The sequence below is a fragment of the Staurois parvus genome, unplaced genomic scaffold (assembly GCF_062004578.1).
Source record: "Staurois parvus isolate SC_StPar_1 unplaced genomic scaffold, SC_StPar_1.0 ptg000629l, whole genome shotgun sequence".
NCBI lineage: Eukaryota > Metazoa > Chordata > Amphibia > Anura > Ranidae > Staurois > Staurois parvus.
Window position 1 is genome coordinate 710,246 of NW_028318425.1, and position 62,789 is coordinate 773,034.

The 62,789-nt window shown below is 43.7% G+C and overlaps 1 protein-coding gene across 2 annotated transcripts; it reads right to left on the reverse strand.

The window, feature by feature from the left end:
• Positions 1-2,888: 2,888 nt before the first annotated feature.
• Positions 2,889-36,853, reverse strand: LOC149449341 (aldo-keto reductase family 1 member C15-like). Of its 2 annotated transcripts, XM_089693375.1 has the most exons (9): positions 36,742-36,853; positions 35,984-36,151; positions 30,176-30,292; positions 21,128-21,205; positions 20,502-20,624; positions 16,376-16,485; positions 14,326-14,491; positions 6,996-7,078; positions 2,889-3,075 (listed from the first exon to the last, which is right to left on the reverse strand). In XM_089693375.1, exons 1-9 carry the CDS (start codon positions 36,826-36,828, stop codon positions 3,033-3,035), a joined length of 975 nt encoding a protein of 324 aa, XP_089549501.1. In that variant the 5' UTR covers positions 36,829-36,853; the 3' UTR covers positions 2,889-3,032. The 2 variants fall into 2 exon arrangements, with proteins under 2 accessions (XP_089549501.1, XP_089549502.1); XM_089693376.1 differs by lacking the exon at positions 35,984-36,151 and having other exon boundaries at positions 36,742-36,838.
• Between the last annotated feature and the right edge of the window lie 25,936 nt (positions 36,854-62,789).

Genomic DNA, 62,789 nt, shown 5'->3' on the forward strand with positions numbered 1-62,789 from the left:
GGACCTAACTGTATACTGTATGTAACAGCAGAGCACACGGGCATATGATGAATTGAGTCTGTAGACCAATATGACTGCAATTCGTTCTTTTTTGTAATGCCCATGTTAAATGTTAGGCCTACAAAAGTTTTAAATTCAGAAACCGTGATAGGTTTCCATGCGAATTGTCTAAAAGAGCTGAATTTGGGTGGGTATTGTGCGAATAAATTGCTTTGGTCCACAATCATTTTTTACAAATCTTACGTGAAAAACAGTGGAGGGGCAAAATGCTAGTGCTGACAGTGAACGGGGTTGATTCTGCTAACACTGAGTTTTTGGGAACACTATATTAACCACTTCCCGACCGGCCGTTGTATATAAACGGCCGGACGCTGACAGTGCAGGGTCGGGTGGCCGTTTATAAACGGCTTCCTCGCACCCTGCTTGTGCGTGCTCCCTGGGAGCGCGCAGCACCGCGATCCGGTGCTTGCTGTGTCCTCTGGACACAGTGAAACACCGTTCGTCAGACGGGACCTCTGTATGAGGTCCCGATCATGTGATCACTGATTCACTGATCAGTGATCACATGCAAAGTAGTAAGCAAGATATTACTTGTGACATCATTGCTTACTACTTGTGAAATCTGTGAATGATCACAGAGGTCACATGGTACAAGGCTATTCACAACAGCCTTGTACCATGTGACAAGCTGTGACCAATCACAGCTCACTCAGTACTTCTCAATGACTTCAAGAATGCAGACAGAGAGAAAGAGAAATGATTGCTTTTACATCCTATATGGGTGTAAAAGCAATCAGTGTAAAGAAAAAAAAAAAAATCATCATCACCCCCCACAAGTGGTGACACTGTACTGCTAGGGTGACAGTATGTAAAAAAAAAAAAAAAAAAAAAAAATTATAATATAAAAAAAAAAAAAAAATGTAAAAAAAAATGTTTAAAAATTATAATTTTTGGTTATAAACTAATTTGGATTTTTTTTTAGCTAAAAAGATAACGGAATACATTTTGGCAAAGATTTATGATGAAATATTATTTATTTGCAAAATTTTATAAAAAAACACTTTGTTCAAAATTTTTGGACTTTTTCATTTACATAGCAAAAAAAATAAAAATCTCAGCGGTGAATAAATACCACCCAAATAAAGCTTTATCTGTCTCAAAAAAATGGTAAAGAATTAATTTGGGTACAGTGTTGCATGACCGTGCAATTGTCATTCAAAGTGTGATAGCGCTGAAAGCTGAAAATTGCCCTGGTCAGGAAGGGGGAAAAAGTGTCCGGTCTGGAAGTGGTTAAGGAGGAACTAGTATAGTTTGGTTTGTGATCAATATATTGATCTGTACAAACTATATACCAGTAATGGAGGTGATCAGCAACCTATACTGTGAGTGTGACAGTGTGAGTGCAATCTAACGCTAGTTGACCCTGGCTGGGAGGGGCACTAACTGACCTTGATGCTATCTGATGTCACTAGTGGCAGTAATACAGTGATCCGTGAAAACTTTTGTATACTGATACTGTACTAACGGCACTGGCTGGGTGACGGGGGGGGGGGGGGGTGATCAAAGGGTTAATAAGGGCACTCAAGGGGTTAATTGTTCTAATCTGATGTGTGTGTAAAATATAGTGCTTTTACTCAGTGTGGTGTTCTCTCTTCTCTCCCTGGACCGGCATAGGGGGCAACGGGGGGTGCACATCCGGAAATAGAAAGCGACGTAAGGTAGATCGCTTTGCCCAGAACCACCACTAGCCCTCAACATTGTGGGCAGGCGGGCGGGTGGGAAGTAGTTAAAAAAAAATATTCTCTCAATATTTTTATTTTTCTTTAACCATTTTTTTTTTGCTATTTTTTAAAATACTTTCTTCAGAGTAGTTCAATGTTACCAACATTATATTACTCTGGGGGGAGTGATCAGGGATTTTTTTTTTTTTACATTTTGCATTGCAGGAGCAAAAAGATTATTGCTCTGCAATGCAATGCTTGCTTTGAACTGTTATGAATGGGTTAAGTTCATGACAGTTCAAAATACAGTGATCTGTGATTAGCTCCAGCTGGCCACATAGTACAGTGTGCTGTGATTGAGCCATGTACCATGTGAGAGCTGTGGGCTAATCACAGCTCTCCAGGAACAAAAGCAAAGCTGTTATGAATCAGATTGATTCATAACAGCTTTGCTAGCATTGTGATCATGTGATTGCATAGCGATCAGATGATCACCAGGTCTCGATTACCGGGATCCACATTCTGCTGTGTACGGTGGACACAGCGGACGTGGGGGGGGGGAGCTGTGTTGTTCGGGAGAACAGCATCCCCCTGTGTTGGTACCAGGGGCGGACTGACAACTAATGGGGCCCCCGGGCAATAGGGATCATGGGGCCCCTGTGTCCTTGCCCAAACTCAAAAAAAGCCTATGAAAAAGGTACCAGGGGCATCTCATGGGGCCCCCTACTGACCCTCGGGCCCGAGTTTCCAAATGGTCAGTCCTCCCCTGGTTGGTACAGCCTCAGGGACATACGGGTACATCACTGGTCCTGTAGCTGCTGCCCATCCACAGTACATTGTGGGCAGGCAGACGGGAAGTGGTTAATGGTGAATTTAACCTTTACATATCAATTGTCTTTGTTTATAGAAGAGTTTCAGTCATAGTTTAGGTTGCCAGTACAAAATGTGCTCAGTCAGTAAATTTTTCATGCTTTTTCAGTAAAAAAAAGTAATGGGGGTTGGCAATACTGGATGAGAGTAAAGGGCCCTGGGATCAGTGGGATGGGTCCTGGGCCCAGATGGGGGAGTCAGGGGATCCCTTAATGGTTTCTTGCACTGGGGCCTTGAAGGTTCTAGGCCACATGCTTAGATGTTTAGTGGTAAAATAAAATGAAAGTCAGTTTTTTTTAAGACAACTATAAGTATTTTATTTTTCATAGTAAGTAGCAGGACACACTATTTTCACATTATCCTCTGTCCAATTGAAAACTTTGCTATTTAAATAGAAACCTAATGTTTGAATTGTTTGGTCAGGGCAAATATCTTGACGCTTCAATATTCATCACGGAAGGGAAACTCAGGATGGTTGATCCACCTGAAAGAAAAGACATGGTTACTTATCCCCCACTGAGATATGAAAGAGGAACACAGTTTAGCACAAAATGTTAAAGTTGAACTCCACCCTTCCATTCATTCCAGCACAGTAGTATAGGTGTAATGTAATATAAAGTTTTTAATAGCTATTGATTTACAAGAATACTAGTAATAGTTTTTATGTTACTAACTGCCTCCACCCGGCCTATACTAATATAAGTGCTCTCTCCTGGGTGGACGTCATATGATCTGTCACCCACTATGTCCACCACACATACACTTTTAGAAGAGTTTAGTGCCAGGAGAGTTTAGAGGATGTAAAAAAAAACCTCTGCCAATGTGCCCAGGAACAGCAGAGTTTTGGTTGAAAAAACACTTGATGCGTGTAATGTTTGGCGTGTTTAGCGCTTGAGCATTCATTTACTTCAATTGGCAGCATACAATTTTCAGCCCAATGAAATTAACGCCCAAACGTTTCATGAAGGTAAACGTGGCTAATTGCATTACACACTTTTACAAGCATCAGGCTTTTTTTTGCTCCAAAATGCTGCTGCCAGGAGGAGGCTTCTAGGAGAGTTGAAAAAATGTCCTGTCTGCATGAAGCCTTAGAGTAAAAGCTGAAATTTTCACCCCTATGTCTGAATTAAATCATATCCATGGTTAAAATTTTAAAACATTTACTCATTTCCACATAGTGTTTCAACTGAAAATTAGAAATATGACGAGTGGTGGATAGTCATGTTACACCACATCCCTATATAAATACATACAGATAAGGATAGGTTATGGGATGTTAAAGGTGTGCAACAATAATTAGAACATTTCTTTAAAAAATTTTCACAATTTTAAAAAATTGTAAAAAAATGTTAAAGAAATGTTTCTAATGATTGTTGTGCACGTTTAAAATCTCATAACCTATCCTTATCTGTATGTATTGTGTTTCAACTGTTTCTCGCCTACTTCTAGTAATCTGAATAACCTTCAAGTTTGTAAACTTAAGGCTCCATGTACACTGCAGCTGATAAACTGACGTTTAGGAGCTTTTCTGTGTTTTTTCAGCAGTCCCTGAACTCTCCCTAATGTTTTCCTATGTGTCCATGTACAGTATGTCATTTACAGTCATTTACAGGCAGTTGAGTTTATAGTAATTTTTTTGAACGCAGCAAAATTGCGTTCAGGAGAAGATTTTACCGGCGTTTCAAATGCCTAACACTTGTAAACACGTGTAAACGCTTGTAAATGCGGTTAACCGTGTTTATAAGCGTTTGAGTTTAGAAGCGTTTTTGACTGGTCCATATCTAGGGCACAATTCACTAAGCGGTATCCTACCGCATCCAAGTAGGATACCGCATAGCATTTAAAAAAAAAAAAAAAAACCATTTGAATCCACTAAAAAGTCATGCAGAATTTTAGTAGTGAAAAGCATGCATCATATTTCAGCTGTCAGCGGGGTTCCCACTGGCAGCTGAATGTAAGAATTATATTTATATTATCCTCCTGCACTCAGAATGTCAACCTCTAAATATAGCCGCTAACACCCTACCACATACATTCAACATGAATGTAAGAATTGCCAGCAATTAAAAAATAATTTTGAAAAAATGGCTTGTATGGATTTAGAGGGGAAGCCCCACGCCAAAATTTAAAAAAAAATGGCGTGGGGTTCCCCCCAAAATCCATATTAGACCCTTATCCAAGCATGCAGCCCGGCAGGTCAGGAAGGGGGGGTGGGCGAGCGCCCCCCCCGAACCATACCAGGCCACATGCCCTCAACATGGGGGGGTGCTTTGGGGTAGGGTGAGCTCCAATCCAAAGCACCTTGTCCCTTTGTTGATGGAGACAAGTGCCTCTTCCCCACAACCCTGGCCGTTGGTTGTGGGGATCTGTGGGTGGGGGGGCTTATCAGAATGTGGAAGCCCCCTTTAGCAAGGGGGCCACCAGATCCCGCCCCCCCCACATGAATGAGTATGGGGTACATGGTACCGCTTCCCACTCACAAAAAAAAGCTGTAATGTGAAAAAATACAGGAGTCATTCTTTGACAAGTCCTTTAATAAAAGAATGTCCCCAAAGTAGATCCAATGTCAATTACGATGCCCACTGCTCCCGCTCTGGAAAAAAAAAAAAAAAAAGGCTCCGCTTCTGACACTGGCCTCCGGCCCTTTGCCTCTGAGCTGGTTTGACAGTTCTTTAACCTCCTTGGCGGTATGATTCCTTCTGATTTTTTGTGCTGAAAGCGGTACCATTTTTTCGCATGGAAATAGTTTTTTATTGTAGGCTGTAATTTTTAGGAAAATTTCCCCACAAATCATTATCACTCAATTCTGTAAGTGGTTCTGATTTACTATCGCTGTTCTCTAGCCGGTCTAAAACCGCTTTTGACGTAAAGGGACGCTTTTTGGACGCCATGGACTTTTCTAAGTTTCCAGGCAGAAAGAACAGACAAAATGCAGGCAGGGCGCCGGACAAAGCACTAGGGACAATATGTATGTGAAATGGGATGAAACAGCAATGTTTTACTATTTAAAATTGAAAAAAAAAAAAATGACATTTTTTAAATTTTTTAAATTTCCCGCCGCCGGCGGCGCCCGTACGTCCCGACGTCACGGGAACCGGAACACAGAAGCCGGATGCCGGCATCGGCCGGAGGAGATGGCCGGGGACGCTGCAGGGGACACATCGCGGGAGCGAAGGACAAGGTAAGTGCTGCAGGGACCCCCAGATCAGTGCCGCATGGTAAGCCCGAGTGTAGCTCGGGGTTACCGCTTGTGGTATAGAAATTCTACCCCGAGCTACACTCGGGAAAACCGCCAGGGAGGTTAATATGATTCCCCACAACCACAGCTCAGGTTTGTGGGGAAGAGGCCCTTCTCCCCATCAACATGGGGACAAGGTGCTTTGGGGGGGGGAGCTCCCCCTACCCCAAAGCACCCCCCCATGTTGAGGGCATGTGGCCTGGTATGGTTCTGGGGGGAGCACTCGCTCTCGCTTGCCCCCCCCCCATTTCCTGACCTGCCGGGCTGCATGCTCGGATAAGGGTCTGGTATGGATTTTGGGGGAAATCCCACGCCATTTTTCTTAAAATTTTGGCATGGGGCTTCCCCTCAAAATCCATACCAGACCCAAAGGGCTTGGGGACCCCATGTCGTTTTTTAATTATTTTTTAATTGCTGGTAATTCTTTCTTTTACATTCAGCTGTCAGTGGGAATCCCGTTGACAGCTGAAACATTAATGCATGCTTTTCACTACTAAAATACCGCATGACTTGATAAAATAACTCATGCGATATTTTAGTAGCCTTTTTTAGTGAATTTACTATTTTTCAGTACATTCTGGCCATTTGAGAGGGTCTCCTGAGGTTATCTTTTAAAAACGCTTCTAAATGCAAACGTGCATAAACGCGGCATGCAAACGCGGCTAAACTGAAGTGTTTTAACCTATGTTTTCTAGCAGTCAGTTTCCATTGTTCAGAAGAGGTTTCCAAACGCCCCGTGTACATGAGCCCTTACTTTGTAAGTACTACTGTGGCACACATTTCACAGAGCCTGCCTAACTAAAGGGCCGCTAAGAGGAGGAGTTTCAGGAGGCGGAGTCAGTACAGGAATCACTGCTTGCAGGAAGCAAGGTACCATGGGATATGTACAGAATAAAAAGAGGAAGCTATGAAAGTGATGGCCACTTGAAGGAGAGCTTTCAAGTAAGCCTATATTGGATTTCCAAAAATAACCATTGTTTGTATTGTTATTACAAAGCTGATGTTATAAAATTAAAGAGTATACTGTGAGCATAGTACTACTTTAACTAGGTTTAAGGTTTTCACAGGTAATCTGTGCTTGTGTGTGTTTTTCACCTATATTCAGATGAAAATGCCCAAAAGTTAAAAAATCAATGGCTCAATGAGCAATATTCAATAATACTTACTGCCTAGCTTCGACATAGCGATAATTTCTGTTGAGAGCTTCAAGTTCCTTCATGTCTTCTGAAGGCAAATTGAAGTCAAACACCTGTAAAAATGACAGATTATTATAATTTGCTGGCTTTTTAAATAAGGTACCTGCCAGTGTCGGGAGTCTACAGTAGTTCTGTCTTCTGCAGGCAGTTCTTCCTAAAACTTTGCCGTTATCAGTAACAGATTCTGCTGCTAACCCCAAAATAAAAAGTTAAAAAAGGCCCTAGTAAAATTATATTGAAATAAAATATGACATGGATTCCCAATGCTGCCATATTGGATATACAGTGGAGAAAATAATTATTTAATCCCCCGCAGATTTTGTAAGTTTGCCCACTTACAAAGAAATGAAGGGTCTATAATTTTTATCATAGGTGTATTTTAAATGATAGAGACAGAATATCAACCAAAAATCCAGAAAAAAAACAAACAATACAAATGTTATAAATTGAGTTGTAGTTCAGTGAGTAAAATAGGTATTTGATCCCCTACCAACCAACAATAATTCTGGCTCCCACAGACTGGCTATGTGCTCATGTGGTACACAGATTAGTCCTGTCAATTTAAGAAGGTGCTTCTAATGACAACTTGTTATGTGTATGTAGCGCTACTCTTGTGAGGGTCGCTGTGTTTTGGGTATCCCTAAGCCTCTCTCTGCACAGCTAGGCAACAGGTATTTCTTGCACCAACTTGCATCCAAAGACAATGACCAGTCCTTGGCTTGATTTTGTTATTTTATTAGGGGAAATCAACTTGGATGGGGAATAGGGATTATTGGATGCCCAGTCTGACTTTAAACAATGGAATGGGAACACCTCCTCCCTATGTACAAAGGCAGATGCTGGTCTGGAGCTCCATGCAAAATTTCACCTCTTGGCTTAAGGATGATCATGAGAAAAGTGAGAGATCAGCCCAGAACTACATGGAAGGAGCTTGTGAATGATCTAAAGGCAGTTGGGTCCACAGCCACCAAACAAACCATTGGTAACACAATATGCTATCATGGATTGAAATCCTGCTACGCCCCAAAGGTCCCAATCCTCAAGAAGACCCATGTACAGCACCATCTGAAGTTGCCAATGAACATCTAAAAGATTCAGAGAAGGATTGGGAGAAAGTGCTGTGGTCAGATGAGACCAAAATTGAGCTATTTGGCATTAACTCGACTTGCCATGTTTGGAGGAAGAAAAATGCTTTGGGGCTGTTTCGCTGCTAAACATACAGGTCAACTTTGCCACATTGAGAGGCCAGTGGAAGGAGCCATGTATTGTAAAATCATGGATGAGAACCTTCTTCCCTCAGCCAGAACACTGAAGATGGGTTGTGGATGGGTCTTCCAGCATGGCATGACAAAACATACTGCGAAGGCAACAAGGGAGTGGCTCAAGAAGAAGCACATTAAATAAGAACTCCGGGATAGGTAAAAAAAATCACCCATTAGTACACCCCCCTACACAAAACACTAAACAGTTAATACATTTGTGAAATTCCTTACCAATGAAGAGAAAAGTCAAACTGCATTTTCAGGAAGTCATCTCTGTAATTCAAAAGATAACAGCATCTGTTCTGCCAAGGAGGAAGTGTAACATCAGGGATTACATCATAGCCTTTCCTCTCAGGAAACTACACTTCCCATCAACCTCTGGGAATTGCAGTGAATGTAGGTGGATACACTAGGCCTGTACATGCTGAATGAGTGCTCACCCACTTCAATGTAAATCACGCCTCCTCATTCTCCAGTCACACTGCTCAGCACCCCACAGCAGTACAGTTAGCAGACGATCTCATAAATGTAATGAATGGATGTGCAAAATGTTTACCGTATTTGCCGGCGTATAAGACGACTTTTCAACCCCTGAAAATCTTCTGAAAAGTCGGGGGTCGTCTTATACGCCGGTATACGGCGAGCCGGTGTGTCAGGGCGGCACTTTTTCCAGGGGCGGTGTCCTCCAACGGACACTAAGTACAGGGGTGGGCAGAGGGGCTGCTGTACCTTACCTGGCTCCGATCCCGGTCCCACGACGATCCGGTCCAGGAAGCGCGGCTGCTCCTTCTTTCAGTTCGGCAGCTCGATGGTCATTAGTGTCAGTGGGAGGAGGAATAGTGCCCCATCGTTAGTGTCAATGGGGGAGAGGAGCGGCTGCTCCTTCTTTCAGTTCGGCAGCTTGATTTTCGCGGGGCCGTTCGGCTCCGCCTCCTCACCGGTGATTGGGCGCCAGCGCACACAGGCGACCAATCACCGGCGAGGAGGCGGAGCCGAACGGCCCCGCGAAAATCAAGCTGCCGAACTGAAAGAAGGAGCAGCCGCTCCTCTCCCCCACTGACACTAACGATGGGGCACTATTCCTCCTCCACACTGACACCAATGATGGGGCACTATTCCTCCTCCCCACTGACACCAATGATGGGGCACTATTCCTCCCCCACTGACACCAATGATGGGGCACTATTCCTCCCCCACTGACACCAATGATGGGGCACTATTCCTCCCACTGATACCAATGATGGGGCACTATTCTCCCCACTGACACCAATGATGGGGCACTATTCCTCCCCCACTGACACCAACCATGGGACACTATTCCTCCTCCCCACTGACACCAACGATGGGGCACTATTCCTCCCACTGACTAATGATGGGGCACTATTCCTCCCACTGATACCAATGATGGGGTGCTATTCCTCCCACTGACACCAATGATGGGGCATGATTCCTCCCACTGATACAAATGATGAGGCACTATTCCTCCCACTGACACTAATGATGGGGCACTACTTCATCCACTGACACCAATGATGGGGCACTATTCCTCCCACTGACACTAATGATGGGACACTATTCCTCACACACTGACACTACTGATGGGGCACAATTAGTGTCAGTGGGAGGAGTAGTGCCTCATCATTGGTATCAGTGGGAGGAATCATGCCCCATCATTGGTGTCAGTGGGAGGAATAGCACCCCATCATTGGAATACCATACTGAAATACCATACCATATTGAAATCAAATCTGATGTTTTTTCATTTTTATTTAGTGTGCGTTGGAAGAGGGGTAGTCTTATACGGCGAGTATAGCTCAAACCCTATATTTTAACAGGAAAAGTAGGGGGTCATCTTATACGCCCAGTCGTCTTATATGCCGGCAAATACGGTAGTTCTTTCTATGTAGTCTACTTTATATTGGATTCTCCCTCCTCTAAGTTTCATGTTACTGGCTGTGGCTGCTCTCCCCCTTCAGCCACAACAGCAGATAAACTAATTGAGCAGATACTGTAGCTATACTACAGGAGATTACTAGAAACGCATCCTATGGTGTCACAGAAAAGAACACATTTATAGTACAGCGTTGAACCTCTGACAATGTTTTTATGGCTGCTCCTGTGCCAGAGTCGGGAAGTGAGATGAAGTCTCCCTCCAGTGGGGTCGCAGGGACAAGAAGTGAGGGGGAGTCTCCCTCCAATGAGGTCACAGAAACAGGAAGTCAGGGGAAGTATTCTTCTGGTGGGGGTCACAGAAACAGGAAGTGAGGGGCAGTCTCCCTCCGGTGGGGCCACAGAGACAGGAAGTGAGGGGAAGTCTCCCTCTGGTGGGGCCACAGAAACAGGAAGTGAGGAGAAATCTCTCTCCTGTGGGATCACAGGGACAGGTACTATGACATTAGTGTGACTGGTGGGGGGGGGGGCTGTGTGACAGGAGGGGGGGTAGTGTGGCAGGTGGTGGGGGTGGTGTGGCAAGAGGGGGGTTGGTGTGACAGGGAGGGCAGTGTGACAGTTGGAAGGGATGGTGTGACAGGAGGAGGGGCAGTGTGACAGAAGGGAGGGCAGGGTGACAGAAGGAGGGCAGTGTGACAGTTGGAATGGATGGTGTGACAGGAGGAGGGGCAGTTGACAGGAGGGAGGGCAGTGTGACAGGAGGAGGGCAGTGTGACAGTTGGAATGGATGGTGTGACAGGAGGAGGGGCAGTGACAGGAGGGGGGACATTGTGACAGTAGGTGGGGCAGTGTGACAGTTGGAATGGATGGTGTGACAGGAGGGAGGGCAGTGTGACAGTTGGAATGGATGGTGTGACATGAGGAGGGGGACATTGTGACAGGAGGTGGGGCAGTGTGACAGCAGAGGGGGAAGCAGTGTGACAAACGGACACACCATATACTGCTGGGATTAGGGTTGGCACCTCATCCCTTTAAAACCAAACACATATGAATTACACAGGTTCTGAGGCTAATTTATTGCAGGTAAGGCACTAAGTGAGTTTAATTACCACCTTATTCAGCCACAGAACCCGTGTAACTCATATGTGTTCGGGTTTACAGGGATGAGGTGGCAACTCTAGCTGGGATAGTGCTGGGCACAGCTGTAGCAGAGAACCAAAAAGCGGCAGCCAAGTCGGGGCGGAGCTAGGAGGTGGAGCCAGCAGTTGCAGCAACCTCTGGCTGCCAGAAACACATAGAGCAACTGATGCTCTGCATTCTCCTCCCTGCAGCTGATTGCCTGCTTCTTCTCTCCCTCCCACAGGCATTCAGCAGCTGCAAGGAGGAGAGCACAGGGCATTGGTTGCTCTATATGCCACCCGCCGACCCTCTCATCCAGGTCGGCGGGACTGTAGCAGCTGTCAACGGCCAGCCAATGATTGGACAGTTTAGGGAAATGGGCAAAGCCACAGAAACCTAGCGTTTCACCCAGTCCCCATCCCATTGAGTGGCCCATGACAGCTGCTCTGGTCCTGCCCACCCCTGACATCACCGCTCAGTATTGACAGCTGGCTTTCTCCCACCTCTATCTTCACCAACCCCTGAAAAACTGTTTTATCTGGCTGTGAGAGGAGCACTGAGTCTGTGGTCAGTCCTCCTGTGTCCTAGCTGTATCCTCCTCCTCCAGCCAGTGCAGCCTTTCAGAATGGCCCAGAAAGACTGTCTTTTTTTGAACCTTGCCACCATGGACGGTTCAGATCGGCGATCTCCAAGTCCTGTTATGCCCACTATAGCAAGCAGGAACTGAAGTACATCCCTGCTTCCTGTGGATAGAACTACAATGAGAAGGGCCAAGACCGGTGGCTGGGGGAATAGGAGGAATAGCAGCCACCATTCTTACAAACAGGAAACTCCTGGGAATTATTGGTTTGATATGAAAATCATCAGGCTATATCAGAGCAACTACTGAGTTTACAAGAAGATGGATGATATATTCAGTGAATGTAGGAAATCAGCAACAAGGACATGTAAAGACGTTTTTACACAAAATTCTGCTTTAAGGTCATGGAGTGGCCTAGCCAGTCTCCAGACCTTAATCCTATAGAAAATTTATGGAAGGAGCTGAAACTTCGAGTTGCAAAGTGACAGCCAAAAAACATTAAGGATTTATAATAGATCTGTAAAGAAGAGTGGACCAAAATCCCTCCTAAGATATGTGCAAACTGGTAACCTACTGCAAGAAACGTCTTACCTCTGTGCTTGTCAACAAGGGTTTCTCCAGCAAGTACTAAGTCATGTTTTGTTTGGGGAGCAAATAATTATTTTACTCACTGAACTGCAACTCAATTTATAACATTTGTATCATGTGTTTTTTTCTGGATTTTTGGTTGATATTCTGTTTCTATCATTTAAAATACACCTATAATAACCATTATAGGTCCTTAATTTCTTTGTAAGTGGGCAAACTTACAAATTCTGCAGGGAATCAAATAATTATTTTCCCCACTGTATATCCAAGATGGCAGCATTGGGAATCTGTGTCATATTTTATTTCAATATAATTTTGCAAAGGCCTTTTTTAACTTTTTATTTTGGGGTTAGCAGCAGAATCTGTTAATGATCAAAAAATAATTTTCCCCACTGTAGGAACCAGTGGTGACTTCCTACTTAATCACAGCTAGCTGCCTACTGTGCATGTGCAAGATCTTGCAGCACTGTGTGGCTGGTCCTGCAGCCTCCTGGGATGTGTGTGTCCATAAAGGAAAAAATATCTAATGTGTTAGGGTTGAGGAGAAGAAATAATGGCACTTTCACTTTGAAGACAGGTTGTATTCAGAAAGACAGCTGTAAGTGGACACCTACCAGTGTAGCATTCCACTGGCCACCAATACCAGGGCACACCTGGTTCAGTTACAAGAGGCATACATCCTCTCCCTGACCACAGTTACTGAAGCATTCTTCCCACTAACAATTCAAGGAACATGCTTATTTCCGCTGATACCAATGTACTGTAAGTGGCATTCTTCCTCCCACTGATCACCAATGTAAGGGGACAATTTTCCTCCCACTGACCACCAATGTAATGGGCATTCTTCCTGACAATAACCACTAATGTAAGGGCATTCTAACTGACACCAATATAAAGATATTCCTCCTCCAACTAACCACTAATGTACAGAACATTATTCCTCGAAATGACCAACAATTTAAGGGGCATTCTACCCCCTGACACCAATGAAATATTACATTTTCCCTTCCACTAACCACCAACATAATGGGAAATTCATCCTCCCACTGACCCTGCATTTATTGAGCCTTCTTCCTTCCACTAACCACCAATATAAGGGGCATTCTTCCAGCCACTGACCACTAATGTAAGGAGCGTTCCTCAAACTGACACCATTGTAACAGGAATTCTTCCTCCACTAACCACCAATGTAATGGTAAAGTCATCCTGCAACTGACCATCAATGTGTTGGGCTTTCTTCCTTCCACTGACCTCCAGTGTAAGGGGCATTCTTTAAGCCACTGACCACTAATGTAAAGAGCATTCCTCAAACTGACATCATTGCAAGAGGCATTCTTCCTCCCACTGACCACCAGTTTAATTGGAAATTCATCCTCCCACTGACTATCAATGTTTTGAGCCTTCCACTGACCACCAATGTAAGGGACATCATCCCTCCCACTGACCACTAATATAAGGGGCATTCTTTCCTTATTGACACCAATGTCAGGGGCATCTTCATCTCACTGGCCACCAATATTAAGGACATTCATCCAACTGACACCATTGTAAAGGGCACTATTCCTCCCACTGACCACCATTTTTCCTTCCACTGACCACCAATATAAGGGACATTCTTCCAATGACACCAATGTAAGGGGTATTCTTCTTCCCACTGAGCAGCAGTATAAAGGAACAGTTTTCCACCCACTGACACCAATGTAAGGGACATTCTTTCACACACTCACACCAATATAAAAGGCATGTTGTATGTCCGGTGAAAACAGGTTTTTTTTTATCTCCTACAAATCAAGGAATAGTAAATTACAACCCTCATGCTGAGCTTTTACACTAAACACACTTGCTTTTTTCTACAACTAACCTGAAAGTTTTCTTTGATCCTTGTGGAATTAAAGCTTTTTGCCAGGACAACAACTCCAAGCTGAAGAAGGAACCTTAGGGCCACCTGAGCTGGTGACTTGTTGTGTTTCTTGGCTATGGTTACCAAAGCCAGATCCTCCAGGACAACCGGAGCATTCTGATCAATCCTAAAAAAATATTTACAATAACACAAACCTTATTTCTTTTTCCCTGGTAGCAGCTCATATACAACCTCCAATAGCTTAGCAGCAAATTCAGTACAAAGAAGACATCCTATAAGGGGTTAGCCTGCTTAAAATAATTTTGGTTCTTAAAGTGTACATCAAGCAAACTGTTGTCTTGTGTTAGAGAAGAGAAATGAGAGAAGAGATAGAGTGAGTAATGATTTGAACTCTTGTCATGGTACTACTGCATTGCTGTTCTACTGACAACCGTTTCACTAGACAGGAAGAAGGGGAACAATCTACAACATCCTTTTTCCTACTCTACTATAGAAGAGAAATTTTATTTGTGTTTGTGTTGCTACTAAAAAATGTGTTTCACTTCCTGTCTGGTAAAATGTATCCAATAGGACAAGAAGTCAGGCTAAATCTCCCTGAGTGCTGGATAGCAGTAAACACATGACAGGGAATGTAATGCTTCCCCACTTATGAGGCGGCAGCATTTTGAAGTACCATATCTTTTAAATGGGTTGAAAACTCATTAATTAATGCACTTTGATGTATTGTGAGTATATCTACAGATTGTAAATTGTAAAATATTGTAATGGATGCAAAAAATGTTCCAAACAAATATGTGTTCAATCTTGTAGATGATGTCACCCATATGCAGAGTTCTTCTTTTTCCCTGAGGAAGGAGTGAAGTCACTCCGAAACGTGTTGGAACATATAGAAACTATCTCTGTAATCATATGTATGGATGGTGATGTTACAGCATTTTTTAATGGTAGTCAAACATAGTCATACTGGGTATCCTTATCATTCAATTAATACTTTGATGGTGATACTGTACTATGACTTTGGATGATCTATTGTTTGGTATGTCTACATGTTAAAATATTTTTTTTTTACATAATAAAAATCTTGCACTTTTTATAAAACTTTTTTTCGGTATATATCTATGCCTTCAAAGTCCCAAGTACTATAGGGGGTATTTTCCCTTTATTTATCTTGTAATTCTGGGGATGTTGGCTACTGATCAGGAAACCCCTCTTCTCTTTTCCAAACAAATGGACGAACACACCATGAAAAATACTGGCTGATCTGGACTCTGTATTCCTTCCATAAAGAGTAGTCCCCTCTAGCTTCTCAATGGCAACTTCCAGTCTCCTAAACCCCATTCCACTCTCGGAGCTTGCCGATGGATAGCAAGGTGAGGAGGGAGATCTCCCCCCATCCCACTTCTCTTTCCTCCCTCCCCCCAATTTTATGTATTTATTTCTACTTATTTACTTCCCTAGTCTTGTTGAGTCTTAATCTATGTTTTGAAATGTGTAAAAAAAACCTGGCAACAGCAAATGTTATTAGAATGTAGCTTTTCACATATATTGTTTAGCTGTTTTTTTTGTAAGATCTGTCTTTTATGAGATCTTGATGTAATGACATGGAGATACACCTGTATCCTACTGTTACTTTCTTCAGTTATGCTATATTTTTGTATGGCTTCTATGATTTTAAGACCGGCCATATACCAATAGCAATAACCAATAGTAGTAGGTGGCTTTCTATGACTTGCTTAAGCCTGTTAGTCACATACATTTAACCTGGAAACTCCTAATTAAATAAGACTCAAATCCATTACAATGAATTTGAAGCCTCTTTCTTTTTGCTAATATGTGCCGTCTGTGAAAACCAGTAGGAAACTCAAAAACTACCAGGAGAACATACAAATTTCATGCAGGTAAAAGCTGGACAATTGCTGAACCCGTGAACCCAGTGCTGTAAGGCAAGAGTGCTATCTACATAATCACAATCCACTCGTATATATATAACACAATTGCTACAGCAGGTGATAATACTTTATTACTGGATGCCAATATATATGGGCCTCACCATCTCTCATCTCTGCTGGAGCCTAGCACGCTGTACCCAACAAGAACAATGTCCTGAGATTTGCAGAATTCCAAAAGCTTTCTCTGGTTCAGGTAGATGTGACATTCCACCTGTAGGGGGCACCAGTAATCAAATAAATTAAAAAGCAAAAAATAGAGTAAAAAAAAAAGTATTCTATTTGTACACAGAAAAATATTTTCTACACATTTCTTTCGGAAACTTTTTAAGCAGGTATAATTAAATGAGAAAAGACACTGTGCCCTAAATTTCAGCTTTACAAGTGTCAAAATTATTTCTTACCTCTGAAATCATAGGCAATGATATTTAAAGAGATCCTGTCACCAGATCTTTAATTTCAACAACAATCTTCCCAGATAGCAGAGCAATACAAAGCAAAGTGCTTACACAATAACCCCCCCCCCCCCCCAGTGTCAGAATGCCTGCCGCAGTCCTGCTATAAGTCGCTGATTGCCGTCATTATTAGTATTAAAAAGTAAAAAAAGTCCAGTATATATACCGCCATTTGTAAATGCTAGAACTTTCACGTAAACTAATTTACTAATTTAGGACGTATTGAGATTTTTGTTTGCAAAAGACATGTAGGAGAATACATTTGGCCTAAATTTATGATGAAATTTGATTTTTTTAATTTATATAACTGGACATGTTTAATAGCAATAGCAAAAAGTAAAAAAAAATTGTTTTTTTCTCAAAATTGTCGGTCTTTTTTATTTATGCAGAGGTGATCAAATGCCACCAAAAGAAAGCTCCATTGGGGAAAAAAAGGACATAAATTTAATTTGGGTGCAGTGTTGCATAACCGCGCAATTGTCAGTTAAAGTAACGCAGTACAGTATAGCAAAAAATGGGCCAGTCAGGAAGGGGGTAAATCCTCTGGAGGGCAAGTGGTAAAGCTTTGTAATATGAGAAAATACCTAAACTTTCTAATCAATCTGTATCCAACCAAGTAGTCTCATGCAGGGCACACTTGTTGGTAGATATAAAGAAGATTAAACAATCATATTATAAAGTATGTGCTGAGCTTTAGATGTGCAAGCAGAAAGGGGCTGTGATAGAAATTGACACTTTCTGGAGCAGTATTTCCCTAGCAATTTCAAAGGAAAGTTGCAAGTGAATAAAAATTGTTTATGGGAGAATTTCAAACACTAATTTTTTCTGTGCTTTTACCTGCAATTTTGACATTGGCGACAGGACAATGGTGTGGCAGAAAGTGCAGAAAATGATGTATTAAAGAATTTGCAAAACAATACAGCCTGGTGGGGTGCAACAGCCAACAAGGAACTCACAGTTAATGCAGCGGCGAGTCAGCAGTAGTAAACCCGAGCTGAACAGAGTGCTTTCCAAGGGAGGTGGAGTGCGGTGTGGCCATCCCAATAGGGCGCTTGAGGAGGTGAAGTTTGGGTCTAAGATATGCAATTACTGGGCACTGTGTAGATGTCTGCAAGGGTGGTCTGGTTAGGTTAGGGAGTGGAATCAAGATGGTACCCAATTTAATAAGCTGGACTAGCACTTTCCTTTTGTGAACTTTAGACAGCATGCGGGTGGTAAGACACGCCCTGGGCAAGGAACAGACCACCTCCTACAGTGGCGCCAGGAGCAGCTTTTGTGTTGGCAGAGTGTAGACTAACCTCACCAGGCCCGGACTGGCCATAGGGCACACCGGCATTTGCCCAGTGGGCTGGGGCTGCAGGAGGTAAGCGTTGACCGCAGCCTGGACAGAGCTAACACAGATTACGGCCGCCGCTCACCTCTCGCTGTGCGCCTATGCCTAAAGCAGGGCCGACAGGAGGAGCGGCAGTGACGGCTCCAGTGAAGAGCAGGAAGCTACCGCTGAGGACAAACAGACACCTCCTCAGCTGGCCGCTGCACACAGCTGCACTGAATGGACAACGGCGGCATCTCTCCTTCACTGGCGGGCACACTGTGACAGATCTGTAGCGGCGGTGGATTGGGCTGTCTCTTAGCTGGACGGGCTGTCTCCTTGCTGGATGGACTGTCTCTTTTCTGGATGGGAATGTCTCTTTGCTGCACTGGGCTGTCTCTTTGCTGGTTGAGCTGTCTCTTTGCTGGACAGGCTGTCTCCTTGTTGGATGGGCTATCTCCTTGCTGGACAGGCTGTCTCTTTGCTGGACGGGCTGTCTCCTTGCTGGATGGGGATGTCTCTTTGCTGGACTGGGCTGTCTCTCTGCGCAGTTGGGCCCAGCAAAGAGACATCCCAATCCAACATAGAGACATCCCAGTTCAAGAAGGGACATCCACATCCAGCAAAGAGACATTCCTGTCCAGCAAAGAGACATCCCGTCTTTTTGCTATATGGGGATGTCCATTTGCTGGATGGGGATGTCTCTTATGTCTCTTTGCTGGATGGGGAATGTCTCTTTGAATATATAGGGGGCACTGTAATTAGATTTCTAGGGACACTGTGATATAAAGGGGACTGTGCTGTAAAGGGGCACTTTATTACAACGTGGACGACAGACTCCGTGAGTATTCCATCACCAACTGCCCCCGTGAATGCCCCAACCCCCCCAGAAATTGGCTGTTCAGTCTAAAATGCTCTGGCCTATTTTTTGTCCCAGCCCGGCCTGACCCCCACCCATTCTGGTTGGTTGCTGTAGGGCCTCACGGACCTTGACCACATCGAGCCACACTGCTCCTAGGCCAAAGCCCTGCGCCCACCAGCCCGAGTGCTCAAACTTGGCAAGCAAGCGGTGTAAGTCCAAGTCTTTTAGCACATTCATAACCAGAACAATGGGTATGGGTGAAATCATTGGGCAGCGAGTCACCACCACCCCCACTTTTTCGATCACTTAGTTCTTTGTCTGAATCCTCACCCAACTTACTCCCTCCATCAGGATGGATAAGTTGTTGACCACTTTGAGGGATAGCCAGGAGGGGTCCAGTTGTTTTATAGTCCCGAATCTATGGGGGGAGAAATCATACACCACAACAGTCACTTCCGAACCCGTATCAATCAGACAGGGGACCTCCTGACTGTTGACCAAGACAGTGACTACAGGACAGGATGTGAACATGGCTTCTGGTCTGGTGGGATCTTGAGTTGCTGGTCCCAGCAATTGTCCCTCAGCCCTGGGAGCTCCTATTATAATGGCAGCCTGCGGTAAATTTTGGCCTCTGGCCTGCCACAATTCCTGGCTAGGTGTCCGAAGCAGCCACAATTCTGGTCCTCATCTAGGTCTCTCCTCAATGAATTCATTGGAGAGGTGTGCCAGCTCCTACTTCTGCCAGTCTTCATTCCCACCGTAAGCTGGGTACTATCACATGGGCTGTCAAGTTTTCTCTGAACAGACTTTCCAGGCATGCCACGATATGTTCCAAGTTAGACTGGGCATCTTCCGGCAGCACCATCACTGATCTGTCTGGTAGGTGCAGCGTGGTGCAGAAAACAATGCATTAAAGAACTTGCAGAACAATACAACAGCACAGCGAGGTGAAGCGCCAAAATGGGAACTCACAGCCAATGCAGCAGAGAGTCAGCGGTAGTAGGCATGAGGTGAAGAGAGCACTCGCCAAGGGGACCAAGGAAACCATAGAGAAACAAGATTTCTCCTGTCTTCCCCTCCAGCTGCAGTACCGCACCACCTGCAGTGGAGAAACTGGCTGCACTTGCCTACAACAGCATCAGTCTGAAGAAGGGACTGCATGCACACCTTGCCTTTCCATGGCGTCCTGCTGTTACCATTCAAGAAGGTTGTGCGCATGTCTGTCAACACAAACACAGGTCTAAATCCATGGTTAGCATTGACAGTAAAGCACAGGACACAGGGCAGCAAAAAGGAGACTGGTCAAGATCTCCAGAACTGATTTAAGGAAAGCTTTACCTTTGGTTTACATACACTTTAAAGTAGGAAAATGTCTCAAGCTGTGCTGATTGGAGAGCTCTAGCTCTTACTCAGCAGACCACTGCTTCCACACAGAGATCAAGGGTCCTTCTCTACATTATGCTGATAGGGGACAGTCTTTTCCACTCACGCTATGGCTACTTTCTAAGGAAAATGGACTGTTTTGACAAATTTGGAATGTATTTAGCTGATTTAAAATGAATCTTCAGTTGGAATTTAAGACAGATAGATATCTATGATACCTGGTTACACACTGGCTTGTACTTGAGTCCTGCTTTGTTAAGAATCAGTTCAAGCTGTCTGCGGTTAAAGTTGGAGACTCCAATAGACCTCACTAGACCTGCATCCACACACTTCTCCATAGCCTAGAAAATATAAAGGCTGGGTAGAAAGGAGTGGTGGCATAGCAAAAAGGAAGGACAGGAACAGGAGAGGAGAGGAGAGGTAAACAAAGAACAGAAGCTAGAAGAGGAAAGGAGACAAGGGGAAAAAACAGGAGAGGAAAGGAGAGCAATGGGATGAGGAGAGGAGAGGAGAGGAGAGGAGAGGAAAGGGTAGGGTAGGGTAGGGTTGGGAAGAGAAAGAGGGAGGGGAAGAGAGGAGAGGAGCGGAGTGGAGAGGAGAGAAAATGAGAGAAGAGAGAAGATAGGAAAGGTGGAAGGGGAATAGAGGCTAAAATGAAAAAAAGGGGGAAGAGGAAGAGAGGAATATAGAGAAAAAGAGAGGGAATAGAAGTGGGGAAGTCAAAAGGGGAGGAGAAGAGAAGAAAGAAAAGATAAGTGGAAAAGAAAGGAAGTATTCTAGGTACAGCTATTGCGTCCATCACAGTATTACATACATATACATTGCCATCTAAAACTCACTGTACCTCCCATGTATCTCGTAAGTCTGTATTGTGGAAAATTAATTGTCCATTTTCATCTACAGGAAAGGGATCATCACCTGGCTACAAGAGATAAAATACATACTGAGCAGAAACACAGACAGATACAGTAGATGAGAAACTAGACAGAGAGAAAACAATCAAAGCACCAATAGCATTATAGACGGGGCATAATACTGTGTATTTGATCATTTTCCTTTTGCTAGAAAAATACAAATAGATATAGTTGTATAAAAAAAGATTTCCTGACAGTTCCATGTCAGCACAGCTGGGGGTAAGGGCCCCAACCCCCCCATGCTTCCAGGACCTAACTCATAAATTTGAGCTCACCTGCAACATCAGCGTTCCTCTATTTTCTTTTCATGTGCAGGACCTAGGAGTACTTCTCAACCTGGCTGATCTAAAGGGCTGGCTGTCCATCCATGTGTGTGGGTTTCAGCTGGATGGGGTCCCGGGTGTACTGGGTAAATGGCCCATAATCCAGGAAGCCCCTCTGCTGGTCCACGGGGAGGCTTTTATCACAGCTAACAGCCTTGACTGGGGTCCACTGAGTCCAGGTGAAGTGGGCAACGGTGTCAACAGAGTCTCCACTATGCACACACACCTGCGCAGTGCCAGAGTTTACAGTCGGATGGCAGAGGTTGGTTGAGCTAAATTTAAAAATGCTTTGCATCCAAATAAATGCTGCACAGCTAGGTATTGTTGTGCCTTGCTCCCTGCAGCTGCTGTGCATACCCCGAACTGCTCCAGAGGTAGTACTCGGCATAGCAGGTGCACAAAGTAATACTTTGTTCACACATGGCATTAACCTGTTGGTGGCTCCTCATGTTTGCTTTACTATTGTGCCATTATGCTACCCCCTCAAAAGACCAGCATTCCCAGAGAAGGTAGAGGAATTGCATGTGAATGACTACTGTAGCCAACATTGCCTGCTGGAGTATAGGATATCCTTTTATATTTGTTTGTGCTCTCCAGTTTCTCAAAAGGAAAAAAGAAGAGAGAAGGTCTTTATGATATCAACAATTCCCTTGGATGGTTTGTGTATATTGCAGAATATTATTGTAATTCTCTTGCAGATTTCTACTGTTTTGTTGCTCTTCTTACCAAAACGTTTTCATTATCTCCTGGTCTCTGACAAGACAAAGTTTGGTTCATTAACCACCTGGTGAAATCTGGCTGTGGTTAGAAGCTGCACTATTAACCTCCATCTAGCTGTTGTTAACCCTTTAGAGTTTGTTACTAAGCAAGGTATTTTCTACTTCATTACATTATTTATTTATTTTTAAGCTGCTTGTTTTAGCTGCTTGTTAAAACCCTGTGAAAGGATTATCTAGTCTGGCAATGAGCAGTCTCAGAGCTTTCCCAAGCAAAACAATCCTGTTTAGACTTTTCAAAAAGAAGACGCAGATGAATATGACTGTATGATGAACATGAATGTAAGTGTTTTGCTCACCCTGTAAAGGGGTTATATGTTCAGTCTCATAGCCTTCCCAGGAAATACAGCCTCTTCAGACTCTCCAGAGGGGAGACGGATGAATATGATGGCATGAATCTTGCTTTGTTCAAGCAACCAGAAATGAGGCTGAAGACACCTAACATGTTATCACATTCATTAAACAAGTGGCCAGAACACTCAAAAGGAGTTGTTTCCACTTACCCTGTGAAAGGGCTATATGTTCTGGCAATTAGAAGTCTTATAGCCATGCCAGGCAAGACAGCCTGTTCAGATTCTATGAACAGGAAGATGCGGACAAGCATGACTGTATGTATCCTGCTGGTTTAAGCAGCCAGGGATAGAGATGACACATAACAGGATGTCACATTCAATAAACACATTATCAATACACTCTAAAGGAGTTATCTGCTTTGGCAATGAGAAGCAGCTTAGCCTTCCCAGGTGAAACAGCCATCTTGAGAGTTTCCAAAGAGGATGATGCGGTTGGACATGACTGCATGAATACTGCTTTGTTCAAGCAACCAAGGATACAAATGTTGATACCTAACAGGTTGTCACATGATAATACACTCTAAAGGAGTGTTTCCACTCACACTGTGAAGGGGTTATGTATTCTATCAGTGAGCAGTCTCATTGGCCTTCCTGGCAAGCAATAGTCTTCAGACTCTTCCAAAAGAAGAGTCAGATGAGCATGACTGTATGAGCCCTGCCGGTTTAGGCAGCTAGGGATAAAGAAGATGACATCTAACAAGTTATCACATTCATTAACCATGTGGTCAATACATTGTAAAGGAGTTTCTTCCACACATCTTGTAAAGGGGTCATCTATTCTGACAATCAGCAGTCACAGAACCTTCTCAAGCAAATCAACCCTTACCAGATTCATCCAAAGAACATGTGTATGAACATGACTTTATGATTCCTGCCTTGTTCAAGTAGGCAGTGATTAGGACAATAGTGACCAAGTTGTCACAATTAAGCATGTGGTTAAGACACTCTAAAGGAATTTCTGAATTCACCTTCTGCAAGGGCCATCTATTCTGGCAATGTCCAGTCTTCCTTTTAGGGCCATTATAACTGGTCTCAAAGCCTTCTCAAGCGAACCAATCCTCTTCATTCCCTTCTGAACAAGAAGATGAGGGTGACCATTGTCCAGGTTTTTGATTCCTTCATTTGTAAGGTTGATGAAATGCCTTTAAATAGAAGCAAAGCTGTGGAAGTATTTCAAGTGCCTCCAGAGGACAGCTTGACAATTCCCTTTTGGTGACTGAATTAAGTGCTCAGTCTACAAGATTGGAGCATGTTGTCACAGCAGGATGTCAATGGGTTTGAATCACCCCTTTGGTCGTTGTGTTGAAACCTACCTAAGGGATTATTGTTTGTGAAGTGGGATCTCCCATTGGTGTTGAACGAGTTTGCATCAGCTGCCTTTATGTCAAAGTAATCCCCTGTGGTACTTCTTGCTGAAAACTGTTTTCCTGGTGGCAATTACATCAGTCAGAAGAGTGTTCATACTAGAGGCCCTGGGGTTTAAAGAACCCTTTCTTACGTTCATCCCGGATAGGGTGGTACTCATGCTGATGCTCAAGATTGTGCCTAAGTGGCCTTCAGAGTCCATATTACACAAAAAGTTGTCCTTCCATGTCTCTCTTGGGGAGTACCCAAGAAGTTAGGCCATCAGATATGGACCAAGCTTTAAAATGTTACATCAAGGCGACATCTGGCATCAGGAAGTCGGCTTCCAACAAGAGTATTGCCTTTTGGTTGGTGAAGCTCATCACCTTGGCCTACAAGTTGAAAGGGTTGGCTGTGCCAGGGGGATCACACCACTGTCTACCTGAAAGGACCCGACCCTGTGAGCGGCCGCAGGCTGAGTGTTCCCACACACTGTCTGTAAGGCAGCTATGTGGCGGCCAATATATATACGTTCATGGCTCATTGCTGTATAGAAGTAGTCTCAATGACAGTTGACTTGACAGAGGCATCCTGGCTTCTAATTTTAGTCCGAATTGAGGCGTGTGTAGCATTTTCCCTCCTCTGTGTGGCTAGTTAGTTCCCAGCTGTGCTGACATGGAGCTGTCAGGAAATTGGAAAATTGAACGACAGATAATTACTGTAACTTTCCTTTCGTGATGAGCTCCATGTCAACACAATTCCCAGCCAGCTTGGTAGGACTAGTTACAGAACGCTGAGTTAGGTCCTGGGAGCATGGGGGGGGGGGGCGAGGGCGAGGGCGAGGCCCTTATCCAGCTGTGCTGACATGGAGCTTGTCAGGAAAGGAAAATTACAGCAAATATCTGTCATTCAATTTTCCTGTATTTTTATTACCATTGAAACTTAAAATCACATTAAACATTTGGAGGTTTGACTTTGATGGTTTTTAGTGATTGTTACATTTATCAAAATGAACCTTTTGAACTATTTGACTCCCAGACCATTTCTGGCATTTCTGTCATACTGTACATGTAAAAATCTGCATTTTTTTGCTAGAAAATTATTTAGAGCCCCCAAACATTATGAATTTTTAAGCGAAGGCCCTAGTGAATAAAATAGTTGGTGTTGCAATTTTTTATGTCGCAGAATATGTGTGCAGTGGTTTTCAAAAGCACTTGTTGGTAAAAATACACTTTAATGAATTTTAGTGAACACAAACATAATATAATGCCCAATTGTTTGCTAAAATATAAGAGCTGGTGTTACGCCGAGTAAATAAATACCACACATGTCATGTTTTAAAATTGTGCACACTTGTGGAACTGCGACAAACTGCAAAAATAAATTATCCATAGACAACGCTATTAAAGCCTTTACAGGTTACCAGTTTAGAGTTACACAAGAGGTATGTTGCTAGAATTATTGCTCTTACTCTGGCTTTTGCAGTGATACCTGTGGTTCGATCACCGATTATATGCATGCAGGACTTACATGCTTGTTCACATTTATACATGAGCATGATGGGAGCATTTTTTAAAATTAAAAAATAAAAATTATTTTATTTACATTTTTTTTTCTTACACTGTACCTGTGTTTTTTTTAATCAACTTTATTGTTATCACAAGGGATGAACAACATCCCAACATCTCCCCGATGGGACAGGAGAGCCCAGTAAAGGTGGCGATGGAAGGGGTCAGCCCCCTTCCACTGCATGTAAAAGTGATGCAGCGACTGTATGCACTTTTACATAGTAAGAAATCACAGGCTGCAAATATTGATACCAGAATCATGGTTGTAGTTGCAGCAACGATCTTGGTATATACGGGTGTTGAGTGATTAATGAAGACAGTGATAATGTAAGAAATTTCCAGCAAGACGAATCGTGATCGGAAATGCGCGATCACGCTCACACACACACGTGCACACTCACGGCGAAGATTGGCACCAGACGGCCTATTTAAGGAGTGTCTCTGCTCATGTTCAGTGCTGGCCTGCCTTCAGCTCCCCCATGTCCTGCTTGTTCCTGTATGATTCCTTTGTTGCTGACCTGGCTTGTTCCTCACCTGACTCTGATTGCTCTCCTTATACTTGTTCCTGACTTCGGCTCTGCTCCTGACCTTGGCTTTTCCTTCTGATTCTGTACCGTGCTGCCCGACTGTTGATGACCCTGGCTATTCCATGACATTGCTCCTGTCTCTTGTCCGCACTACCTGCCTTGCTCTGGTGCATGCCTGGCAATCTGCAAAACCTGCTCTGCCTACTACTACTGTGCCTGAATCAGAGGATCATCAGCCTTCCAAGGTTTTCATCTGCAAGAGCTGCAAACAACAACTACTGGCACTCTTGTTCCCCTGGGTCCTAGACTCCCTCTGTTCCCACTCCAGCAGGGTCAGGACTAGTGACACAAGTGAGGCCGACCTCGTCATTTCAGTCTCCCATCAGGTACGTGACAGATAACCATTGAAAACAACTGATTGGTATAGTCCAATCTCCATTGAAGGTATTGACATCTTCAATAAGGAATTTTATGATATGATCTCTGATGCCCATAGTCACAGTATTGTAGACAAAGATACCTTGTTTTCAATAAGTTCTCACATATCCCTTCATTTTAAGCTCTTCCCAAGATACATAAAAGACTAATAGACCCCCCTGGGTGTCCCATTATATCAGGTGATCAAAGCCTCACTGAAAATGCGAGTAAATGGGTAGCTTAGTTTTTAGGATCCTTTGTATTAAGTGTGCCACCCTATGTCAAAGATACAATTCATTTTTTGCAGAGTATTGAGAACTTGCATATCCCTATTTCTGTTATTTTGGTAACTATTGACGTAGAGGCATTATATTGTTCAATCCCTCACAACAAAGGAATTAAAGTTATCAAACAATTTTTTAGACAGAGCACACAACATTCAGAGCTTTTGTTTGATTTTGTCTTAGATGTTTTGGCATTTATTCTACAACATAATGTTTTTGTTTTAGATGGTTTCCACTTTCTCCAGGTACAGGGCATAGTGATGGGGACATGCTCTGCCCCATCCTACGCCAATCTGTACCTGAAGGAGTGGGAATGTCACTTTCTCCTCTCCAAGGAATTTTCAATGTTTTCGGATGATATATTGACTTGGTTGAGATATATTGTTGATGTGTTTTTGATATGGGATGGTCCAATTGATAAATTACAGAAATGTCTAAAAATCATGAACAAGAATAATTATAATTTGGCTTTTACTATGTCATATGACGCCCAAAAAATTACTTTTCTGGATGTGGAAATTGAGATCGCTCCAGATCGAACGTTATCCAGTAATCTATATAGAAAATCTAAGGCTGGCAATATGATTCTAAGAGCTGACAGCTTTCAGCAGACACCTCTCCTAAATTCAATTTCATATTCTCAATATTTGAGATTAAGGAGAAACTGTTAAAGTGATATCAACTTCAAAATAGCGGCTGATGATTTAAGACAAAGATTACTGGAAAGAGGATACTCTAGGACTTGCTACGCAAGGCATTCAATAGAGTTTTGAAACAATCACATGAAAAATTTACTTTTTGAACCATCTTCAAGAAGTGTCAAGAATCAAAAAAATCCCCATTAGAATTATAACAGCTTACAATAACCAACACTTTTTGGTCAAGGAATATATTAAAAGATATTGGCATTTATTGACCTCAGGTCCCCAAATTGCTAAATAAATTCCTTCTGCGCCACAAACCACATATAGAAGAGACCCTTCTTTGAGCGATAAACTAGTTAAAAGCAATTTTACCTCAAGGGGTTGTAACAACACCGACTTAGAAAATAGTACTTTCCCCTGTGGGTCATGTAATTATAGTAAATGTATCTGTCATGAAAAATGCCCAATACTTCCAAATGGCAAGACTTTCCATCTGAGACAGTTGATTGTCTCACAAGGGGGGTGGTGTACATCATATTTTGCCCATGTGGAGCTTTCTCTGTGGGCAAGACAATGCGTGAATTTTGGCATAGGATATATGAACATACACATGCTGCTGCAAGTTGCAACATATACTCACCAATTGGAAAACATATTGTTAAAGTACATGGATATAGAATGCAAGAACTAAAATTCTGGGCTCTGGAAAGGCTATATCTTAATAACAGGGGAGGCAATTTGAATAAGATTCACTTAAAAAAGAAATGAAGTGGATTAATCATTTGAAAGCCAATGTATTTCCAGGATTAAATGAAAAAATAAGTTGTAAACCATTTTTGGAAGGCTTTATTTCTGGCAGATCAGAACATGATCTATGATTGGAAAACCCTGGATTTCATGCCTTCGTTTGATTTGAATCTTTATTTGTGGTATGTCTATACAATTTTTGTATTTTTTGGATAGCTATTCTTATTTTGGTTCTGAGACTGCCCTAATGCGGAAGATGCTGGGAAATCCTTTTCCTCTGTCTCCCTCTTGGGAGGGTCTCTTTATTATCTCTTTTGAGAACACAATCATTTATATTTTGTTTTGTGTGTATTGTGTTGTTTGTTGTTTATTATTGACCATCCTTGCTGGCCTCCCCTGTGTTATTAGTGCATCCGGCACGTGTGGCCCCCATACACGATGTCTCGTGGAATGGGGGTCTCCTTTAGACCCGTCTCCTTTGCAGGTTGAGTGGCTGTCATCTGTCTCCCTTTCATTTGGAGACCTGTTGCTTGGCAACCTTGGGACACAAACATATCTCGGCGCTGACCAGAAGTGACGTTCCGGCGCGGTGCAAGTGCCGGAACTGACGTCACAACGGCCCGGATATAGGCGGTGGACATCTTGAGTGATGACAGACATCTTTCCCATGTGCTGGGCATTAGCAAATTTATTAATTGGAAACCGATGTGTTGTCTAATGTTGTCTATATTGGATTCTAATGTTATGTAAGATGTTGAGTTTTATTTCACTGGTTGGAAGTGGATGTCCCAGCTGTGGTGCTCTGAAGCTCTAACATTCTGGCACAAAATAGAGATATATATTTTTTGATATATTAGTACTACTTGGCATTACTGTTTTCTCCTATCTGTTTATGAGAGTAGTTACACCAGTTATACAATTGTTTATTTTTTTTAGGGGCCATGTTTGGAGACATACTGTAGGCCCTATACTCTGAAGTTTGACAGAGGAACAACTGCAGGAATTGCTACATACTATATACCCATTGGGAGATCCCATTGCTTGAATTTATTTCAGGTATTGTCTTCCTATTTTGGAGTTATCTAATACTACATACTGTGTATTTGTATATTTAAATTTGTTTACTCAGTATGCCCAAACAAGGGGGAATTTTGATGTTTTTGCCCCTTTTTTGTAGATGCCAAGTTTTGAATGTGTTCCATTATGGCTTGAATGTTTAGACATGCACAGCTCATTACAGCCCTTCATTGGTTTACACTAGTCAATTTGATGTAGGTTTTTTCTTTTCTCCTATATATAGTATAGATGTCAACGTCAGTGCACTATTTAGTGTTTAATTCAAGATCTTTATAATTGCATTCAGTCTATATTTACCCAGTTGGATCACGTGAGGGTCTTCTTGCCTATACGATGCTGGGAATTAACCAGCAAGGATCTTTTAATTTTTGATACACGTACTATATGGTGATTAACATTTTATTATTTTATAGAATGTTTGTGCTGCGCTCTACTGTTTCCCCCTGAAGAAGATTGAAAATATAAATTCTATGAATTGAAATTCATTGGGGTTTCTCTCTTTGGTGATATGTAGCCAATTCATTGCCATTTCTGCACAATGCTATGTATAATGTACTTTTCCTTTTAAAAATTGGATAAATAAAATTGTGTTTTACATGTCTTTTTTGTTGCAATTTTGGTGCTTGTAAACTCCCGGTTTTTCCAAATGTATGGTTATTCTGGTTCTATAAGTTTGGATAAACACCGTTTATATCTAACATAACACCATATTTCATAAAATACATATTAACATTTTGTGCAAAAAGAGCATTGAACATGGTATTTTCAAACTCTACAAATATAAATCATGCATCCTCAAATGTCAGTTAATTTTGTTTTCTTGAAATGAACTTACATTAGATGTTAAATGCATGTAGTGTATCCTATTGCTCAATGGTACCCATGGTACCCCTTAACACATGAAGCTTATGAACTTACCTTCATCTCCAGAGGCATGTGGATAATAAATAGGTCCATGTAATCCAGATGCAGTTTCTTTAGTGACCTCTCTAGAGCAGGCTGGACAAGTTCCGGGGTATGAAATGTACTCCAGAGCTGTTTGGATAGAAATTATAATTGTCTTCAAGATGTAGAGAAAATAACATGATTAATTGGCATTTCAGCCAAAACCTTTTATTCCTTTGCTTTTTACTTTGGGTTAGAGTGGTAAAGGCTAGAACTTTAAATTCTGAAATGGACCCCCTCTTAGGTGAGTTCTCATCAATTAGTGGTCAGGAGAAGGTTTTGAACGCTAATGGAATGTATCTTGAATTCAGGACCTGTATTAACTTACTGCGGCCATCCACCCCTTGCAAAGCCTTGTAGGGAAGTTATAAGGTAGTGACCCAAGACACAGAACCAGCGCTTAATAATGTGAAATTAGGTCATATCACCAACCATGTACGGGGGCACCATGTCATTTGGCATGCTGTGGGGCTCTTCTGATAATTAAATAAGGAGTCCAAAGTGCTGAGACTCATCAAATTATCAGATTCCTCTGACTCCAGACTGCCCCAGCCTGTGACTGGAGTATAAAGGAGAAGCAGCAAAGCAATGAAGTCATCTCTTGGTTACTCTGCTCTCTCCTATCAACATGCACTTTGTCAGCACATGAACTGATTGGCTCCTTGTGCTGCCCTTTCTTCTCTCAGTATGAATTCTGCTGTATAAGGACTGCAAGAGTCTGCTACCAAGTACAATTAAGGTATTTACACTGCTTGTGTTTAAATTTTTATTTTTATTTTAATAGGATGCATTTTTTTATTTTGCATGAAAAAAAACAAAAATGATTGTACAATTCATACATAAAACAGTCCAAAAAATATTACTGATCCATACAGTAACTATTTCCATACAGTAATGCCAGCTAAGCATATGCACTCCACTTCCAGTGACCAGTATGAGAGAGTGAGAGCGATAACACGAAATGTAACACACCTGCTCCCCATTCACACCTGAGACCTTGTAACAGTAATGAGTCACATGACATCGGGGAGGAAAAATGGCTAATTGGGCCCAATTTGGACATTTTCACTTAGGGGTGTACTCACTTTTGTTGCCAGCGTTTTAGACATTAATGACTGTGTGTTGAGTTATTTTGAGGGGACAGCACATTTACAATTGTTATACAAGCTGTACACACACTACTTTACATTGTAGCAAAGTGTCATTTCTTCAGTGTTGTCACATGAAAAGATAGAATAAAATATTTACAAAATGTGAGGGGTGTACTCACTTCTGTGAGATACTGAAAATAATAAACTGTTTATGCATCCTCAAGGTTCAACAAAATACTGTACCCCTGCCCACTTACAAAAAATGTAAACAATAGATTTACTCACTGAGCCTTCTGACAAGTCCTTTCATTTAAAAAAAATTCTCACGATGTAAATATATCATTAATTACATCATTCAGTAATGCAGACACCCAGAACCTCACTGAAAGAAGGAAACCTGCCAACTGCCGACAGAACCCACTGCTGTTGCTTACTTGTCGTGTATGACCTCTCCAAGTCATCGTCACTAAAAGTGAACAAAACGGCAGGGTCTCCCGGGTAAAGTCAGTGACCAAATATGGATATGTAGTGCGGCGCTAATAAATATCATATAAGATCTGTGGACCCATATATGTCTCAGATAATCTAAAAACACAGTATAATATATAACATTAGGCAAAAATAATAACCAGTAAAATAAATGATAATGTCCAAGCGAATAAACGCAGGATCTTGCATAGAAGCTAGTAAGCCCAGGATCAAACGGTAAAATTGCGCACTCACCGGACGCGCTAAACAAAAGCGCATATGCAGTATGACCCCTGGAAATCACTCATCAGGCGGGTACAGTAGATAACCATCTGGGAACAGACGATCTTGGTATAATGGACAGCTTCCAGATCCAGAAATCCCCTTTAGACTAGGTGAATAATGAGTGAGGAACTCCCTCCGGTGGCCAAGATGCGTAGTAAGATGTCCTAAAATTTATTAGCTCCAGATAGGAGCCAAAAAACACCTCAAAGTGTAGTAGGTAAAATCAAAAACATTTATTCCAAAACTATGATAATTAAAAACAGGGCAGAGACACTGAACCAGTGAATGATAAAAAATGAAGTGTAACTGACCAAAAGTAATATGGCCGCCGGTTGGCCTCCCCTCTGATGATGTGCTGGAGCACGAAAGGCCTTAGGAGGAGCCAGCAGAGCGTGACATCTTAGCCGTCCGGAACCACGAGGAGGCCCGGCGGCCATATTACGTTTGGTCAGTTATACTTCATTTTTTATCATTCACTGGTTCAGTGTCTCTGCCCTGTTTTTAATTATCATAGTTTTGGAATAGATGTTTTTGATTTTACCTACTACACTATGAGGTGTTTTTGGCTCCTACAGTTGTGTCCAAAATTATTCAACCCCCACTGAAATTGAGTGTTTTGGCCAGTTTGACATTGCTTTTGATCATTCAGTCATCTTGCTTACATTTACATTAAAGAGGCACTTGTAGGTCAGACAAATATAACATAACAGTTATAATGAAATAACCACAAATGTCTTTTCTGTGCTCACAGCATTATCAGTTTTATTCAACCCCCAAGTGACATTCAATCTTAGTACTTAGTACAGCATCCTTTTACAGTTATAACAGCTTTTAAACGTGAAGCATAGCTTGACACAAGTGTCTTGCAGCGATCTACGGGTATCTTCGCCCATTCTTCATGGGCAAAGGCCTCCAGTTCAGTCACATTCTTAGGCTTGCGCACTGCAACTGCTTTCTTTAAGTCCCACCAGAGGTTCTCAATCGGATTTAAGTCTGGTGACTGCGATGGCCACTCCAAAATGTTCCAGCCTTTCCTCTGCAACCATGCTCTAGTGGACTTGGAGGTATGCTTGGGATCATTGTCCTGTTGAAAGGTCCAACGTCTCCCAAGCCTCAGGTGTGTGACGGACTGCATCACGTTTCCATCCAATATCTCCTGGTACTGAAGAGAATTCATGGTACCTTGCACACGCTGAAGCTTCCCTGTACCTGCAGAAGCAAAACAGCCCCAAAGCATGATTGACCCTCCACCATGCTTCACAGTAGGCAAGGTGTTCTTTTCATCATAGGCCTTGTTCTTCCTCCTCCAAACATAGCGTTGATCCATGGGCCCAAACAGTTCTAATTTTGTTTCATCAGTCCACAGAACACTATCCCACAACTTTTGTGGTTTGTCCACATGGCTTTTGGCATACTGCAGTCGACTCTTCTTATTCTTTGGAGACAGCAAGGGGGTACGCCTGGGAGTTCTGGCACGGAGGCCTTCATTACGCAGTGTGCGTCTTATTGTCTGGGCTGAAACTTCTGTACCCACATCTGACAAATCTTTTCTCAGTTCCTCAGCAGTCACACGGGGACTTCTCTCCACTCTACGCTTCAGGTAGCGCACAGCAGTCGAAGTCAGCATCTTCTTTCTGCCACGACCAGGTAGCGTTTCAACAGTGCCCTTTGCCTTGAATTTGCGAATGATGCTTCCTAAGGTGTCTCTTGGTATGTTTAACATCTTTGCAATCTTCTTATAGCCATTGCCCTTCCTGTGAAGAGAAATCACCTCTTCTCTTGTCTTCCTGGACCATTCTCTTGCCTTCACCATGTTTGTAACCACACCAGTAAATGTCTAGAAGGAGCTGAGTATCACAGTCATTTTAAAGCTGCCTAATTGGTGCTTATTATGCTTGATTGCTGCTCGGTGACATCCACAGGTGTTTTCAATACCTGATGGAAAGCACCTGTATGAACCTCTGTTCTTCAGAGTGGTAGTCTTTAAGGGGTTGAATAATTGTGGCAATGAAGAAACCACATAAGAACCATTTACTACTGTATTACATAAACAATTGATGTCATTTTAGTTGCATTTGGGTAGTTACAACGTCCTTGTAGGATTTGATTCTGAATACAATTCCAAATGTACACTATAGTCCCTAAACCCCTTTACAGCATTGGGGGTTGAATAATTTTGGACACAACTGTATCTGGAGCTAATACATTTTAGGACATCTTACTACGCATCTTGGCCACCGGAGGGAGTTCCTCACTCATTATTCACCTAGTCTAAAGGGGATTTCTGGATCTGGAAGCTGTCCATTATACCAAGATCGTCTGTTCCCGGATGGTTATCTACTGTACCCGCCTGATGAGTGATTTCCAGGGGTCATACTACATATGCGCTTTTGTTTAGCGCGTCCGGTGAGTGCACAATTTTACCGTTTGATCCTGGGCTTACTAGCTTCTATGCAAGATCCTGCGTTTATTCGCTTGGACATTATCATTTATTTTACTGGTTATTATTTTTGCCTAATGTTATATATTATACTGTGTTTTTAGATTATCTGAGACATATATGGGTCCACAGATCTTATATGATATTTATTAGCGCCGCACTTCTTATTATTTGTGTATTTTTGAAGGTTTTGCTGTGATTGCCTTGGGTGCATTGGCTGCTGATGTGAGAGCGCTCACTTTCTTATTTTTCCTTTCCTTTTTAAATATGGATATGTACCGTTACTCATTCCCATGGGGGGATGGGGTTGGAATATCAGGACCCCCTTATTGTTAAAGGGCGATTCCAGACTATGTTGAGCCCCCCTACCTAAGACCTTCACAGCGACTGGGCCAAGGTTATGGGGAAGAGGCCCTTGTCATGATCAACATAGGGACAAGGTTCTTTGCCAGGGTAGTTCAACCTGGCAAGGTGCCCCCCCCATGTTGAGAGCATGTGGCCAGGTATGATTCAGGAGGGGTCGGACACTAGGGGTCCCTAGAAATTCTGGATAACGCTGGTTCCCTACCCCTTTCCTGGCATTCCAGACTGCATGCTCAGATAAGGTTCTGGTATGGACTTTGAGGGGTGTTCTGTTTTTATTTTCATGCATTTTAGACAGGGTACTTACATACATACCAGACTTGAAGAGGGAGACCCCACAACCTATTTTTTTTTGTTTTGTTTGCATGGTGTCACCCTTACAACTCATACCAGACCTTCATCAAGGATAAGAGTGTGGTATGTAAATTTAGGGGGAGCCCCACAATGTTTTTTTTTTTTGCGGGGTCCCTATTGATATCTATACCATCAACAGAAAAAATGGTCTGGTAGAGATGAAGGAAAGCCTCAGACACTCTGTTTACAAACAGAAGTCACGATCTGCCATTTATCAGCAATTTAAACTGCATTTTATTTCTTTGTAAATGTCAATTTTGCTGCAGTAGGTTGTATACATCACACAGATGTGCTACTTCACAAGCAGGGCCAGGGCATCCCCTAGGCACATTATTTAAAGGAATTTAGAATTTTTAAATTATGCCCTTTAATCATTATCAAAATCATTGTTCCCAGCCAAATAAAAATTTTCTAACTTTTTTTATTTGCTCTGGTGCATATTCCCATGACAGTGGCCAGCCACTATGTCCTTTGTTTGACAACCCATTGCCTATTAGTCTAGAAAATGACCGATACTGGTTTTAAAGTTTTGTTTACTTTGACTTCCAGGGGGTTTAGATTAGGCACCCATACTTTATTAATGTTTTTCAAACCAAACCCAGGCATGTTGGACTCATCCCTACTGTTGATTATTCTCAGAGAATACACGGTCACCCCATCACACAATGGCACCAATGTTCCTATTGCATCACAATAACATTCAATCATGGACAGCAGCACTATATATATATATATATATATATATACCGTATATATCTCCTATGTATGTATTCTGCTCACCTTCCCAGTATAGAACAGGTCTTCTCTTCTTATGACTCTATCTGCAATCTTCTCCCGGATTGCCTGACCAACTTCCACTTCATTTCCATAAATATAGGCGCCATCGATATGGCGATACCCAACCTCAATGGCAACCTTGGTTGCTTCCTCTGCCTGGCTCTTCGGGCACTAAACAAATGGACATAACATTGTTCTATCGTGTACACATGATTTGCTATTTATCTCTGAATAAAAAATAAATACCTTTGTACCTTAATTGACCTGTGTTGATCACATCAATTTAACATCCATGTGAGATGCTTCAGAGATCATTCAGTATCCATTGACAGGTGCATTTTACCTGAAGTAGACCTCATTCTGATCTGCATTTGACCCGCTTCAAGTGGGCTTTACAATCTCATACACATTCAGAAAAACCAAGGCTCTTCCAACACTAGCAATAAAAAAGAGCAGAGTTTGTGGGGACCCTATGTCTCTAGTCATACATGTGGAACAAACCAATAGGTTTCAGGTTCAGTATCCTTAAGCTTTTGTTATTTTGGTGCTGGAAAGTTGGAGCTTGGTGCTGAAGCTTCAGGTGCTAGTGAAAAGTATAAACCTCAACTTAATGGCATTTAGCTTGATAAAGTACTGTGTGGCATCTTTTTAAAGAAATAACTGTTTTCACCTTTTTTCATCCCTTGTTTTATGTTACGCCTCTATAAAAAATTTTCTCCTAAATCCGATCAAATACAGCAAAGGAATCATAATTCACTTACTTTTTGTGGAGCATAGGTGCCAAATCCAATCACTGGCATTTTATGTCCATTGTTAAGGATTACGACAGATTCTGAGCAAAGGTCCATGTCTTCTCTTTTTCATCCACTTACTGTTCAGAAGAAAAGCAAGTCTTCGGCAGTGTGGCTCTTTTATATCCCACTATGAAATCCCTCCCTTCTCAAAGAGTTCTAATTTTATAACTTGCCAATTCAGACAATCAGAAGGCAAAAAAAAAAAAACCCAGAAAAAATGTGCTCTGTTCAGTGCCATCTGGGTTATATTTTGATCTTGTAAACCTTGATGTTTTTTAAAAAACAGTACAATACAGCACAGAAAATGAGTGCATCAAATATTAATCACAAATGATATATGGTATAGTCCAGGTAAACTATACTTCTTAACGTATATACACGTTTTTAATTTCTATTGAAAATAAATACTTATACATAATTTTTGATACAACTGTCACATTTACTTATTTGCTGTTCCTTGTTTTGATTTCTGCATTTTTAAACAGCTGTCTCTAAGGATCACTTGTGTAGTAGCATTCTCACCTTATAGCCAAAACTTAGCTATAACAGAAATGGTAAGTTTCACTCATTTTTCTGGGTGAAATGTGCTTGGAAAAAAAAAATTCAATAGTTTGATTAACTTAGTGTTCCCTGTAGTTGTGTTTTTTATTTTGCATGCACAGTATCTCACAGAAGTGAGTACAGCCCTAACATTTTTGTAAATATTTTATTATATCTTTTCCTGTGACAACACTCAAGAAATGAAACTTTGCTACAATGTGAATTAGTGAGTGTACAGCTTGTATAACAGTGTAAAATTGCTGTCCCCTCCAAATAACTCAACACACAGCCATTAATGTGTAAACCGCTGGCAACAAAAATGAGTACACCCCAAAGTGAAAATGTCCAAATTGGGCCCAAATAGCTATTTTCCCTCCCCGGTGTCATGTGACTTGTTAGTGTTTCAAGGTCTCAGGTGTGAATGGGGAGCAGGTGTGTTAAATTTGGTGTTATCGCTCTCACTCTCTCATACTGATCACTGGAAGGTCAACATGGCACCTCATGGCAGAGAACTGTCTGAGGATCTGAAAAAAAGAGTTGTTGCTCTACATAAAGATGGCCTAAGCTATAAGAAGATTGCCAAGACCCTGAAACTGAGCTGCAGCACGATGGCCACGACTGTACAGCGGTTTAACGCGACAGTTTCCACTCAAAACAGGCCTCACCATGGTTGACCAAAGAGGTTGAGTACACGTGCTCAGCGTCATATCCAGAGGTTGTCTTTGGGAAATAGACATATGAGTGATGCCAGCATTGCTGCAGAGGTTGAAGGGGTGGGTGGTCAGCCTGTCAGTGCTCAGACCATACGCCGTACACTGCATCAAATTGGTCTGCATGGCTGTCAGCCCAGAAGGAAGCCTCTTCTAAAGATGATGCACAAGAAAGCCCACAAACAGTTTGCTGAAGACAAGCAGACTAAGGACATGGATTACTGGAACCATGTCCTGTGGTCTGATGAGACCAAGATAAACACACCTCCAAAACGACCACTGCCTTGCTAAAGAAGCTGAGGGTATAGGTGATGGACTGGCCAAGCATGTCTCCAGACCTAAACCCTATTGAGCATCTGTGGGGCATCCTCAAAGGGAAGGTGGAAAAGCGCAAGGTCGCTAACATCCACCAGCTCCATGATGTCGTCATGGAGGAGTGAAAGAGGACACCAGTGGAAACCTGTGAAGCTCTGGTGGACTCCATGCCCAAGAGGGTTAAGGCAGTGCTGGAAAATAATGGTGGCCACACAAAATATTGACACTTTGGGCCCAATTTGGACATTTTCACTTAGGGGTGTACTCACTTTTGTTGCCAGCGGTTTAGACATTAATGGCTGTGTGTTGAGTTATTTTGAGGGGACAGCAAATTTACACTGTTATACAAGCTGTACACTCACTACTTTACATTGTAGCAAAGTGTCATTTCTTCAGTGTTGTCACATGAAAATATATAATAAAATATTTACAAAAATGTGAGGGGTGTACTCACTTCTGTGAGATACTGTATTTGATTATTTGTGTCATGTTAAGGAGATTTTTTTTCCTACCTTCATGCATTCTATGCTTTAGGTTAAAAAAACCTTCTGTGTGCAGCTCCCTCCCCAGAACCCCCTTATGCTTACCTGTGCTCGATCTTGATCTAGCACTCTGCATGTGAGCAAAGGCTGTCTCTGCTATCTCCCTCCTTATAATCTCAGAGACAACAGCAGGAGCCATTGATTCCTGCTGCTGTCAATCACAGCCAGTGAGCAGAGAGCCGCATTCTGTGTGTCAATGGACACACAGAGAGTGGTTTGAAATCAAGCCAGACTCAAGTGCCCCCATAGCAAGTGACTTGCTATGAGGGCACTCAGTATGGGGCAGGAGCTTAGAGCAGCAGAAGAGGAGGATCAGAGCTGTTAGTATAACAAGTTTGTTACTTTGATAAAATAAAATTCAAACCTTTACAATCACTTAAAATGTTTACTTTGCTTCCTTTTGCTGTCTATTTTGTAGTTCTTTTTTTGAAAAAGAAATAAGGCTAATAAGGGGCTATTTTTTGGCACAAGAACAAGCCCAAGATTGGAAAGGAGCTTCTGTAACCCTCAAACAGCCATTTAAAGCTTGATGCGCCCTTAGGTCTTAATGCCTCCTAATGCCTTCCCTCCTAGCATGAGAAAAGCTGCTTAAAAAACACGCCTAAAGCCATGTTTTGCAAACTCATTTAGGCAGGTCTAGCTTTTCAATTTATTCTGCTCATTCAAGTAAGTGAACACTCAAGAGCTGAATGCATCTAGTATTTAGGTATGTTTACAGGTGTTTAGGTGCATCAAGCAATTTTTCTTCTGGATAGGCAGCACCGTGGCTTAAAGGTTAGCACATCTGTCTGGCAGTACTAGGGTTGTTGGATCGAATCCCAACCACAGCACCACCTGCCTGGAGTTTGCATGTTCTCCCTGTGCCTGCATGGGTTTCCTTTAGATTCTCTGGTTTCCTCCCACACCCCAAAGACATGCTGGTAGGTTAATTGGATCCTGTCTAAATTGGCCCTAGTATGTGTATGTATGAAAGTGAGTTAGGGACCCTAGATTGTACACCAGTTGAGGGTTAGGGACTGATGTGAATGTACAAATATACATGCAAAGCGCTGTATAAATTGATGGCACTATATAAGTACCTGTAATAAATAAATATAAATGATGGGCTTTTTTTCAGCCACTGAATGCTCCTCTTCTAATAAGCCTGTAAATACCCAGGTGTGCACAGCTACATAGGCTAACATAGAGGGTCATTTAGAGACTGAAAAAAAAATGTCCTTAAGTGGTAGTTTTTATGCCCAGTGTGGCCTTAATTTTGCCTTTTCTGTTTACTCCAAAGCATTTCACCAAAATGGCTAAATTTCCCCGAAATCTCCAATTTTCGGAACATTCTGGGAAAATGAAAACTGTCAAGTTTTCTCATTCCTTGGGTTGGTTTCAGTAAGTTAGTGTTTTTTTTGACAGTATGTTTGCCCATATAAATAGCACTGCCCTGTACAAATACAGCGCACCTTTGGCTGAATCTAGAGTAGTTTTAATATGACAAAGAGCCATGTGTAAAGTGCAGTGACCTGTGGTAACCTAGCAAAACTCACTTTTTGCAGATGATCACATGGAATTTAAAGTGGAGCTGAACTCAAGAAGTGAAGATTTGCTAAGTTATAGGGAACCTTTAGAAGTGTTAAAGAAGAATTCTAGACATGGATTTTTTTTTACATAGTGACTAGAGATGAGCGAATCGAACATGACGAAGTGGAATTCGTTCCGAAGATTTGGAAAAATTCTATTCGCGACGAATCCGAAGATTAGCAAACTTCGGATGCACGAATCGAATTTTCCCAAAAATGGCGGCGACATGTGTGGCCACGGAGAAAATGGACAGAGAAGATGGGGCGGGGATCTCTGGGAAGGCGCGCAGACAAGGCGCGCTGACCCATAATGCATTCATGACATGTGATCGCATTAGCCAATCATCAGCCAGCCAGCACTATAAATCGCGGCCATCTTAGAATTCTCCATTAGCCTCCGGTCATTCAAGAGAGACAGACCTGTGTGTATTAAGGGACAGAGTTAGGGCCACAGAGACTTTAGGGCCACAGAATCGTTACTCAGGGACACAGAATCGTTACTCAGGGACACAGAATCGTTACTCAGAGACACAGAATAGTTACTTAGGGCCACAGCTATCAAAGAATCGAAAATTTAAAGTGACATACAACCTTTTTTTTTTTGGTGGCTGTCGTGCACAGTTGGTGCTGCAGTTTGCCGATTGTGCAAAATAAACTGACTTTCTGCTTCACAACCACTATTGTACGTTCAAAGAGTTAAATCCATTTACACGCCGGCTGGCGGTAATATTTTTTGGGTGATTAGTGCATTCCAGTGACACAAACGTACAGTTTCCAGCCAACGGCAAGCTGCAATTGACCGATTGTGCTAAATAAACTGACTTTCTGCTTCACAACCACTATTGTACGTTCAAAGAGTTAAATCCATATACACGCCGGGTGGCGGTAATATTTTTTGGGTGATTAGTGCATTCCAGTGACATAAACGTACAGTTTCCAGCCAACGGCAAGCTGCAATTGACCGATTGGGCTAAATAAACTGACTTTCTGCTTCACAACCACTATTGTACGTTCAAAAAGTTAGATCCATTTACACGCCGGGTGGCGGTAATATTTTTTGGGTGATTAGTGCATTCCAGTGACATAAACGTACAGTTTCCAGCCAACGGCAAGCTGCAATTGATCGATTGTGCTAAATAAACTGACTTTCTGCTTCACAACCACTATTGTACGTTCAAAGAGTTAAATCCATTTACACGCCGGCTGGCGGTAATATTTTTTGGGTGATTAGTGCATTCCAGTCCAGTGACAGAAACGTACAGTTTCCAGCCAACGGCAAGCTGCAATTGACCGATTGTGTACAATAAACTGACTTTCTGCTTCACAACCACTATTGTACGTTCAAAGAGTTAAATCCATTTACACACCGGGTGGCGTTAATATTTTTTGGGTGATTAGTGCATTCCAGTGACATAAACGTACAGTTTCCAGCCAACGGCAAGCTGCAATTGACCGATTGTGTACAATAAACTGACTTTCTGCTTCACAACCACTATTGTACGTTCAAAGAGTTAAATCCATATACACGCCGGGTGGCGGTAATATTTTTTGGGTGATTAGTGCATTCCAGTGACATAAACGTACAGTTTCCAGCCAACGGCAAGCTGCAATTGACCGATTGTGCTAAATAAACTGACTTTCTGCTTCACAACCACTATTGTACGTTCAAAGAGTTAGATCCATTTACACGCCGGGTGGCGGTAATATTTTTTGGGTGATTAGTGCATTCCAGTGACATAAACGTACAGTTTCCAGCCAACGGCAAGCTGCAATTGACCGATTGTGCTAAATAAACTGACTTTCTGCTTCACAACCACTATTGTACGTTCAAAGAGTTAAATCCATATACACGCCGGGTGGCGGTAATATTTTTTGGGTGATTAGTGCATTCCAGTGACATAAACGTACAGTTTCCAGCCAATGGCAAGCTGCAATTGACCGATTGTGCTAAATAAACTGACTTTCTGCTTCACAACCACTATTGTACGTTCAAAGAGTTAGATCCATTTACACGCCGGGTGGCGGTAATATTTTTCGGGTGATTAGTGCATTCCAGTGACATAAACGTACAGTTTCCAGCCAACGGCAAGCTGCAATTGACCGATTGTGCTAAATAAACTGACTTTCTGCTTCACAACCACTATTGTACGTTCAAAGAGTTAAATCCATATACACGCCGGGTGGCGGTAATATTTTTTGGGTGATTAGTGCATTCCAGTGACATAAACGTACAGTTTACAGCCAACGGCAAGCTGCAATTGACCGATTGTGCTAAATAAACTGACTTTCTGCTTCACAACCACTATTGTACGTTCAAAGAGTTAGATCCATTTACACACCGGGTGGCGGTAATATTTTTTGGGTGATTAGTGCATTCCAGTGACATAAACGTACAGTTTCCAGCCAACGGCAAGCTGCAATTGACCGATTGTGCTAAATAAACTGACTTTCTGCTTCACAACCACTATTGTACGTTCAAAGAGTTAAATCCATATACACGCCGGGTGGCGGTAATATTTTTTGGGTGATTAGTGCATTCCAGTGACATAAACGTACAGTTTCCAGCCAACGGCAAGCTGCAATTGACCGATTGTGCTAAATAAACTGACTTTCTGCTTCACAACCACTATTGTACGTTCAAAGAGTTAAATCCATTTACACGCCGGTTGGCGGTAATATTTTTTGGGTGATTAGTGCATTCCAGTGACATAAACGTACAGTTTCCAGCCAACGGCAAGCTGCAATTGACCGATTGTGCTAAATAAACTGACTTTCTGCTTCACAACCACTATTGTACGTTCAAAGAGTTAAATCCATTTACACGCCGGCTGGCGGTAATATTTTTTGGGTGATTAGTGCATTCCAGTGACCTAAACGTACAGTTTCCAGCCAACGGCAAGCTGCAATTGACCGATTGTGCTAAATAAACTGACTTTCTGCTTCACAACCACTATTGTACGTTCAAAGAGTTAAATCCATATACACGCCGGGTGGCGGTAATATTTTTTGGGTGATTAGTGCATTCCAGTGACATAAACGTACAGTTTACAGCCAACGGCAAGCTGCAATTGACCGATTGTGCTAAATAAACTGACTTTCTGCTTCACAACCACTATTGTACGTTCAAAGAGTTAAATCCGTTTTTATTTTTGGGGTGCTTATTGAATTAAAGAGTATGTCAGACAACATGCAGAGGAGTGGCAGAGGAGGCAATGTTTCAGGAGCGAGCAGACGTGGCAGCAGAGGAAGGGGTCGAGGCAGCACTAGTCGCAGCCAGAGGCCAGTGCTCCCGGTGTCATCCAGCGGTCGTGTCTCCACCGACAACCCTGCCGTCGTCGATTGGTTGGCTCGGTCGTCTTCCTCTTCCCAGGTCACCTCTGACACCTACAGCCAACGGTCGGTGGGTACGTCAGACACAACCGTTAGTTGGCATGGCCCGGGAGCAAGCCCACTGAAATCACGTGTCCTCTACCTGCCCCTGTCCTTTGGTGTTCCCTCACCAAGCGAAGTATCGCATGCTGTGGGCTCAGCCCCACTGTACAGTGAGGAAGAGCTAACAGAGGAGGGTCAGGAACGGGGGGAGACATCCGCCTCTTCAGCAGCCAGGCGAAGAAGTACTGGCGAGGAGAGTGGCTCGGTAGCCGGTCTAGAGACAGGTCTGTCTCCTGACCCACACGCAGCCGAGGGGGCTAGTAGTGACGCGGAGACCCTAATTGATGATGATGAGGCTGATCGCACTTGGCAGCCTCGTCGTCATCAGGCTATTGCTTCCGCATCATCAGGAGAAGAGGGTGCCAGCTTGCCAGCGAGCAAAACAGTCGGTGGGTTGCCCAGGAGGCAGCAGGGTCGCAGCAGTGTCAGTGGAGCCAAACGGCCACGGAGTAGAGCACCAGCTCCACTGCAGCCTACCACCACGGCCAGTAGTGGTGCCGGTGTGCACGGAGGAAGTAGCAGTCAGCCAGTGAGGAGTAGCGGGGGCAAAGTTTCCTACTCGGTGGTGTGGCAATTTTTCGTCAAGCCGCCCGAGGAAGTAAAAGATACGGCGGTTCTGCCTGCCCCAGCCCCCGCTCCATCACCCGTTCCGTTACTTGCTCCGTCACCCGACGTCAATCGCCCTCTATCAGCCAGTCAAGGCTCCAACACCTCTGCTGAGGGGAGTTGTCGCTCGTTGGCATCTTCCGCTCGTTCAGATGCTCCTTCTCCTGCTACTCCTCTTCACGGATTCCGTCAGCAGTCTTTCTTGGAATCCGTGTCCAAGAGACAACAGTTTGCGAGCACGCACCCGACGGTGCAGAAGCTGAACGTCCTCCTGTCCAAGTTGCTGGTGCTGCAGTCCCTCCCTTTCCCAGTGGTGGACTCAGCACCTTTCCGAGAAATGATGGCTTGTGCCGAGCCGCGGTGGAGAGTGCCAAGCCGGCATTTCTTCGCCAAAAAGGCAGTGCCAGCCCTGCATTCACATGTAGAAGAGATGGTGGGCCAGTCTTTGAGCATGTCGGTCTCTGCCAAAGTGCACGGCAGCGCCAACGTGTGGAGCTGTAACTATGGTCAGGGACAGTACATGTCATTTACGGCCCACTGGGTGAACGTGGTGCCGGCACAGCCGCACCAGCAACTTGGACAGGTCACGCCGCTTTTGCCTCCACGTTTGCACGTCCTTGGTCCAGCAAAGATGTCCGCCTCTACCACCTCTTCTTCCACCGTGTCCTCAGCCGCCACCCCCGTGCCAAGTCCCATTACCCGACCGGCATATCACATGTGCAGGGCGCAACGGTGTCACGCTGTGCTGCACCTGGTATGCCTTGGCGAACGTAGTCACACAGGGGAGGAACTTCTGAGTGTAATGAACAGAGAAATCGACAGATGGCTGTCTCCGCGCAAACTGAAAATCGGAACCATGTTGACCGACAACGGAAAGAACATGGTGTCTGCTCTGCGTCAAGGAAGGTTGTGCCATGCGCCATGCATGGCTCACGTGTTCAATCTGGTTGTCAAGCGGTTCCTAAAATCCACCATCCCACTGCAAGACATCCTTAAAATGTCACGTAAACTTTGCATGCATTTCAGCCATTCCTACACCGCAAAGCACACCCTCCTTGAGCTGCAGCGGCAGAACGGAATTCCACAGCATCGCCTGATCTGCGACGTTGCAACAAGGTGGAATTCAACCCTACACATGTTAGACCGCCTTTACGAACAGCGAAAGGCCATCACCGATTTCCTGATGTTACAAGCGGATAAAGGTACTCCCCTGTGTAACTTAGATGTCAGCCATTGGCAGCTCATGCGTGACACCTGCCGCTTGCTCAGGCCCTTGGAGGAGGCCACGCTATTCGTGGGTTGGCAGGACTATGGGATGAACGACGTCATTCCTCTGTTGCACGTCCTGGAACAAATGCTGTTAACAATGGCTGGTCAGGGTGCGGTGGACGTGGCGCACAGATCTCAACGCCACATGACCCCTGTGGGGGCAGGACAGGAAGAAGAGGAGGAGGTAGAGGAGGACATTGGTGCTCAGGAATTATTGAGTGAAATGGGTGGTTTTTCCACTCAGCGGACAGGAGTGGAGGAGCAGGAGCATCTGGTAGAGGAGGAGGAGGAGACAGAGGACCCAGACGCACCGTGGCAGTATGCTGTGGAGATGGAGGCAGGGAGTCCCTCGCATTCCTTGGCACAAATGGCCCATAGCATGCTCGGTTGCTTGCGTAGCGACAGCCGAATAATAACCATCAGACAGAGGGATGACTTTTGGCTGTCCACCTTGTTGGACCCTCGCTACCGTTCAAAAATGGTGGCCTTTTTCACACCTGCTGAGAGGGAGGCCAAAATAAAGTACTATAAAAACCACCTATGTAGTCAGTTGGTCTCTGCCTTTCTGCGCCAACGTCCATCCTCAGACACTGTGGGCCCTGTGCGCTCGCAGGAATTGCTTTGTATATCTGTCGCCTTAGGGGCCGCTGTCTGGCGACATAATTTTTTGTCACTGTGTAGACATCTATTTATAGGCCGATGTTTGGCCACAAAAATATATTTAGTAATAACCTAGCCGTTCAGGCCGCTCCCTGAACACCTCAGGAATTGCTTTGTATATCTGTCGCCTTAGAGGCCGCTGTCTGAACAGCTCATGAATTGCTTTCTATATGTGTCGCCTTTGAGGCCGCTGGCTGGACAGCTGATGAATTGATTTGTATATATGTACTTATTGTCCGCTGTCCGGACAGCTCATGAATTACTTTTTGTATATAGCCTTCCAAACCACTCTCAGAATAAGTCATGATATTCATGCTGTGTATAGCCTTATAGGCCAATGGTCAATCAAGTCATGATTGTTATAGTGTGTATAGCCTTATAGGCCGCTGTCTTTACAACTTTATAATTCCATGCAGTATATAGCCCTATCGGCCACTTTCTGGCATCCAGTTGCTGTAGCCCCCATCACCACACTGTGCCACGGGCCCCTGTACCGCCTTCTCATACTGCTGCCAGATCCATCCTCTGCCATGTGCGTCTTTGTCGTCTGCTCACGCTGCTGGGTTCCAGTTTTAAACCTAGGCCTGTGTATGGCTTCCGAATACTGCTGCCTCCACCGCCACCCTGAGCCATGTGCCTCTGTCGTCTGCTCACGCTGCTGACGGCTTCCGCTTTTTAAACTAGGCCTGTGTATGGCTTCCGAATACTGCTGCCTCCACCGCCACCCTGCGTCATGTGCCTCTGTCGTCTGCTCATGCTACTGACGGCTTCCGCTTTTTAAACTAGTCCTGTGTATGTCTTCCGAATACTGCTGCCTCCACCGCCACCCTGCACCATGTGCCACTTTCGGGTCTCCTCACACTGCTGCCAGGTCCATACTGATTCATGGCCCCCTGTACCGGCTCCTCAGGAACATGGTTCAGCGGGTTTGCATCACTTAACGGCAAATCGTTGAAAAACGCTGGGACGTTCAGTGTTGTGCGCATTAAGCCAGACACCAAAGGGCAGCACAGACCTGTTATTACTCGCTCAAGCATGGCTGAACAAAACCAGTCTCTACCACAAATTGGACCCAGACCTGCCCAGGGTCTCGTAACTAGATTGCACGGAGGAGTAGAGTCCGTTATCGGAATTAAATAGACAAAACGCCACACCAAAAAGAGTGGCCATTTCCAACACTTATTCCAGAAAGAGGAACAACCCGTTTCATATACGGCCCGTAGACGTTTCACGTCTGCCACATTCAGTCGATTTAAGACGCAAGCTCCACTTCCTGTGGTCTCTGACTGTCGATATACCTTTAAGTGTCAGCTTTGAAGCTATATTCCCTCCGGAGCACTGACACTGGTGCCCTTCCGTCAACATGCCTTTAAGCTTCAGTTTTCAACCATATTCCCCACAGAAGCCAAACTCTTGGGTATCCCAGAAGCTGCTCAGCGGGTCAGGGCAATAAAGCTCCCGGTTCGCAGGTTGTTCCGTCTTATGGATGGAAGTACGACGGTATATGATCTTCTTCGCACCCACAGCATTACCTCATAAAATTTCTGCATTGCATCTGCAATCACAACGCTGACTTCCCGGATCGCCACTCAGCCATTGGACTCTTGATAGTCGTCTCCCCACACTGCTGCTGGGGGGACTTTTTAACCTAGGCCTGTGTATGGCCTTCAATTGAAGCTGCTTCCGCTCCGCCACTCTGCCATTGGACTCTTGATAGTCGTCTCCCCACGCTGCTGCTGGGGGGACTTTTTAACATAGGCCTCTGTATGGCCTTTAATTGAAGCTGCTTACGCTCCGCGACTCTGCCATGGGCCTCTTGGGTATCCCAGAAGCTGCTCAGCGGGTCAGGGCAATAAAGCTCCCGGTTCGCAGGTTGTTCCGTCTTATGGATGGAAGTACGACGGTATATGATCTTCTTCGCACCCACGGCATCACCTCATAGAATCTCTGCATTGCATCTGCAATCACAACGCTGACTTCCCGGATCGCCACTCAGCCTTTGGACTCTTGATAGTCGTCTCCCCACACTGCTGCTGGGGGGACTTTTTAACCTAGGCCTGTGTATGGCCTTCAATTGAAGCTGCTTCCGCTCCGCCACTCTGCCATTGGACTCTTGATAGTCGTCTCCCCACGCTGCTGCTGGGGGGACTTTTTAACATAGGCCTCTGTATGGCCTTTAATTGAAGCTGCTTACGCTCCGCCACTCTGCCATGGGCCTCTTGGGTATCCCAGAAGCTGCTCAGCGGGTCAGGGCAATAAAGCTCCCGGTTCGCAGGTTGTTCCGTCTTATGGATGGAAGTACGACGGTATATGATCTTCTTCGCACCCACGGCATCACCTCATAGAATCTCTGCATTGCATCTGCAATCACAACGCTGACTTCCCGGATCGCCACTCAGCCATTGGACTCTTGATAGTCGTCTCCCCACACTGCTGCTGGGGGGACTTTTTAACCTAGGCCTGTGTATGGCCTTCAATTGAAGCTGCTTCCGCTCCGCCACTCTGCCATTGGACTCTTGATAGTCGTCTCCCCACGCTGCTGCTGGGGGGACTTTTTAACATAGGCCTCTGTATGGCCTTTAATTGAAGCTGCTTACGCTCCGCCACTCTGCCATGGGCCTCTTGGGTATCCCAGAAGCTGCTCAGCGGGTCAGGGCAATAAAGCTCCCGGTTCGCAGGTTGTTCCGTCTTATGGATGGAAGTACGACGGTATATGATCTTCTTCGCACCCACGGCATCACCTCATAGAATCTCTGCATTGCATCTGCAATCACAACGGTGACTTCCCGGATCGCCACTCAGCCATTGGACTCTTGATAGTCGTCTCCCCACACTGCTGCTGGGGGGACTTTTTAACCTAGGCCTGTGTATGGCCTTCAATTGGAGCTGCTTCTGCTCCGCCACTCTGCCATTGGACTCTTGATAGTCGTCTCCCCACACTGCTGCTGGGGGGGACTTTTTAACATAGGCCTCTGTATGGCCTTCAATTTAAGCTGCTTACGCTTCGCCACTCTGCCATGGGCCCCTGTACCGCCTCCTCATGCTGCTGCCAGGTCCAGAGTGTGTCATGGGTCCCTGTACGGCCTCCCATTGCTGCTGTCTCCATCGCCACACTCTGCCATGTGCCACTTTCAGGTCTCCTCACACTGCTGGTGGGTTCCATTTTGTGATAGGGTGCTGTATGGCCTTCCATTGCTGCTGCCTCCACCGCCACACTGTGGCTCCACACTCTGGTTTTGGCCCCGTGACTGCCCAAATGAGTGAAGTGTGCGGTGATTCTAAGATCGACGGCACTCATCTGCATGTCATACTGACTGACAGTATTATTTCTTTTCCCCAGCAGACTCCAAGGGCATTTAAATTAAAGGTACAGTGTTCTGCACTAATATAAAGGCTCTCTGAAGCCTAGAAACACCCTTTTTATAAGTTAAATTCGCAGCGAATATATTCGGCTCGAAGCGAATTTATGCGGCGAATTCGGCGAATCAGCAGAACCGAATTTTTGAATAATTCGCTCATCTCTAATAGTGACATTTTTCCAGCTGGACCAATGTAATCATGCATATGCTTTACCTGTGGGATCCCTCTAGGACAGGGGTCTTGGATTAAAATTCATGGGTGTCCAGTCATTAAAATTATCTTCCAGCAGAGGTCTGAATCTGAAGTTTGCGATATAACACATTACAGCTCACCTACCCTTCACATCATAGTCCCCTTTACATCATGGCCCTGTCTTTACCTTAGTGTCCTCAGTGCCCCCTCTTCACATCACAAATCCCCTTAACATCTCAGCCCCCCCTTTATATCAGTGTCCACAGTTCCTCTTGATGGCTAGAGCACGTCTGACTGACACAGGAACACGTTCTGCATTTCTGTGCGATTCCTGAGCGTGATTTTCAGCTCATTGATTTTAAAGGGCTGAAATTGTGCTGGACTGCATGCACTACTTTTTTAAAAAGGCACAGCACCAAATCGCATGGTACTGTGGTACCATATGATTCAGTGCAGGCAAATGCACTGTGTTTGCCGTCTGCGTTTGGGGTGTCGTTACACCCAGTGCACTTTTGTAGGAAATGTGCATACTGGTGTGACCTAGCCCTCACATAACAGACCCTCTTTACATCAGTACCACAGTATTCACAGTTCCCCATGCAGTCACAGCCCCCCTTTATATTGAAGTCCCCCATCACAATCCCCCTTGCAGTCATAGACCCCCTTTGCTCCCTTACATCAAAATCCCCCTTTCAATGCAGTCTTTCCTGCAGTCCTACTTTAATACAGCAAGACAGAGGCCATCACTGTCATCCTCACAGCAGGGCAGGGGTGCTGCAGATCTGGACAGAGGATGGGAGCTGCCCAACCTATTATGTGATTACCTCTAAGATTGTAAGCTCCAAGGAGCAGGGCCCTCCTATCCCTCTTGTATTGAACTGTATTGTTGCTGTATTGTCTCCCTTTATATTGTAAAGCGCTGAGCAAACTGTTGGCGCTATATAAATCCTGTATAATAATAATAATTATCCTCTTGTAAATTTGAAAAGCTCCCACTCTTTGTGCAGATCTGCAGCACCTCCTACCCCCTGCCCTGTTGTGGGATGACAGCGGCGGTCTGTCAGCAGACCACAGAGACCCAAAAGAGAACATCCAGCTGCTAAGTGGCATGGCTGTAGTCCAGACAGGACTGTCACTCGGTCTAGACCACAATCCGCCATTCAGTAATCCCTGCTCGAGAAGCTAGAAATCACAAAAAGACACCGCTACTCTGGTGCTCTCCATTAGCTTTTAGGTCCTGTGCTGAGTAGTTGCCCTGCTGCATTGTAAACATAGGAGGTCAGCCACATTCAGAGAATGCTTTATATTCACACCCCCACCTCTCCACCTCATCCAATCAGAGAACACTTTGTATTTATTGAGAAAATGCAAAGCATTCTCTGAATGGCACCTCTGCCAAGCGACCAATCTCCTGTGTTCAGAACGCAGCAGAGCAGTCGCTTGATTCAGGACCTGTAAGCTAGAGTTGCAGTGTCTGCTTCTGTGATTTCCAGCTTCTAGAGGGATTTCACAGGTATAGATTATGTATATTGGTTCAAGCTGAACAATTATAACTACATATGTAAAAAAAAATGCCATACCTGGAATTCTTATTTAATTGAGCTTAACTAGTAATCTAAAAATTTTACCTTTTTGTTTGGAATTCTTCCTAAAAAATAGCACAAAAAGGGCACTTCCTGCTATGTGAGTGTGCCTACATGGCTAAACTGTATATCTTCAGTGCGAGATCTAAGGCACTGCTGCCTCTGACTTTTTATTCTCAGGAGATTCAGAGTGAAATTTGATGATGTCATTACCGTGCTGCTCACTGTTCTTTTTTCTGGAGGCTCTGACATGAGGAAACAAATCTCTTCCTCTACCAAGATAGCCATTTTAACACAGAGACACAGTAGAGGCCAAGGCATGATATATGTGTTATGGAGGAAAGATTAGCTACAGAGAGACCACAGCAAATACTGTTGATTAGTCCTTTACCCTTGGCTGTAATTTTTTGGATACAGCTTTCAGAGTTCAATTCCAGTTTAAGCTAGGTTTACACTTGAGGGAGTGGTTGCTGTTGACAGGGCTGTGGATAAAGGGGCACCACCCTTCCTCGGCCCAGGTTAGCAGGGGGGCCCAGGCAGCTTGATGAATTGGATGTGGGCAGGGAGGGTGATCAGCATGGCAGAGGGGGGCAATTACTGGAACTGATCCCCTGTATGGCTCTCTCTGCAGAAACTGAAAGCTGGCTTCTTTTCTCCTCCCGCCACACCGATGACCTTCCCTCTGCACAATATTTATTTTTATTTATTTATTTTCAGGTACTTATAAGGTGCTATCAATTTACACAGCGCTTTACATACATATATTGTACATTCACATCAGTCCCTAACCCTCAAGGGACGTACAATCTAAGGTCCCTAACTTGCATTCATACATACACATATTAGGGCCAATTTAGACAGGAGCCAATTAACCTACCAGCATGTCCTTGGAGTGTGTGAGGAAGCTGGAGTACCTGGAGGAAACCCACGCAAGCACAGGGAGAACATGTAAACTCCAGGCAGGTGGTACCATGGTTGGCAGTCAAACCAGCAACCCTAGTATTGCCAGGCGGAAACGCTAACCACTTACCCATTGTTTCCCCCTTCTGCCCAGGCCAGCCTGTGTGCCCCCCCCCCTACCCCTGCAGTGCTGCCGGCTCCCCTCCTCTCCTTCCCACCGGCAGCTGCAAGTACACAATATGATCCTTCAGGATGGAGAGTGGGGGAATGGTAAATATGTCACATTTACCAGCTACTTCCTTTCTGGAATGAACACAATGAGTGATCAGTACAGATCACTCACTGTGTTCATAACTGAAGCATTGTAAACTGTGTTTATTTAGGAGGGCCCTTTCAGGATGGTTGTATGGGGCTGTGTGGTTTCTAACAGCAGCCCTGGCCGTTGTGGTAACGCACCTGTACCCGCAGACGCAACCACCCACACAGAAAAACGTGCTGTTGGTCAGGGGATGCATGGGTATAGCATTAATCCTAATGGCATCCCAAGCACTGTGGACTGCACTGCATTATGCAGTTTCCGTGTGACCATGTTTTCTGAAAAAGTGAAGGGATGTTTTTTCTGCATTTTTAGTGCATACAGCAGATCATTCAAATGAATGGGCAACTGTGCACGAGCAATGCAGCTGCAGGGAAACTGCACAAGTGTGAACCTAGCCTTAAAGTGCGACTTATTGCCTGTAGTGACACCACAGCACACTGGGCTTGCCCCTGTTAACATTGGTGAAGGAGTCTGTTAGAGCTGACTTACCTGGAGCAGTGGAGACATGTGCATGTGATTCAGATTTCCGTCTTAGGCTTAAAGTGGTTTCTAAACTTATGTAGCACTATCCTCTTAGGAGTCGCTGAGTTTTGGAGACCACAAACAGTCTTTTGAGCTTGTTATTTTTAGGTTTTATTAGGGGTATTGAACATGGATGGGGTTGAGGGATGTATGGGATGCCTAAGGAAACTGCAACTTGAGAACAAACTCCTTAGCAACTATGCAAGTATGTACAAGTTCATAGACTAAAAAATTCTCTTCTTGGAGAGCTCTCCAGCCCTCCTGGTGTACCAACTCAGACCCCAGATGAAATCTCCTTTTTATCCAGCTGCCTGAGGGAATTCCTGGGCAAGGGAACCCCGAATCTGCCACTTTTAAATCAGCAGTCCCAGATGGGGGATAGTCAGGTTTCCCACCAGAATGCCCTCTCCCCTTATCTGGCCCAGGAGGTATGGGATTACTCACTCAGTCCTCTTCTGCCAGCTTATGGGTTGGTGGCTGTCTTAAGGCCTTATGCTGGCTCCTTCCTGCTTCCCAGGCTGTGCTCTCTCAGGGGATGGTTGAGACTGAGAGATCCTCCCTTCCAGCTCCTGCCTACAGGTAGGTCCCTCTCCTGAGCCCCTCCCAGGCTCTACACTGCAACCTTCACTCCATCTTCCACCAGACATTACTCCCCTTGCTGAGCAGGCTCAGTCATACTTAAAGGCTGCTCTGGACCCGTGCAAGCCTCCTGCTTGGTGATTGGCCAGTGTACCCTGAGTATGCAGATAAGCCCCTCCTTACTCCCGCCCACTGCCTTCTAGAAACTTTGCAAGTCTCTAGAGCAGGGGGAGGTATCGGGGATCTCTAGAGCCCTCAGCCCTGACCTGAAAATGACCTGGCTGACTCACCCCAGACTGCTACTCAGCCTCTGAAAACCTATCTAGCTCCCCCTAGCTAGCTAGAGGGGCTCAACACTTACATATACCCAGTGAAATGACTGACCTCAGGTGATAGGTAGTATGAATTGTTTCATATCTGTAAGTTGTACTTGTATATCTGAAATCTTCTGTTCTCCACAATCATTCAATGTACAGAATTTCTCAAACTTGTCTGAGCTGTCAGAAAAAATGGAGTGAAGAGCTGAAGTTACATTCTGCAATGTAAGATCAGTAAGGGGAACTCTGAGAGCTGATTGGGGGGAAGATCAATCACAATATTGCCAATACACATGTTCCTGAAAATGGCTGTTCAGTATAGCTGGGTGCTGCAGTGATCACAGGCTGGGAACCATGGGTGGGCACTCAATGTGAAGAAATATCAACAGCACACCAATGGTTCCTTAAACAGGTCCAAAGTTTTATTCCGTGGTCAATTAGTGCAAACAAAGGCAATGTTTTGGAGCCATGCAGGGCCCCTTTGTCAGGCATGTGACCACAGAATAGAAGTGTGGATGTATTTGAGGAATCCTTGGTGTGCTGATGACATTTCTTTACACCCATTGGAGGAAAAGGACCAGGGGCGGACTGACCATTTGGAAACTCGGGCACTGCCCGAGGGTCTGGGGTCAGTAGGGGGCCCCATGAGATACCCCTGGTACCTTTTTCATATGCTTTTTTGAGTTTTTACAAGGACACAGGGGCCCCATGATCCCCCTTTGCCCGGGGGCCCCATGAGTTGTCAGTCCGCCCCTGAAAAGGACACACCCCCATCCTCACAGCACACAGGAGACTGTCAATCAGCTAGAGATCCCTCCCTGTCACCATTTTTCTCTTGGTGTCAGGAAAACTTGTCAGAAATTACTCATGCATATAGCAGAGGAACAAGCCAGCAGGCAGAAATGACACTTAGAGTTTATTTACTAACCGTTTATCGGGATGGGTTGGACGGAAGCATAGCTGATGTGGGGGGCCGTTTCTAAATGTCCCCCTGCATCCATTGCCTGTGTGCACTCCCTGGGAGCGCGCAGTGCTGCGATCTGTACCCGCTGTGTCCACCGGATACAGTGGAACACAGATCGCTGTACAGGGCCGTTGTGTGAGGTCCCGATTCATATGATCACTGATTGGTCAATCAGTGATCACATGACCAGTAGTAAACAAGATGTCACCTCCTGACTAGAGAGGTCACATGGTACAAGGCCATTCACAACAGCCTTGTACCATGTGATAAGCTGTGACCAATTACAGCTCTCACAGTATTTCTCAATGGCTGCAGGAATGCAGCCAGAGAGAAGGAGAAATTATTGCTTTTACAGCCTTTATGGATATAAAGGAAATCAGTGTAAAAAAAAAAAATCTTGATGATCCGCCACAAGTAGTACAGTGTCACTATGGTGCTAGGGTGTAATAATAATAATAGTAATAAAAAATAAAATTAAAATGTGAACATTTTTTTGAAAAATTATAATTATTTTTCTATAAACTGATTCGAGTTATTTTGTTTACCATAAAGGTACCAGAACACATATTGGCCAAAATGTATGAAGAAAGATTATTTGCTAAATTTTATAAGAAAATTTTTTTTTTCTAAATGTTTTAATTTTTATAGCAAAAAAATAAAAATCCCAGTGGTGAATACATATCAACAAAAGAAAGTTCTATCTGTTTAAAAAAATGCTAAAAAGTTCATTTGGGTACAGTGTTGCACGACCACTCAATTGTCATTCAAAGTGTGATAGCGCTGAAAGCTGAAAATTGGCCTGGACTGGAAGGGGGTGAAAGTGTCCAGACTTGAAATGGTTAAAGCTGGAGTGTGTAAAATCAGGTTCATTTCTGCATAGAAACCAATCAGCCTCTAACCTCAGCTTATTCAATGAAGCTTTGGCAATAAAACCTGGAAGACAATTGGTTTCTATGCAGAAGTGGACCTGATTGTGCAATCTCCAGCTTCAGTAAATAAACCCCTAAGTGTAATTTCTGTTTGCTGCCCCATATTTCTCTGGATAGAGACAAGTAGACGCTATGAAGGGATATGCTTTTTCATATCTGAGGTTCACAACCACTTTAAAGTATATCTAAAGCCAAAACTAGTTTTCCATAAAGAGTAGACAATATATTCTAGTAGTTGCGATTTAACAACCCTTGTTTTTTCCTCTTATTTTGCCACCTGTATCCCACTGGGGAGAGGTAACCAAAACTCCAAAGACATGCTGGTAGGTTAATTGGCTCCTGTCTAAATTGGCCCTAGTATGTGTATATATGAATGTGAGTTAGGGACTTTAGATTGTACACCCATTGAGGGTTAGGGACTGATGTGAATGTACAATATATATGTAAAGTGCTGCATAAATTGACAGTGCTATACAAGTACCTGAAATAAATAAATAAATAAAAAATATTTCCCAACAGAAAGATTCGATTCCTCTATTCCTGTTTTAGTGACATCTCAAATTTTTAAATTTTCCTTGACAGTACCCAATAGGACAGATAAGGTGATTCCAGGGGGGAACACAAACAATAATAAGACCTTTTAGAGGGTTTAAACCATTCCACGAAACATAGTTTAGCTATATAATAAATTTGGTTGCTATGAATTACTGCATGTTTGACACGAAGTACATTTCTCTGTGCACTGCCTTGGTGTCTGTTGTACTCAATATAGCATGTCAGTGTGATTGGCTGTATCTTTTCATTGTCTGTATAAATTATGTATTGTGTTACAAAATGAGAAAATATCTGTTCAACGGAACATTTTGACCAGTCCCAGTGTATCAAATTCAAGGACTCTGCTTGTGGTGTGACAGATGGTTTGACAAAACAGTTCAAAGTGATATTTTACAGGATAAACTGTTGCTCATATAAATCCTGAGTGTTTATTTTTCATCACACATTTTTTTTACTTGGCTAAGGCATTGTCTGTGTTTGTTAAAGTGTTACTAAACCCACAACAGTAAAATCAGTCTGTATATGTAGTAAAGCATGCTTGTTATACTCACTGTGGAACCTAAGGGGTTAATCCTCTGCATTGTGTAAAAATGCTGTTTGATCCTGTCTTCTCTGATCCTCCCCTTCTCCCAGTGTCTCTCTCCTATCTCCTGATAAGACATATCGTTTGGAGACACTCTGCACATGTTAAGTTTGGTGTGTATTGCTAGAGAGGTTGTTTTCTCTTGGAAGCATGTATGTGATCAGCACAGGGCCAATCGGCACTGCCCAGACAGAGGTCAGGGATTCCTGCATCCTCCTAGAGCAGAATGAAAACACCTTCAACAAGCTTTAACATGTGCACGGCTGGACACTGACAGAAGTCACAAGGCTGCTATATACTGCTGATGAGAAAAGGTATTTAGCAGTTTATATTTACTAAAATAATTGCACTTCCATGTTGTGTGTACTGTGGGAGACCAGATATAGTGAATGCAGGGTCCTGGGTTTAGGAACTATTTTAACTACACAACCTTCTAAAGAAGGGGTCTCGAAACTATGGCCCTCCAGGTGTTGAGGAATTGCAAGTCCCATGAGGCCTTGCAAGACACTGACAACCACAGGCAAGACTCCCAGAGGCAGAGGCATGATGGCACTTGTAGTACTTCAACAGCTGGAGGGCCATAGTTTGGAGACCCCTGTTTTAAAGCGATTCTAAATGCAACTTTTTTCTAAATAACAAACAAGTGTATAATTACCTGCTTTTCCCACATGGAAGAAAAATATATTTTAAATTTATTTTTAAAATATTCTTCCCAAATATATTGACATATATTTGAAATACTACAATTTTGGCCGTATTCAATATATTTCATAAATATATTTATATATACCGTATTTTTCGCTCCATAAGGTGCACTTTTTCCCCCTGAAAAAGGGGGGAAAATGTCAGTGCGTCTTATGGAGCGAATATGGAGCGGCTGCTCCGGTATTTCCGCCGCCGCCACCGTGTCAGAATACCGGGCCGGCTGCTCAGTTCTTCTCTGCAGCAGGACCTTACCTGTTCCTCGGTCCAGCGCTGTACAGTCTTCCTGCGCCGGCATCTTTAGTGTGGGCACTTGGCTGTGACAGCTGGGTGCCCACTGTGCATGCGCGAGAAGCGCTGCGCTTTGTGAATGGCCCGGCGTCTTCTGGGACACATGACAGGTCCCAGAAGACACCGTGCCTTTCACAAAGCACAGCGCTTCTCGCGCATGTGCAGTGGGCACCCAGCTGTCAGCTGAGTGCTCTCATTAAAGGGAGGACAACTCCGAGGAAGTGGGAGCGAGTACCTGTATAATTCACCCGCTCCCCCTCCCTCCCCAAAGGTCCGCAGTCTCTTGTTCAGCTCCTGTACTGTCTGCAGTCTCTGGTCATCCCCAGTACTGTCTGCAGTCTCTGGTCATCCCCTGTACTGTCTGCAGTCTCTTGGTCATCTCCTGTACTGTCTGCAGTCTCTGGTCATCCCCTGTACTATGTCTGCAGTCTCTGGTCATCCCCTGTACTGTCTGCAGTCTCTTGGTCATCTCCTGTACTGTCTGCAGTCTCTGGTCATCCCCAGTACTGTCTGCAGTCTCTGGTCATCCCCTGTACTGTCTGCAGTCTCTTGGTCATCTCCTGTACTGTCTGGAGTCTCTGGTCATCCCCAGTACTGTCTGCAGTCTCTGGTCATCCCCTGTACTGTCTGCAGTCTCTGGTCATCCCCTGTACTGTCTGCAGTCTCTGGTCATCCCCAGTATTGTCTGCAGTCCCTTGGTCATCTCCTGTACTGTGTCCGCAGTCTCTGGTCATCCCCAGTATTGTCTGCAGTCTCTGGTCATCCCCTGTACTGTCTGCAGTCTCTTGGTCATCTCCTGTACTGTCTGCTGTCTCTGGTCATGCCCTGTACTGTCTGCAGTCTCTGGTCATCCCCTGTACTGTCTGCAGTCTCTGGTCATCCCCAGTACTGTCTGCAGTCTCTGGTCATCCCCTGTACTGTCTGCAGTCTCTGGTCATCTCCTGTACTGTCCGCAGTCTCAGGTCATCTCTTGTACTATGTCTGCAGTCTCTGGTCATCCCCTGTACTGTCTGCAGTCTCTGGTCATCCCCTGTACTGTCTGCAGTCTCTGGTCATCTCCTGTACTGTCTGCAGTCTCAGGTCATCTCTTGTACTATGTCTACAGTCTCTGGTCATCTCCTGTACTATGTCTGCAGTCTCTGGTCATCTCCTGTACTATGTCTGCAGTCTCAGATCATCTCCTGTACTTTGTCCGCAGTCTCTGGTTATCTGTACTGTGTCTGCAGTCTCTGGTTATTTTCTGTACTATGTCTGCAGTCCATTGGTTCAGAATATTTTTTTTCTGGTTTTTCACTTCTAAAACCTAGGCGTGTTTTATAGTGAGGAGCGTCTTATGGAGCGAAAAATACTATATATATATGATGTTGAAATGTGTTTTTTATATATTAAAAAATATATGAAAAATATTTTTAAAAATACATGTTCAAATATGTCTTTGAAAATACATTCAATCTACATTTTTGGAATGAATTAACAAATATATGTAAAAATATGTTAAAAATACTTTTTTATATGTTAAAAAGAATCTGAAGAATATATTAAAAAAATATATTTTTAAATATATGCTTGTAGAAAATATATTTAAATTTAAATTTTTTAGAATACATGTTAAAATATATTTGCGTAGGCCAATATATTGTAAATATATGCACATATATAATTTTTTTTCTGAATATATTGCAAATATATTTCTCCTCCATGTGGGTTTGGAATTTCATTGGACAGAGCAGCCCCGATCCTCTTCTGCTCAGGTCCCCAGCCAGTACGCCTGGCTTCTCCTCTTATCAGAGTGCCACCATAGGAAGCCTATGGTGGCATGTTTGTAGTAAAACCATAAACCTCAGTGCTGGTCCGAGCTGAAGAATGCCAGCTCATTACTACACTATGAGCTGACATTCTTCTCCTTTTTGGTGTCTGTTTCCCCGAGAGAGATCTGGTACATAAGAGTCTGCAACCAGGAGAAGCGCTGCACACAACTGGACTGATTGAAAAGTCATATTTGGGAATCTGCTTTACTTTGTTTGGGCCTGATAACTGTGCTATTTGACCAATACTTTGGGTAATCAGATCCTTTGGTAAGAGGCTGTGTGATTGGGTGGCTGGTGGAGGATCCTTTTTGTCCATTTTCTTTCTCCAAGCACCAGCACTTGCAGCCTTATGTGGACTAATATTTCAACTTGTGCAATTTTGCACTCCCTTTAATCCACTATTGGTGGGGTTGTTCACTTATGATGTTTTATGTTTAGTTTGTACTGTTAGCGCTTATTATAAAGTATATTATATGATTTTTTTTTCCATATTGAGGATCCATGCATACTAGCATTTTCTTTAAGCTGGAAAAATGGAAAAAATGCTGGATAAAAACACTGGTGATAGCTTTTTTAGTATTGTTTTAGTAGCATTTAGAAGCAGTTAGTAGCATTGGCATTTTATTGGCATTTTTACAGTACATTTAGAGGAACAAAAAGCTAGAAAAAAGCTGTTAAGAGCATTTTAGTAGGGTCTAGGAGCGTTGAGTTTTTTTTCTGCTGAAAAAACACCCCAAAAACAATTTTCTTTCTGCTCATAGATGCTGAAGCTCAAAAAATGCTAATAGCCTAAAGTAGTGTCCATGGACACATAGATAACATGATTTCACTGCTAGGAGCTGGAAAAAACATTAGTGTGCATGGAGCCTGGATGTGCTAGTTGCTTTTTTTAACTCATTTTTTTAGACCTGAACACAAGTGTGTTGGATGCCTAAAATGTTGATTCATGTACAGTTGCAAGAAAAAGTATATGAACCCCTTGGGATTACGTGGAGTTTTGCATGAATTGGGCATAAAATGTGCTCTGAATGTCATCTAAGTCACAACAATAGAAGAACACAGTCTGCTGAACATAATACTACACAAACATTAGATGTTGCCATGGTTTAATTGCACATAACATGTAAACATTCACAGTGCAGGGAGGAAAAAGTATGTGAGACCCTAGCTTAATGACTTCTCCCAGAGCTAATTGGAGCCAGGAGTGAGCCAACCTTGACTCCAATCAGTGTGATGATATTGGATGTGTTGCTGACAGTTGTCCTGCCCTTAAAAAACACACACCTGTTTTGGGTTTACTGGTTTCAAGAAGCACTGTCTGATGTGAACCATGCCTCGCAGAAAAGAGCTCTCAGAAGACCTACGATCAAGAATTGTTGACTTGCATGAAGCTGGAAAGGGTTACAAAAGTATCTTCAAAAGCCTTGATGTTTGTGTGTCCACGGTAAGACAGACTGTCTACAAATGGAGAAAGTTTAGCATTGTTGCTACTCTCCCTAGGCGTGGTTGTCCTGTAAAAATGACTGCAAGAGCACAGCGCAGAATGCTGCATGAGGTAAAGAAGAATCCCAGAGTGTCAGCTAAAGACCTACAGAAATCTCTGGCACATGCTAACATTTTTGTTGACACATCTACAATAAGGAAAACATTAAACAAGAATGGAGTACATGGGAGGACACCACGGAGGAAGCCATTGCTGTCCAAAAAGAATATTGCAGCATGTTTGAAGTTTGCAAAAGAGCACTTGGATGTTCCACAGCACTACTGGCAAAATATACTGTGGACAGATGAAACCAAGATTGAGTTGTTTGGGAAGAACACACAACACTATGTGTGGAGAAAAAAAGGCACAGCACACCAACATCAAAACCTCATCCCCACTGTAAAACATGACGGAGGGAGCATCATGGTTTGGGGCTGCTTTGCTGCCTCAGGGCCTGGACGGATTGTTGTTATTGATGGGAAAATGAATTCCAGAGTTTATCAAGACATTTTGCAGGAAAACGTACGACCATCTGTCCGCCAACTGAAGCTCCGCAGAAAATGGGTGATGCAACAGGACAATGACCCAAAACATACAAGTAATTCAACAAAACATTGGCTGCAACAGCACAGAATACGCCTTCTGGAGTGGCCCAGTCAGAGTCCTGACCTCAACCCGATTGAAATGCTGTGGCATGACCTTAAGAGAGCGATTCACACCAGACATCCCAAGAATATTGCTACACTGAAACAGTTTTGTGAAGAGGAGTGGTCCAAAATTACTCCAGATCATTGTGCAGGTCTGATCTGCAACTACAGGAAACGTTTGGTTGAGGTTATTGCTGCCAAAGGAGGGTCAACCAGTTATTAAGTCCAAAGGTTCACATACTTTTTCCTCCCTGCACTGTGAATGTTTACATGTTATGTGCAATTAAACCATGGCAACATCTAATGTTTGTGTAGTATTATGTTCAGCAGACTGTGTTCTTCTATTGTTGTGACTTAGATGACATTCAGAGCACATTTTATGCCCAATTCATGCAAAACTCCACGTAATCCCAAGGGGTTCATATACTTTTTCTTGCAACTGTATGACCAGCTTCAGACTAGCAGACTTAGATGGACTCGACTAAAAATGAAAGCAAACACTTTATATACAGTGAAGGAAATTTGATCCCCTGCTGATTTTGAATGTTTGCCCACTCACAAAGAAATGATCAGTCTAAAAATCGAATGGTAGGTGTATTGTAACACTGAGAGACAGAATAGCAACAAAAAATTCAAAGG

Excerpts from the sequence above, each read along its gene's own strand:
- LOC149449341 (XM_089693375.1), bottom strand. The coding sequence starts at position 36,828 with ATGGACCTTTGCTCAGAATCTGTCGTAATCCTTAACAATGGACATAAA. Across the intron at positions 21,206-30,175 it reads ACATGCCTCTGGAGATGAAG|CCAGGTGATGATCCCTTTCC; the intron begins GTAAGTTCATAA and ends TATCTCTTGTAG. Across the intron at positions 3,076-6,995 it reads CGCTATGTCGAAGCTAGGCA|GTGGATCAACCATCCTGAGT; the intron begins GTAAGTATTATT and ends CTTTTCTTTCAG.